We start from the raw sequence: 72,089 nt of genomic DNA, 5'->3' as shown, positions 1-72,089 counted from the left end.
GTGGGAAGAATACACATGCGTATAGTAAATTTACTTACTCTGCTATCATAATCCCTACATGTTGATCTGTTTCACTGCTTCATTAGCGATTTTCTTATCATTAATCTTCCACCATGAGGAGCAGATTGTCCAGTCCATAACAATTACAATTACAATCAAATGAATTGACCATAAACACAACATGAACACACACGAATAGAGAGAATGGAGAGCTCAATCCAGCTCAGTCAATAGCAAATTATGCCATTAGGTTGCCATGTTGAAATTTGCTCAATGAACTGTGCTAAATACGTTGACTAATTGCGTGTGTCCGGGATCAAGTTCAATCTTGACCAGGATATTGGCAAAAAGTGACACGAGGCTGATATAAAAATTAATTGGATTTCGCCCACTTAAAGGAAAGTTCTACAGATTGATGTATAGTAAATTAAAGTGTCAACAATTTTCATACATTTTACTACATAAAGAACTAATATGAGACACAAAAAATTTGCATTCACTTGAATATTGTATAGATAGAACGAAAGTGTTTTCATTTTGTGATTTACACTTAATTTAATGCAATTAAATTGACATTAAAAATTTAATTGCAAAATGCACGAGTGAAACAAATGAAAACAAATATCTTTATAATTCATTAAAAACAAATGAATTTTTGTCTGGCGAAAGTTGGTTAAAAATAATAATGGCATTTTCATTGTTATTTGCATGTTTGTGTTACGCACTCGATAAGCATAATTAAAATGTCAAACATGGTATAAATCATATTGGTTAATGCACTCACCGTAGCGTGCTATGAAGCACCATGTACACCACTGCGTATGCTAAATTTTTAATTGCATTTTCATTAAAATCAATAAAATGTGAACACCAGAAAGGCACTAAAACACAAAAACACCAAAAAAAAAAATGGCAAGCAGCAATAAAGTGCACTTCATACAACTGACGCCCCCAAAAATGGCACTTCATTGCGCCAAAGAACTTTTACAGCCAGCCAACCAGGTGCTTCAAAATGAAAACTAATGAAAATGCAAGCAGTAAGGTGCAAGTTGCAAGGTGGAAGGGGCAGGTGGAAGCTGCAAGACGTCGACGGAGGCTGGTTGGTTGCTTGACTAGTGCAAATGGAAATTAGATTGCCCCGGCGCCAGTTTACCAGACAAAACTTGATACAAGTTTTCTCTTTTATTTTTATTTAAGTCATCTTTTTTTTTCCATCAACTACTGCCCGTTGGGGCAACAAAAAGGAGAACTTCAATTGCCAAGCGTAACTAGTTCAAGTTGCTTACAGTAATTATAAATTTACCTAAGGAATTACGCAAGCTCGTCGAGTGCAGTTGAAGGAGTTGTGCAGGAGCAGTGCAGTGCAGGTGGCTGCATAAACTTTCCAGCAGGAGGCCAGAGTTCGGCAGAGGCAACTAGCTAGTTAAGTTACTGTCAAGCACTTGGCTGCAGCTACAAGTAATAATATTATTGATAGATTAGAGTGCGTCTTGGGGGTTCTCTCAGCAGGCCAAGTGCAGTTATGACTCTTATGCCATGTCCTAAGAGTGGCGTTGCCTATAGAATATGCAGGTGCTTATACATAAACTGCTAATGGACGGAAGCAAAAAGTGTAGTGCAGAGGAAAAAAAAAACAGAAATGCTCAAGATTAGGCTTGAAAACTTCATTTCACCATTTCGGCAAACCAATTTCTAGTTAGTCGACTATAAAAAAAGCCTCAAGTACATTTTCTTTTGCAATTTCTTTTGTCAACCCTTTCGCAGATCACACTCTCGAGCTGTCTGGTCCGATTGTCTTGCACAGCAATCGGAAAAAATAAACGAACTCCAAATTGCCAACAGACAGCCAGGCGTTGCCTTAACTAAGACTCGGCTCAAAGTCTATGGCATTGGTGTTCCGCTGTGGATTTTCCAAGGCATTAGCACCTTTCACTTCCGTTTGCCTTTTGCGTTTTGTTTCTTTCTTCTCTTATTTTTGGCTCGATGCGAACACACCACAAACTGAGGATGTGAGGCATACATGGCATTGAGGCCATGAATTAAAATGTCTTTCCTTTTCCCTTTTTTTTTTACCATTTTTTCGTGTGCTGTTTAAATAGCAATTGCTTACTTTTTGCTACAAATCAGAGAATGAATTTGATACCTGATATATGCGTAGCTAATCGGGTTTAAGATATTTTAATTGTGTGCTAACAGGTGAATCATTGCATTATAAGGTGGAAAGACTTTAAGAAACAATTTTGGTGGAAAAACTAAACGCTTTAGCTATGATATATTACATCCGGATACACCTATTAATAAATATTCTCAAGTTTGCTTTCAAAATAGTATTTACATATAAAAATCCATAATATATTGTTACCTATTATTTGAATACATTTTTGCAAAGTTCATTAAAATCTTATTTTTATTGCTACACAGTCTATGTATTTAGTTAAATTTTAACCTAAATTCCTAGGAGATTAATAATCACTGTTATATTATATATTTTAAGATATATATAAACCTAATTCGGAATTCAATAAAAGATAATATTTTAATGTTTTAGTATTTTAAAATTTTTGGTTAAATTTAATAGTGCATCAGGGCGATCAAACCTTAGTTGCTTCCATTATATATTCTACTTGAGCGAGTATTACTGGTCTGTATAAATCTTCATAAAACTGATTCCTATTGTATTTATATTAAAATCCAATTGGATTAATTCAAAAATATAAACAAGATTATGAAATATAAATTGCTTAATTCCAAAATATTATTAATAATTTTCAATTACTTAAGTTTCATGTATTTAAATACATTTAAATAATAGGATTATAATTTGTTTCAGCATTGCAGGCATTTGATAAAGTGCAGTTAATTTTTCGCAAGAATTAAATGATTTTATCTTCCAATGCAAATATTATTACAAATTTGTTAATATATTAATTAAATATTAACAAAAATTTAGTAAAATATAAAAGTCTTATTAAATTCACCATTTTAATCAACCACTTGCAATAATCAATGTAACTATAGCTCAGATTTCTTTTACTTGCGCAGCTTGCGTTGCCTTATAGATGATCACTAACTGATTAGCATTTTTTTGCACTTTATCGCAAAATACTTGAGTTACCCAGTATATCACAAAGTGTTGGGTCATTAATCTTGGTAATAATTTGCCCGTCTTAACAGGAGCTCAGTTGAGCAATTGGGCTTAAGTTTGTGCACAAGTTCAAAATGGACATAGCTGCTGAGCGAGCGAGAGCTGAGAGCTGAGAACTTTTCCTAAATTACAATCACTTAGAGCAGTTTTAGCAGACATTATGCAGTCATTTTAGACTTCCGTCTAATTTACATGCTATTTAAATTATGTTGGCAGCCAGGACCCGACTACCCGACCAATATGGAGCAGCCTCATCAAAATGCTTCAGCTGTCCTTAGTTCCGGCGCCGAGACTCGCTGTAGCTGTTGCTGATGCTGGTGCTGGTGTTGGCTTTTGTGCAGAATTGCTGCCACTATTCGGAGTCCTTTCTGTTTAAACTTGCAGCATCTGCTGCCACAGCTACTTTGTAAAAACTTTTGTATGCCATGGAGCGAGCAAGCGATGGCGGTGGCAGGACGTCAGCTGGTTTTGGCCCTAGTGTTGGTCTTGGCTTAGCAGCAGCATTGGCTGCAACTGCATAAAATTTCGCCAATATAATTTTAAAGAGCAGGCCATGGCAAGTGGCTTCCTGTCCTTTGCTATCCGGCAGCTCTATCTGTATGTAAGCTTTTGCAATAAAAATGAATTAAATGCAATGAAGCAGCTACGCTTCGTCCTACTTGTCGCCCCTGCTCCTTCTCTGCTTCTGCACACATCATCGTCCTGGCTGGCGCCTCGGGCGCGCGCAAATTGTTGCAACAAAGTGGAAAGTAGAAAGTGGAAAGTGGAAAGTAGAAGCGTCGCTTCAGCCAGCAACTGGTGTCAGTTATTGTTGGGATAGCTCAGGTATGAACTGCAGACAGTGCGTAGATGCGTTTACGTTCAATTCCCCCATCTCTACCACGTTTACTATACTTTGCCACACCCCCCTAACCGCCTGCTGCATTTAATGGCAATTTGTAGTCGTGGGCGGCAGCCTCATGCAAATTTGTGGCTTATAGTTTATCAAGCCCAACTCGCTTCTCCAGTTACTCAACTCCAATGCGTAAGTTTGCATAAACTGCGTAGGTAAAAGGCGGATGGGAAGAGAGGCGGGGAGAGGGCATTGTTGCCTTTGTTGCGGCTTTTATGGCTTTTAAGTTGCGAAGCGCGTCAAGCGGCATTTTTGTCTAGGTTAAGTGAAATTAAGTTGTTTTACGACTCTCTCCCAATAGCTACAAAAATAGGGAATGGCTAAACTTGGCCCAAAAAGGTTGTTTTGCAAATAGATTTATTGGCTTGAATGCACAACTCAAGTTACTAAATTTGTTAATTTACTTTCAACAAATACAAACTATTTCTCTTAATAAGTAGTTCGATAGATTATTTGATTAATTAATGAATTTAATTTCTAAACATTTCTGAGTATGAAATATCTATTTATCTCTCTGTGCGAGAATTATTTTAATAAATTGAATTATCAAACAGCTGGTTGAATTTAATCTATTTAGTTTTCTTATTAAAATATTAGCAGAAACTGATTTCGAAGCTCCTTAAATCACTTGATTAATGAAATTATTAGATTAAAAAAAAAAAAAAAAAAAAAACACTCTCAAGAATTACATATTGTTTATTGATTTATGCGTTGAAATAACAAATAGTTTTACTGCTGTCTGTTCTATTGCGAAAAATTATTTGCTTCTCTGGCAATATTATTATTTTGATATTGAAACTTGCCAATAGCAAACCAAAGCTGACAAAGACATTAAAATCTAAATGAAATTCAAATGCAGGCAAACAATTTTAATTAAAAGTGGATGCAAGTGAATGCATTTGAAATATTGCGAGCAAATAGAATTTCTAATCAAAAAATATGCTGAAATAAATATGTATATGCAAAAGATCATTTCAGTTATATATTATGCATTCTAAAGGTTGATGTTATTACATTTAAATAGCTAAGAACCTATTTTTGTTTATCAATATAACTAATTATAAATTAATGCAAAATGGCCTTGAGCTATTTATTCGACAAAAGACGCAAATATTAAAAAGTTGCTAGCTGCAACTTTTGAGTTGCATCAAGGGAATAAAAGCAAGTAAGAGAATGCCATAATGTTATCAGCTTAAAAGAGAACTTGCCTTCTTGTCTGATCCCCCGTCTCTCGCCCGAATTCAGTTAGAGCAAAGTGCGTCCCACATGGCGTATGAAAGTTGTGCAAGTTGTGCGCGACTCCCGCTTAAAAAAAAGTGAAATAAAGCCATGCACACGCTAGACAGGGGAATTGTTATTATTATTATTCTTGTTGTTATTGTTATTGTTGTTCTTTCTTGAAGTTGCTCTGCGTGTTGTTGTTATTCTATTGAAATAAACAAAGAATGTAAAATGGCTCTGCGCTATGCAAATCTGTTGTTGTGCTTTTTAGCCATGTCTGAAGCTAAGGCTAAAATCAAAGCCAATGTTCAAGTTGCCGCTGCAGTGAAAGCAGAAAGTGAACGAATCGGAAATGGCAACAACGCAATGCCGAATTGCGAATGGAGAGTGGCGAATGGCGAATGGCAAATTGCAAAATTGTGAATAGCGGTGAAGCGAAAGCAAAAGCAAAAACAGAACAGAACAGATATAGAAAACTAGAAGCAGAGCATGTCGTGTCTCTCCTGTTGTCTTGTTGTCCTGTGGCGTAACAGGAAAACGTGAGGCAGCTGCTTCACTTCGAGCACTTCACTTTCATGCAGTGTCTTTTCTCTTTTTGGTTGCCTTTGCTTTTTACCATTATTTCTGCATGCCTTATGCATGCCGCTCTAGTTGTTGCTCTTGATGTTGCTGCCGCTGCCGCTGCTTCTGATTCTGCTGCTGCTGTTGTTATTGTACTGTGCCCTGCGTCCTGCGGGATTCCTGTAGCTTTTGTTGGCCCACATCTCGTGCTTTCGCTTGTTTGTATTGTGTTTGCTGTTGCCTCTTCTACAACTACAGCTACAGCAACTGCTGCTACTTCTGCTACTGCTTCTGCTGCTGTTAGCAGCTATTTGTTTGATTGTGGAAATATTTGCATACTAGTATAGTTTTTATTGGCACAACGTTGACACTGATAAGTTCCCCTCGGGATGTCGTTTCAGACTTTACTCTCAAGCTGAAGCTCCCGCTTTCCGTCTGGTTTCTGCTATGTCGCCTGCATGAAATTAAATAACAATAGGGAGAACCAAGAAAAAGAAATGAAAGCAAAAACACAGAAGCGCACTTGAATATTAATTAATGCTTTCGGATTCTCTTTCGCCCTCTGTGCGTTTAAAACAAAAACCCAAAAATGAAAAGAAAAAAAAATGAAATGATGTTGCCTCAGTTGCCCCCTGGCTCTTGTCATTCGATTTGCATAGTAAATATTTTCCATGAATTTGACCACTGGGCAATACACAAACTTATTGAATTTTTCCGTTCAAAATATGCTCGAGAATAATAAAAAGTTTTGTCAAATTTGGGGGAATTATAAATGTCGACTTTTTCAAAGTACAAAGCAAAGATATGAAGTACCATAAGCATAGTCGGACTATTAATGATTTTCCATTAGAAGCTAAAATTTGTAAATAATAATTGAAGTCATCTTAGCTTTCTCCCTTTTACTTTATTTCCAGAAAATATTTAATTTTAATATGAATTTAATCTATGTAAATTCAAAAATGTTTTAAATTAGTTTATTTTTGTGTTTCACTATTCACTCAAATTGATTCCCTATTGCCAACGAAAATCAATGGTTCCATTCTGCTAAGGAATGTTTTCATTTGAATTCACTTTTTTACTATATGGTACAGCTGATTTCTAATCCAATTTGAAAACAAATTCTCAGCCATTCTGCCCACAAAAATGCAGAATGCAAGTCGAAAACAAACATTGGAATTGAATAGCAATCTGTGTCTACGTTTAGACAGACTGATAATAGACGAATGGCCAAACGCAAACGTTTCCAAACAGAGAATAAACAAGTCGCCATAGGTTTTTTTAAAGAATATCACACTATGAGATTCCCTTAAAATGATCATAAATGAAATCATATATTTTTTGATATCAAAAATTAATTAGTTAACTTTAAAATTTACTTGAATGAAATATTAATTTTATTTAAAAAAAAAAATCTAAATTATTAATTTTTGAAAATGTGCCCACATTATATAACTCGTCATCGAACAAAACGGCGCATATTTGACATACATCGCATTATTATAACCAATTTTATGAACAAGTGAAAATTCAATAAAAGTACAGGAAGACTTTTTTGACAATCTTATATCATACATATCATAATTAGCAAAACAATCGTGACCATATTTGTTCACTTTGTTGTATGGTCACACTTGACCTTAACTGTCTCTTTGTCGGCACATTCGGTGTGGTTGGATGTGCAGCGTGTAAGGAAAATAAAGGTTCATTATATATATAGATGTTGCGTATTTTATTTGGAAAGGAATATTGACAATTAAATAATTACATTACAATTATTCAAAATTTGTTGCTAGATTAAAATATTGAAAATTCCATTGATTTAAGTAGATTACATTTTTGTAAATTCTCTGACTATTCAGATATTTCCATCATGTTAGATTAAAATAATATTCAAAATTTTGTTGATTTAAATGGATTTAATTTTTGTAAATTCTGTCAGTATTGTGCTTAAAAGATTTTCATCATGTTAGGTAATCTCGCTCAGAATCAGTAATGTTTTACTCTGCACAATTTCTATGACATTCATACACCCGTTTAAAAAAGTATCGCGAGTAAGTGGTATACGCAAAACTTTTGCCTAAAAAAGGTGTCCAATACTCGAACCCCATTGTGTATTTTTTTGTTACTTTTGTGTGATGCTGCTTTGTATGCTGAAATGAAAATGAAAACCCACACACAGCAGCAGCAGCAGCAGCAGTTGTGCACTCACGTTTTGTCGCTGCGTCCATTCATTAGGCGACATTCACTCAAGCATCGCATTTCACATACGCCCCGTTATCGGGAGTTGCCAATGTCAGTCTATGCACACACACGCCGAGCACTTTTGCGGCTTAGGCGAAAGGCAACCAGTGCAATGGCCAGGTAGCCAGGAGCAGCACTTATCATGGAGGGTGGCAATGGCAATAGTCGGCTGTATATTGGATTACATTTGGTTGGAAATGTGTTTGTTGAAAATGCGTTGACAACATCGGGCGAAATGAAACTCATTTTGCAGCATGGCTCATTGTGGGGTATGTTTAATAAAATATTTATTTATTTATGTAAAACAAAAGCAGGTGCGAAATTTCAAATGAGCAAAGTGTACACACGCACACACAGACACACATCCAAAGGCATCTCATTTATTTATTTATTTTTATTTGCCACATTTCTGGCAATGCTCGCAGTGTTTTTTCATTCATTCGTTTATTTCAAATTTTTTCACACTGCCAGCCTCGGGCGTTTTTTGTGGCATTCTCTGTATACTTTTCATTTTGCCTAAATTGAGCACATAAGTGTGCAATGATTTTCAAGCTAAAAACCGTGACACGCCTCAGAGCTGCTTCATTAATAAGCTGGCACAGTGTGTGTGCCACGTGCGGCTCTTATCTGTTAATAAGTATTTGCATTTTATAATTTTGGATGTGCTGCTCTACATAATCGACTAGTCTTTCCCTTACTTCTCTTTTTATTCAAGTGAGTTGCTCTAGTTTTGCTTCTCTTTTCTATCTCAGACTTTTGACAGCCGCGTTGGCACACTTACTTACTCGTATCTATCTTTATCGCATGTCTCAAGCTGTCCACCTCCTTTGTAGAGCAGCCCAAATTTGTTTATTTCAACATATCTAAACTATCTTACTTACATGGCTGCATTTCCGTTCCGCTCTTGGCACTGGGCTAACCGAAAGAATCCCCGAAACGAACTAGAATGTGTAGATTTTCTGTTTGTCTTGATTTTGATTTATGTTGCAGTAAACAGCAGCAGCAACAGCAACGGCAGCAGCAGCAGTAGCAGTTGCTTAGGGGCAACCTCATTTGATACTTTGTCGCATCATTTCACCACAACACACACAGACAGACAGACACAGCGACAAGAGCCAGACCCAACTCCAAACTCAACTTCAACCTCGACGACTCGAAGCCGCCGCTAACCTTCTAACCCCAGAACCCGGACCAGGCAACGCATTCCAAAGCATGCTGTGAAGTCCTTCTCGTTGCTGTTGCTGTTTCTGTTGTTGCTTCTGCAGCTCCTTTCATGGGGCTGTGATTTTTTTGCTGCATACTTTCAAGCGGCAAGCCAAAAAGCTGTGAGCACTTCCTTCTTGCTCTTTCTCACATAATTGTGGTGGCACTCGAAAACCAAGCCGTGTTGCAAGTTGGAATGTGAGTTAGAGTGTGAGTGCGAGCGAGTTTACACATTCACATTCATATTGTGAGTGTTTACGCCTTATAAAACGCAACATTTTCAGCCATGCAGCGACAACGACATTAGAATCGCTGCCAGGCTGGCATTTGGCAATGCCACAAACTTGCTATTACCCCTGCCCCACAGTCGTGTTGCGAGGCGACGCGTCGCGACGCGTTGTGGATGCTGCCACGTAACTCACACTTGGCGTATAAAAAAACATGAGCGTTACGCTTTGTTTGACTAAAATTTATGTTGATGTTTCTTTTGCTTTTGCTTTTGTCGGCTGCATTTTAGGTTCCTTTTTTCTTCTCCATCTTTCTCGCTGTGTGTTTTTTGGCAACGCCTCGCAGACTTCGTCGCATGAGTCATGAGCAGCGACAGACAGACTCAACTCAGCCGGTCTGCCAGTTTGTCTCGCCATTTAAAAATGTTTTAATTCCTTGCCAAATACAGAAAACACACACACGCATGCATACACACGTAAATTTTACACTACTAATTCACTTGCCAGGCACAATAATTCACAGGCATCTTCCCTGCGGCTTGCTCAGCCATAAAATCCATGTTTAACTTGCCTTCCAGCCACATAATTATGTTTATATGCTACATACATTTTATATAAGTAGTTGGCATTTTTTCTTTTATATAGCTTGTTAAAATTTATATGCATTGACGAGCACTTTTTATGTTTGCGATTCATTATTACTTGTATTTTTTATAGCTCTATAGAGACTTCGCTTTAGTAACAATGTATCTAGTTAGCTTGGTGCTTTCATTCTGTAGTTTTAGCATATGCCTATCAAAATTGATGGCATTTTTTTCGGTCTTCGAATTTTTATGCGTTCAACGCACCCGCAAACTTTGTGCTTAAATCTTGACTGCAGTTCTGTATTCCACTCATAATTATATTTCTCTTCTTTTATGATTCGTCCAATGTGGCAATAGAATATTATGTTATTTTTAGCATCTTAGGTCTGTTTTATATTTTTTTAAAGGCATGGTCATTGAATAATATCGATAATGAAACTTCACCGAAACCACTAAAATAGGGTCAGCACGGTACGAGTATTTGTTCGTGTATATTTAATAATGACAATGAAAATCATTTAATAGTTTTTTATTTAATGTTAACTTTTTCAGCACTGAAAATTTTAGATAAAAGACTCGATATGCGAATATCTTTTATAAATAATTCTCTTCTAAGTATGTTAACTTAAAGAACCAAAACAAAAACAAAAACAAGTAAAAAAGCTACAGTTCAGTATGCTCGACTGTGAGATACCCGCTACCCATTTTTAATAAAAGCTTAATCTACCTAACAACATTTAGCTAAAATAAATAAAAATATAACAAAGCCAATTTTAGGTATATTTATGTAGTAAAAATAATTATAAAATAATTTTTAAAATACAATTGAATTAACATCTAAATGTGCGCATAATATTTCTACCAGCTATCCATAGGGTAGAAGTTTATATATAACTTTGTGTTGGCAAAATATGTATGTAACAGGCATAAGGAGGCATCTACGACCCTATAGAGTATGTATATTCTTGATCAGGGTCAACAGCCGAGACGATCTAGCCATGTCCGTCTGTCCGTATAAGCAGCCAGATCTCAGAAACTATAAGAGATAGAGCTATTCATTTTTTTCGACATCACTTGTTATGTTTTCAGGCAGATCAAGTTTGTTTCAAATTTTTGCCACGCCCACTCCCGCCCCCACAAATTGAAAAGATACAAATACTACAGGCTATTTCAAGTATATTTATACAGACAGGTGTTTTTAGGAATTTATGTAGACAGACGGACAGGGCTATATCGCTTCGACTATTGACGCTGATCAAGAATGTGGGTCGGGGATGCCTCTTTCTGTCTGTTACATATGTACATTTCCTGCCGGATTTCGATGTAACTATTAAAGAGTCAATAATAATGAAATGAGTTGATTTCCATGTCTACATTTATCATAGCTAGTTGTCTGTAGGTTTTTTTTTAAGATTATGTATAGAGCAAAGAAAGAAAGAAAAGAAAAATATATATAGTACATACATATATTGTATATATATTTTTATTAATAAAATCAATATATTAAAAGTGCTGATAGCAACATGTTTTGACGACTTTCTTTTAAGTGGCGATTTGACTAATTGTTTGACCACACAGCAGTTAATCTTATTTGACAAATATTTTCGAAAAAAGGAAAAAAAATTTCAAAAATTAAGATGCACTTACGAATTTTTTTCAAAACAATATTTGAAATAGACATATGAAAATTTCACGTTTCCAAAAGACAGAACCTCAAAGAGAATTTGCTAATAACGCACGTATGCACAGTGCGTGGCTGCCACGAAGGGTTGGGTTGGTGGGAGGGAGGGCAATGATAGGTAACCAGATGTTCCACACATAGTCAGTTTCAAGTATTGCAACAAAAACAGAATGGGAAGAAGTGAGTCTCAGTTAGGTGAGAAGGCAGCAACAACTGACTGACAAAACCTCAACATGCCACTAAAAGCATAATCATGCACTTAACTAAAGCTATGTGGAAAGTTATGTGTATGTGTGTGTGTGTGAGAGAGCATGGGATGGGGGATATATAAGTTTTGGGAGGTGCAGGTGTAAGTTGAGTTGCTGTAACGCACGTAGAACTTAAGTCATCATCATACAAATAAAAATTTATGACTTTAAATGCGAACACATGCGTGTGGTTGTGTATGTGCTTGCTGCACACATTTGTATGGACACATTTGTGTGTATGTGTGTGTGAGTCTGCACGTGTATGTGTGTGGTGAGTGTATGTTTGAGTTTTTTTGCGGTTGTGTGTATGTGTGTTTGTATATGTGGTAGACCCACAAGTCAGTTGGTTTGGCTTTGGTACGTTTGTAAAAATACCACTTTATTTGCACTTGTTTGTTACTGTTCTGCCTTCTCTTCTCTTTTCTGCTGCTGTTGTTGTTGTTATTTCTGCTGCTTGCTTGTTTGTATTTTTTGTATTTTGTTCTTTTTTTTTTTGTTTGTGGTTAGCCAAAGTTGCCATTTCAGACAGACAGATGGGACAATTTTTAAAAGTGGCCAACGGTTTGAAAATGCGACAGATGAAACTTGTGCGTGATTTTCAGATTTTCAGATACGTAGATATCTCCGAATACATACTAAATGATGTGGGAGCAATATAATTCACCTTTGCACTCTTTATACATAAATAAAGATGCAAAATCAGCAAAACAACGCATTCAAAATCGATACATAAACCTCAACAAAACTATTTTTTCAGCATTTCCCAGAACACTTTGATCAAGCATGCTTTTCAACTGTCCATCAAAGAACCATCGAATTGAAAATATTCTGTCTGACAACAATCAAAAATCCTTACAAACTAAACAAGTAAGAAAGTTACAGTCGAGTGTGCTCGGCTGTGAGATATCCGCATTTTTCGTAAAACCATAATCTGCCAATATACCGAAAATATACCATAAAGTATGTAAAAATATACCATAATTTAAGCTAAAGCAATTAAAGCTGACGTTTCCTGTACTTCTTATCAAATTTCTATAATTTTCTTCTGATTGGAACCAAATCTTCAGGAATTATAATTACTATAGTTCTTATTGCTTATACATAATAATGTTCTAGCTTAAAAAAAAATGCTTGGTATTCGAGGCAGGAAGGAGGCATCTCCGACCCTATGAAGTATACGTACATATATGTATATCTTTGGTCAGGGTCGTAATAGAGTTATATTTTATGTTTGGTTTTTCAAGTTCTTAAATTATATGCTTGTATCCTCAATGGCTAGTTAAATGAGTATTTTAGATTTTTAAACGGACAACGAATTTATGTATATATACTTCCAGAAATCGGAGGTGCCACATTCAGTCTGTCGGTTCTGTGTTAAAATCAAAATTATGTATTCATATTATATTTCGCACTGTATAAAAAGTGTTTGAACAGCCGCGCACGTATTATCTACACTTGAGTGCTTACTTAATTTAATAATAATTTAATTAAAATGCGTTGCACGTGGCCTATTGATGAGATACAGCAACTCACGAATTCACACACTCATTATCTTTGCAATATTCATAAGGTTAATTTTCGCTTTTTTCATGGGATTTTATCAATTATTTAGGACCAGTTTCTTACTTTCATTTTGTAATTCTTGAAATGTCTCGCGAAAAAATGCTGGAGACAAGTGCGAAACTACAGAGCAAAGCTGCTTGTGAGCTACTTTTCAAGTTAAAGTTATTATCCTGCAGGGCCACAGTGGACACGGGAGGGGGAATGGAGAAGGGGAAAGGGAAGGCAGTTCAGTCTACGGTGGTCGACAAGCAGCAGCCACTTGCAGACTTGCCAGACTTTTGAATAAATTTTCAATCTGTTGGATGACAGCGTTGACAACAACGACAATCAGCATTATGAATATGTAGCTACATCAACTTAACTTGATGTGTGCCTCGCTCTCTGTTGCTGCTGCTGCTTCTGCTGTTATTATCATAGTAGTTGCTCCTGTTGATGTTGTTGTTGTTGCTGTTGCTGTTGCTGCAGGGCGTCAGTTTGTCGCTAAGTGAAAAGCCAAGCCAAGTTGCCTGAACATTTTTAAAAGCCGCTTTACTTTTGTAAATACTCAACTTTCGTTTGGACGAAAACTTTTCGCCGACAGTGTGCTGGATGAGAAACCAACACAAAAATAAAAAAAAAAATAATCACAGCGAAAAAAGTAGACGAAAAGTCGCATTGAAAGACGAAAATTCTCTTTCTGCTTTCTTTTTCTTTTAAATGCTTTTAGCCGCTTTGTCAGAAACTTGGCTGATACGCTTGAAGCGCTCCGAGATTCTTTTTTTCGCTACTTTTCCTTTATTTTCTTTACTGATATAATGGCATAAGTAATGCAAATAATTAAGTACTAAACAGCTGATAACAAATCATCAATTAAATAGAACCAATTAAACGAAATGATGCCGCCTCTAAGCAATGCGAAAGCTTCAAATAATATGGAAGAAGAAAAGTGCGCTAATCAGGAAAATGCGCCGAGGAAAATGCGACAAAAGAAGTGGCCGAAAACGAAGTGCCGCAATTTCTCTTTGTGGTCAACCGCCATTAACGTTTATTACACCCACAAATCGCCAACAATGAGGACGCACAACAAAAAAGCAAAGAGCAACACTCGCAAAACCAAAAAAAAAAAAACGAAAAAACAAAAAATTAAGAAAAACAAAACAATGTGCAAAGAAAAAAAATATAATTAAAAATAAACATTACGCAGCGACAGACAAAAAGAAAACGACGAAAAAAGAAACGTATAAATATAAAACAGTGACAGAGAAATGTAATAAAAGGTGAAAATTGCATTGCAGCCTCTGCGGGTGTCCTTGCTGAGGTCGAGGTCCTACTGCAAAAGCATTTTAGGCGCCTAATTGAGCGTTTTAGTTATGCTAATTGTAGGAGGCTCATCCCTCGACCTGTCTGTCCATCAAGCAAACTCAAATTGTTTTTGTTTGTTATTCACTTTCCCCGAATGCCCGGAAAAACTCAAGTTTATGGTTGTCATTTCTTATGAGCATTTTTAGTGTGAAGCAGGCAGGCAGGCAGCAGGCAACTCATGATCATTAAGAGGACGCCATTGGGGCGTGAGTTGTGAGCTCTTGGAATAATTAATTAAATAATTCTTTGAGGGCAGCACAAGCACAATTTTCCTGGTATATTTTAATTCGAACATCCAAATTGCCGGTACTGAGTATTGCTTGTCAAATCTAAAAGTTTGCTAAGGAAATCTAAAATGAAGGAATTGAATGCAGTAACATATAAACCTTAAATTTTTTTTCTTAACCTTTTTGGGTATAAATAAATGAAACAACTTGAATGTTTTTACTTCGCTCGTTTTATTTTTGATTATCTACCGTAAATACTTATATTATACAATTCTCGATTTCCCTTTTATATTATATACAAATACATATATACTTTCACATATATAGGCGTATTTAGACTTATCAATTAATTGCTTCACTTCGGTTTGCTTTCTGGGGGATGCTGGAATTACAATTAGATATAATACATATACGAGTATATGCATGTATGCTCATACATATATAACTTTATATGGTACATATAAATGTCAATATATAATAATTTAGACTGCGATATACATATATTTATGTATGTATAAATATATATTGTATGTATGTGTGTATATATACTTTAGAGAACCAAAGTGAAAAGCTTAGCACATTTCTTTTGTATTTCGAATGAATGATCAAAACTGCATTTGCGAACCGAGCTGAAATGGTTCACTTCGTAGTTAGTTAAGCTTGACGTGCAGGAATATTTTCTTTTTGTTTTTTTTTTTTGTTTTCTTTTGGCTCGGCAATGCAACGAAATTTGTTCTGTTCTGTTCTGGATTTTTGTATTTTGTATTTGGTTTTTGTTGTATTGGTAATCGAAACCTTTCGATATACTGCAGTTTTCGTTTAGAACCCATTTTCGCAGCCTGTTTTCATGTTTGACAAGAAAAATAAATGAAATTTTGCTGCATTCTTTGCTTGGTTAGTTGTTGTTATGCAATTGTTTTTGTATCTGTCAAATGCATTCGAAGTTACTTTGAGCTAGCTGAAACTTGTGTTTGTGTTTGTTAGTGTATGTGTGTGTGTGAGTGTTGGTGTAAATATTTTAGATACATTTTGCAGTTTGCAATTGCTGCTGCAGTTGCATTTGCAGTTGTTGCAGTTGCTAGTCGCCTAGGGCTGAACTTTCACATCTTCAACATGTTGCCTATTTTTCTTCGGCTGCTACTCGCTCCGCCTTACCCTCCCTGAAGTGTGGCACAAGAGTTGCGTGACAATTGAATCATGTTAATTGCCTGATACATCTGCTACATCCTTTGCTACTATCGCTGTTGCAGTTGCAGTTACTGAAGCTGCCGCTGTCGCTGTCGCTGCTGCAGCTGCTCACCCGCAGGCTTTGTCTCTGACAATGCTGTTGCTCCTTTTGTAGGGCTTCATCCCGCATCGGTAGCTGGCCGGGCTTTGTAATCGCCACCAGATGCGACACTAATTGCCTGGCCAGCGACCAACTGAGTACAGCTAGCAGTGTTGCCGTTGCTGTTGCCCCACTGAATGCCACAGATTGGATGCTGCTCACGCTGATGCTGCTGCTGCCGGAGCCAACACCTCGCCAGGCAGCACCTCCATCCTCTAAACCATCGACGCCATCGTCTTCTTCGCCTGAGGGTACAAAATGAAAGAGAAAGTCTAGCGAGAAATAGAAAAATGCAGGCCATGTACTCGTTTGTTGCTGTTGCTGTTGTTGTCTTTTGTCTCTGTTTCTACAGCGAGAACTTTGTGTAGTGTGTGAAAGCTAATTGGGCTGCCCAACTTACCCTGCAGCTGCGTCAGGTAACTGTTCTTCTTGCTATGGAATTGCTCGTCCTCATGCAGCGTATACTGGTCGTATACTTCATCGGCACTCACACGATTGCCATTGGCACCCCCACCATATTTGCCCGACAGATCCGCCTCCAAAATGGTCTTTTCCGTGGTCTTCCAGTACACATCATGCAGCTGTGCATTGCAACGTAACTGCATATGAAAGAATACTCATAAAACACAATTCCCAATCATTAGCACGAAATGCTTTTGATGTCACCTTTAATTTGCCATTCTCAAAGTGTTGATCGGTGACCACAAAATGTATGCCCACAATCGCAGTCTCCATTTCATTGCGAGTATCTCGTAGTATCTTGTGATGTCGCACATGCGAAGGATTTACCTGCGATAAAAGTAATTCAAATTGTATTTGAGGATAATTGTAATATTACCGTAAAATATATTTTTAATTATAAACTTTCATTACGTTTAACTCATATTATTTTTAATGCTTAAATATTCAAATACTTTTTTACTTTGAAAATTGTTCAATCATTCATTTAACTTTCAAAATGTATGCAAATTTGAATAGCTTAAACCAACTTGATGAATTTATTAGGCCATCAAACATCGATTACTAAAAATAGAATTCTTATAGAATAGTATTATTCTTATTAATAACACAATTAATACTTCACTTTAAAGCGACTGAATTCATTTCAGTTGTATTGTGTTTTTTTCAATTACTAAAGTTCCTTCAACAACTGAAAAACAACTAAAAGATCAGCTGTTCACGCTTTGTTCATTTTGGCATGAAGCTCCATAGTGGTTCCGTTGTGGATGCTAAATCACATAATAAACGCAGTCAGCTAAATAATTAGCTATCACACACATAGTCGAACATATTCACAGACACAAACACTGATGCGTGTTGTTGCAATTTCTCTCTCTCTCTCTCGCACACTCACTCTATGTATGGCAAACATTGTTCATTGATGGCGCATAATAGCGGAAACAACAAGAAAGCATGGAAAAAGCAGCAGCAAAACAAAGGAAATACACATATGTACATTTACACACACAAATGTAGACACAGACACAGACACATATTCACACAGATGCAGAGGTAAACCGCAATTCTGCGCTAGTAGCTGAAAAGGCGCTCAACTTGCAATTGCTTCGGTTTGGATTGAGTTGGCTGGAATTGCAATTGAGCTGCATCTGTCGATGTCGATGTCGATGCCGTTGCCTTGTCGATTGATTGAAAACGTCGAAAATATGCGCACACTTCTTGTGCACTTCACTCACAACAACTGACTGAGTTTGTTTCGCTCAGTTCATAGCTTGCAACACTTCAAGATGTGCTTAAACAAAAAAGCAACTAACTTTTTAACAAGTAACAATTAAAACAAAATTAAAACATATTTCGAGAATCTTACATTAAATAAAGTTAAGTAAACAGTTGTCGAAGAGTACAATTTTGTACTAAAAAAAATCAATTATATAATATGAACGATTTAATATTAAATCAGGAAATGCAAATTTACATTTTAATTTGTTTAATTTTGTTATCTAAATGTTAAGTACTTGCCGTTTATTTTTATTCAAGAATTTTAATAACAAAGTGAAAAACTCTACATTAAATGCACTACATGACATTCAATTGAAAAGATAATCGGGTGAGAATTAAATTCGCATATTAAATTAATTAATTAATTCTTACTAAATTTAAAATGCAATAACTTTAATTTAGTTATTGCCACTCTTTTAATATAATATATTACGTGTTCGACTCATCCAAAATTGAGCTTAAAAAGTATACCCAAAATTAAGTATACGCGATGTGCAACAAACATCTATATTATTACGCACAGATAGATTAAAGAAACATTAAGTTAAAAATATGAAATTAACTAATTGATAATTTAATATTCATGACTAAATAAGTCAAATTTAGTTGATGACCCTCTTTTTAAATTCAAAGTGTAACTTAAAGTACGTTCTTTATTGGTGCAAAATGATGTTCGACTAGTCAAGTTAAGTATACGCGATATGCAACAAACAGACACTTCATTATGCACAGACTGTGGACTTATCAACATATCCCAGCAAAAGATCGCGGCAAAACAGAAATGCAAACTCGCATGCAAATAAAGCGTTGCATACATTTCGGCGCAGAGCACAAATGGCAAATTAGTTAAGCAAACCAAAAACAAAAACGCAGAGAGTGTTAGACACTTTGCCGTGGATTTGCAGAGTCATGATTTTGCCTATAACCCTGCCCAAGAGACTGACGGGGGAGTTGCCCCCAAAAATGTTGAATGAAAACTGCGAAAATGTTTGCGCCACTGAGGAGAGGAGTTTTCCAATAGCATTTTCTCCAATAGCATATTCCCAGCATTTTCATGCCCAGTGCGTGCATAAAACTGCTCTAAATTATTACAGGCAAGGGCCTAATGCATTGGGCGTGGCAAAACAGACGCCTATCTAAGCGCAGTGTATGCGTGTGTTTTTGGCTTCTGTGGTAATTACATGGCTCATGCCACAACTCTCTCGAACACACACACACACAAACGCATAGAGAGATACACGGCCGCACACTCACGCATAAATTACGCACAGATGCCGCTTAAAAACAAGAAAATTGTGTTTGCATAATTTGCGTTGGACTCACCTCTTCATTATTCACATTCCATGTGAGATTCGCCGCCGGCCGTGAGTGTCGCGATGTGCAATTGCCCCGCAATATGTCGCCTACCCGATATCGTGGCCGGATTCCGGTTATGAATGGTGCATTGTGTGGCGTCTCTGTAAATGCAACAGAATTGGGAATGTGTGTGGGTGTGAGTAGGGGCTGGTTACAACTGGGGACTGTAGTGTAGACTCGTTGACTTCATTTGTATTCTTTTTTTTTTTGTGTATGTTGCAACATCATCAGCCTGGTGTATCTGGCCATCGATTGTCACTATAGTTATGATATACACTCCTGCCTGCGGCCTCACAGCGCCCCCAAGGCTGACATGTCTGGCAAAATGAAGGGTTCCATTTCGCTGTTGTTTTTCTGTCGACATTTTGACATTTTGCATAATGACAGGCAAACTTCTGATGTCTGTGGTTACACAGTCTATAATTGAAATGCATTTGTAAGCCCGCAATTTCATTTGCTCATAATGAGGATTACACATTGTGTTTGATGTCTCTACTTTTAAATTAACCGAATCCGAAACTCTCATATTGCAAGTTGTAATAGACTATTTTATACAAACAAAAACATGCACAACTATTTAGACTCTCAACATCCATAAAGTTGCATTAAGTCAAATAGAAATTCGAGAGCGACGACCAACTGTCTAATTCTATCCATGGTTGTCATATGGCGAAGGAGACACGCTTCACCAAGTTCAATTGAGCAGGCCAAAGAGCCATGACTCAGAGGTTAGAGACCAAGTGGCCAAGCAAACTGGCAGACAGCAAAAAGCTGACGCCAGACGTGGGTAAACTGGATGTATGTGTGGGTGAACGTAACTTGAAAATAAACTGTAAATTCGTATGTACGTCAGTCAATTGGATAAAATACAAACAAATTTGCTGGCCCCGGATAAAGATGAAGATATTTAAGCAGCCAAAAGAGAAGGAGACCGGAGAAAAAAACTTGTATGAAACGCTTGAGACAGTCAATAAACTTTTCACCATGTGTAAGACTGTGTAATTGTTTTCTTGTATGTGGCTAACTTCTTATATTCCTTTGAGAAGAAAGTTACGTCGAGTCCATTTGTATGTTTGAATGCTTTCTTAAACGAATGAAATACAAACAATTTAAATAGCTATAAAACTATATCTGTAGTTCCCCAATTAAATTAAAGAAATCTTTAACCCATCATTTAAAATCGCCAATTTCGATTCTCTGAAATTTCAAGTTGACAACGAATTCATTCAATTCAATATAAAAGTTCGATTGCATCTATTTACAACTCGTAGTTTATTTATGAAACTTAATAGTGAATTGTTTTTCCTTTCGCGATCCACAATTGGGTGCACCATGTTAAATATTTTCCTGTGGCCCAATTTCCATACGCGGTTGTCTTTTTGCCTGACATTTTTACTTACCAATAACCTCCAATTCGGCAGCTGCTATTAATGTATGAAATGAGGGCGCATCCGCAGATACTTCGCAACTGTATTTACCGGATGTTGGCATTGTTACCGCATCGAGCACCACTTGGCTTTCGTTCGAGGCTTGGCGCTGCGAAAGGAGAAAGACACAGACAGAGAAAAATGCAGCATGGGGAAGTGGCCGACATAAAAGCGAAATAAATTTGTTTAAAAATAAATATACACATTGTGTGGTGTCTGTGTGTTTGTCTGCTTGTTATGGCAAAAACTGAACAGCAAATATACATACATATATCTCGTGAATTGCCGACGGGTTCGTGTAGAGCTTCCTCAATAATTGAGCGTACAAAAAAAAAAAAAAAAAAACACAAAATTCTCCCTGAGTTTGACTGCAAAATCGTTGAAACTGGTCAACGTTATGCGAATCTCAATGAATTTTGTCCCTCTATTTTTTCCTGTTTGTTTTTATTTTCAACGTATTTCATAAGCCATAAGTTTATGGATCTGACTGCTGTTTGAATTTCATATTTATTCCTCAATGTGTGAGTGTGTGTGAGAGTTCAAAATCATCATTGAGTTAAATAATAAAATAGTCCGAGTGTCCTGTTTGTCAAATGGTTTTTTAATACATTTTTTGCTTTTGGCAACAATGAAAAACATGGCGTATGAGGAATATGCCGAGAGGTGTCGAACAATATTAATTTCTTTTATTTAAAATATTCAGCCATAAAAAAGTTAAGTCTTTTATGACAATATTGCAATCCCGGTGGTGGATTTTATTGTCTATCTTTTGGCATGTGAATCTACAAAGAATTGAACATTAATAAATATTTTAACCCAGCTGATGATGCTGTCAATATATTTTTTAATTACAAAGAACTCACCACAGCATACAACTAAAGTAAAGCAAATCTTTATTAAGCACTTAAAAATTATATAAAAAATGCTCATGTGGATTCGATAAAATATTCCCAGTTTACAGCACATAGTTTAAATGGTATGGCAATTCGAGCGTGATTCATAATATTTTTGTAAATATTGGCATTCTATTTCATTTGCAATTTGAAAACAAATATTTTCTATTTTCAGTTTTTCTATGAACTGCAAGATATTTTCCAATCCATTGTTGTTTTTGGCATTGTCGCATGAAATAGAAATGTAAATAAAAGTAAAAAATAAATAAAACGCCAATATATTTCTCTACATGCCTGAATAATTTTGAAAATTGTGAAACAAGTTAAAAATGCCAATATTTATTGAAAAAAAATATTGCCCAGCCGCCAATGCAGCAAGCCGAAGCGCATAACAAAAAACTAAATTCAATAGCTATGAAAAAAAGAATAAAAGAAAACGATGTGTGTTTTTTCCGGCTCGTAACTGCCATCAAGCGGAAGTTAAAAACCGTGTTTTGATTTGATTGTGCATTGAAATATTTTGTGTTTGCTGAACTATGCCCCTATTTCCACCTCCTTCTCCTACTCTACACAGTTAACTGAAGCATTTCGCTGGTTGCAGAGTTGCAAATGTTGCACATTGCTGAGTTCGTACTGCATCTATTTAAACTTATTTCGATTTTCTATGATCTATGCCAAATTCCACAAGAAGCGAAAAATCTGCATACAAATAAATTTAATTTCCCATTTCTACTTTTTTAACAATTTTTCAAATGTGAATATTGCGTCTCAAATTGTAATAATAAATAGACATTTGACATGACATATTTGAAATATTCATGTACTATTTTTATACTATTTATTTATTTAATTCTCCTTAGGGTTAGAGTTTAAACTATGCAAGCTAACTATTTGGAATAGCAATGACTCTTTGGCCTTAGCTATAAAATTTGATGACAGTGGAATGAGTATGCTGATTATATACCAAAAGTACCTGTTTTGGTATAATTCAGTATTTTTCGGTATATTTTAACAATAATACAACACCGCTTTTTATTAAAAATGGGTATCTCGGGTATCTCGCAGTAGCTTTATTAATTTTTAGTCCATCTACTTTCAGTATTTCAGTATTTTTTTGCTATATTAATTTGCTATATTTTAATAATAATACAGCAATGTTTTGTTAATTCTTAATTTATATACCGAAAACTATATTACAGATTTTTTTTAGTATATGCACTGTTTTTCTTTTATTGAAAATAGTTAGCGGATATCTCAAAGAATCATTCTTAATTATTAATTCAGTAATTTTTTGTATATTAATTTGACATGTTTTAATGATAATACAAAAATGCTTTGTTTGTATTGAAAACGGTTATCGCATGTCTTGCTTAATCCCTAATTCATATACCGTAAAGTGTATTTCAGTATTTTTTCAGTATATGAATTCGGTATATTTCAACAATAATACAACACTATTTTGCTTTTATTAAAAAAAGGAAAGTGGGTATCTTTGAGTATCTTTCTCTTTTGTTTTTTAACTTACCCGTACTTTCACGCCCGGAAAATGAAAGACTTTCATTGGTGGCGTTTCCTTTGGTGTGTATCTGTAGAATTCTCGCCTTCCCTTGTACCATTTAACCGAGTACAAACTGTCATCTTCGATGTCGTAGAAGCATTTCAATATCGCTTTTTCACCTCTTTTCACTGCATGAGGCACTCGCACTCGCACATCCCGCAGGGCGCTCGAGAGCTCTGAAATACATAATAAAAAAAAAAAACGAGATATAATAATTTTATATGAATTATTAATTATTTAAATCTATTTGCTGTCAGCAAACAAAATTGACCTAAGCAAACAAATCCTTTGGGCATTTCACCAATAAGCGCACCTTTCTGACAAAAACAAATGCGAGAGATACGCTTTCATTTCATTTTTATATTTTTTCTGATTTTAATTTACGATTTTCACTTTATTATCAATTTTGATTTTTTTTACGGCCTTGCGAATTATTTATGATAGGCATTTTATGTTATATTTTTGTGCGATATTAAATAAATCCCAACAGGACTTTATTGACTCGACAATTCCCAAAGCACGTTTAGCTTTTGCTGCTGCCAACTTTATGCCCTTTTTTTTTAAATTGTGTGTTGATGAGGTTAGGGAATTGGCCGAAAACACAGAAAAAATGCCAGTAAAAAAGTGCCGACACATACATAATTATATATAAGAAGGATTTATTAATTTATTAGCCTTCTTTATCGTGTGGAATAAAAATAATTCATTCACATAAAAAATCCTTTTTTTTAACGTATTGAACTGAGCATTGACAACAAACTTCTAAGTATATTTATAGAATAAATAATCATTGTATTATTTATTTATAATATGTTTATATAAGCCGATTGTCCATCACGGACATTTATACGCTTGTCGGCACTTGTTTATTGTCAGTGCACTTTTAGGCCATCAATTTAACAGCCTGTCGTTGTGCATTATAAATCAGCATACAACAAGGAATCCTTCTTCCCCTTTCGCCTCAGCAATACCTGCCATTTTTATTGCCTGTGCGTAATAAAATATACAACAAATAATAATTTCTGATTTGCGTCTGATAAAGTGTGATGGGATTAAAAATAATACACGCCTCTGGTGAGTGTCATAAAAAGTGTTCATATACATATAAATGATTGTCAGCGCTGCATTCGCATAACGCACATAATTTAATTCGAAACAACAATAAAATTATTGCACGAGTTCCACAACAGTTTACCAATATGTTTATCCAACATTTAAATTATTTATTTAAAATGAAGATATTCTTTTATTTTCTACTCACTAATAAATGAGCTACATTAAGTACTCGAATCCAAATTAATTAATTTGCTTTGTTTCTGCCAGAAATCTTGAGAGAAGGAGTTTAACAACAAGTTTATAAGTTTATCCTTGTCATAACTCGTTCCATTAAACAACACTTATCGCTTTCTTGTTGCTTCCCATTGCTATCGTGCCACACTGCATCGTCAAGGCTGTAAAAATGCGGCAGCAAATGAATGTCCAAACAAGCAACGCCCGCATCATAGACGCCAGTCAAAAGGACTGGTGGGTGTAACCCTTGTAAATCCCATCAAATAACTGTAATTGCAAAGTTTTTGCTGCTAGACACAAACTCACGCCTACAACAACTGCAACTGCAACAGCAAGGCAAAAAAAACACATGGCAAAGCAGAAGGAGCAGCAGCAACAGCTAGGACAATATACATGCAACCCGTTCATTTGTCTACGAGTACAACTCCCTATTGCCAGGACCTGGCTACCATGAAGGCGGCTCTTGGAGGCATGATTCTCGTAGTTGTGGCGCTGGCAACGTGTGCAATAAATATGAATAACGAGCGCAACGTGAGTGGCACACAAAGTACAGTGGGGCCTACACACACACACACACACACACACACACTCGCACTCACACACCTGTAAATGAATCTGTGCCTAGGGCAGGCTGCAAAATGGCAGCTTCCAGTCGAAGCTAACAGTGCCTCCCTTAGTTGACGTCCTTGGCGCACACGACACACGGCTGCAAATATTTACCTCGTATAGCGATTGAGGGGCTGAGCATAGCTTTGGGTCCCTGTGACTTCTTTTGTTTAATCCTTGTTTATGCAACATGCATGACATATTTTAAGCAACAGCCAAAGCGACAAGCTGCCGCCCATGCGTTACACAAATGTCCAGCGCTAAGACTCTGATTAACATTCTGAATCTGTGCTTATCGATTGGATGCACAGACTAACAGATTGACCAGAAATTTATGATCGAGTCTTTGTACTAAACTGCGCACATAATTAGGATCTCAAGTGCCGCAGTCACATTTGTAACATCGATGTGAAAGAAATTTACAACAGTAACAAATTTTAAATAAGAATTAACCTTGCAATCAAAAATGGAATTGATTTCAAGTGCAACTCCAACAGTAATTATTATTAGTTTGAGTACAGTCTAGTTGTCTGTCTAGCTGCAAATTAAGCAAACATTACATAATCCCAATAAACTTTTACGCAATTCCAATGCTGGCCAATTTGATCTGCAAACTACGGCAAGAAGCTTTTCAACTATTGGATGTTGAAAACATGACACATTTCCTAATGATTTCTAAAGTCAGTTAATTGAAAGTTTAAATACCAGAAATAAACAAACAACTCAACCTCAAAGAAAACTTGCTACAGTCAGGCCCAAGACGCTCCATTTCTCATCCTCTGACCCTAACTCTGTCCTTGTTTTGGGCCTGCCCCAGGCGGCCACCAAAATTTCGTTTCACATGAACTCTTTGGAAGCAACATTTGCCTCACTGACCACACAGTTTACACGAAGCGCATAAAAAAAGAAATAGAAAATATAAAAAAGCTAAAATAAAAAAAAATACAGGGGGGAAACTATAAGTTTTCGAGGCGGAGCTCTTTTCCAAAAGTTTTCGTTGGACAAGTTTATGAACTTGGCTTAGAATGTTGCGCAACATCAAGTTTCACTTGGGCAACAGTTGCTGCCAGAACATGGCATTTAAATTTTCTATTAGCTGGCAGCTTCTCAACTAGAGCTGCACCAGAGCAGGTGCGATTCAAGAAACTGTTGCTGTAGCATGCCACAGGGAAAGTGTGACGCTGTGAATATTGGGTCTTTGGATGTTGTCTGGGATGATATTTTTGCTTATCGGCGGCTGCCATTTCACAGCTTCTCGACTCCAAGGGTGGGTCCAAGCCCAACTGGCGCCAAATACATCATAATTTGTCGTGACATTGCCGCCATTAAAAATGTAAAATGTAACTGCGGGATTTCGTACACCATTAGTGTCAACTGGCAGGCAACCGCATTCTTTCTGCAGTCATTATTCAATCGACGATCGACCATCCCTGGCATCACTAGAGTTGAAAGGGTATCCTGAGTAGTGAAATCATAGTTAGATCTATTTTATTTGTTTGTAATTGCAAAAGCAAACTTTAGAGTTTCATGACAAACATGAGATTAAAATGTTTAATTCATTAAAAATAGAGTTCAAAATATACTAAATATAAAAAAGACACTTTATAAATAAAATTTTAAACTAATGAAGTAACATTGAAAACTTGAAATTTCCTCTAAAAAACTAAATGGATTTTTTTTTTTAAATATATAAATATTATAAAGGTGTATTCGTAAAATATTATATATTAAAATTACTTATTTATTCAATTCATACACATCACACACAATTCACTAGTTGTTTCTCAACAACATTATTTATTTTTTTGCACAATTTTATAAAGATTAAATGGAAGTTTGCAATTTGAAAAACCATGAAACTATTTTACATTACTTTTCATTATTTTTGTTCTAATTATTTGATTAATATGTTGAAATATGAGTCATATCATGAAACTATAAACAGTTTCATGTATCATCTCTATTCACCCCAAAAACAGAGCTGGCGCTGACTCACTGACTGCACATTCACCCTTCCCTGGTGACTTGTTATTCTGGCAGACTTGACGCCGTCTCGTCGGGGATGCTGCTGTGGAAGAGCGAGGGCGTGGGCGAGGACGAAGAGAAAGAGAAAGAGTGAATGTGACTGAAAAATTGTTGACAATTTTTGCTTAATGCATTTGGATGTCAGTTTTTTCGGTGACTCCTAAAGCGACTGTGACTACACGACTGCGACTGCGACTACGACCACGAGTGCCATGCTCGATTCATTCGCTTCTCCGGCAGTTTGTTTGTGCCTCACAAACACATGCAATGCCGCACATTCACATCCGAAGTATATTCGCACAGCGAGTGTCATATGTATGCGCACTTTTCATTCATTTCATGCATTTTTAGCACTGCCAACTGGATATGGCGACCAAGTTGATGAGTCTTTCTCCCCTTTAGGGGTTGCCTTTGCCGCCTCGTTGGAGCTATTCAAAGCGGCAGCCTCCGTAACACTAGATGCTGCCACTGCTTCAGCTTTAGCTTCAACTGAAGTTGAAGATGGAGTCGGAGTCGGAGTCGGAGTTGCAACGGCGGCAGGACATTGATGTCCTGACTCATTGCTTTGTATGGATTATGAAATTTAAGCACAAAAACCTCCTCATGCCTTTTGTCTGACTCTTAAAGAGAGTGCAGCTCGTCTAATTGTGCTCCCACTGCTTTTGTCTGTAGCTACAGCTACTGCAGTGACTGACTGTGACTATGTCTCTGCTTTGTTCCCTGGTGTTTGCCATTTAATGGCACATTTTCCGGTTTCCCTCAACGGCAGTCATAGAGTCGCATTGTCAGATGCTTGTTGGTTTTTCATTAAATTTAATGCATTTTCTTTTAATTGCGGACAGATTTCAGACATCTGCTGTGCTTTATTCTAGGAGAATAGATCTTTAAGGGATATTTTGTGGAGTCGTTTGCCGAATGTCTCTTTTGACTATTTGATATTTTGTGTGGCAGATACTTTGCACATTTAACAATTCATTAGCACATTCTCCCCCATTGCTTGTCGATGGCTCTGCAGTGAGTCTCGTTTCCACGCTCATTTACACGGAATATATACATATAGAGTAGTACTATATATCTGCAAAATGCTCAGGGGGCAACCTTGGCCATTTATTTAAAACTAAATAAGACAAGCATCGCTAAATCGCCAACTAAGCTCATAAAACCCCACGAACAAGTGCCAGCAAGTGTAAAGCAATGTTGGAAATGTTAAGGCAAAGTGAAAAAGTAAAAAAGCTAAGGGAAAACTAAAAATGCACGAAAAAAAAGAACCAACTCAAATAGTGCCAGGGTGAAATGCTATGAAAAAGTGCAAGGGATCAAACAACTGAAAGCAAGAGACACTCAGCATGACCAAAAAACCAAAAAGAAAGAATGGAAGGTAAAAGGAGTTCGAGCAAGGGAAAGCTGTAAAAAGTGAACATCGTTTCGTGTTGCATTTCCCACCCCACCCACCGATTTACCTTACCCCGCCTTCTCTACCGTGTGAACCATTTCTAATCTAACACTGAAAATTGCGCAAGAATTTGTTGCAATGAGCTTTTTATTATCCATTTTCAACCCACATGCTCTCACACCTACACACACACACAAACACACACACACACAGGTTCACTTGCACACACGGCACCAGCATAGACGCCTTTGTGTATGCAATGCTTTTTGGATTTTACACTCTTTTGCATTCCTTTCGGCGAAAATTGCACAGGCAGCAGCGTGTTTTCGGCTGGCAATCCGTGTGCACAGGTGAAAATTTATACCCTTCACCTCCAATGCATTGTTGGACTGTTAGCGCACGCCCAACTTTACTGGCCCCCCGTTTACCCTTCCTCCACAACCACTTGCTAGATGTCCTACGTTCAAATTATTTGCGGATTTGTTAAATTTGTGCAGTTCCTTTCTCTTCCTTTTTTTAGTTATAATATTACACAATTTGCCACAACGCTGCACGGCGGCTTTCCGAGCTAAGCGCTCGCATAGGATTTCGACTTGATGTTTTGCCTAGGGGAGACATTTTTCTAATTCCATTGTTGAAATTTTAGTATTTAAATTAATTTTCAAAATATATCAGACTAAAAGATCATTTACACAATTTTAAAATTGCTTCATTTATTATCTGTTAAGATTTACAGACTACACAACTAAGTTATTATTACATAAGTTATTATTCCATAATACAAAACACTTAAAATAAGAAAGCATCGATAAAAGAAAGATGAAATTAGAGAATCGATAATAATGCGGCACTTGTGTATGATCGATGCTAGAAGTAACTTTGAGAAATAGGAGTGGGAAATGAAATATAAAAAGAAGAAATTAATGAGAATATCACACTTACTCAAAACAGTATCAAACAAAATCGATTCTTCTTCTAAAATGTTAGTATAGATAACAATTCAATATGTGGGTTAAAATCTTACAACGCTTCGGATTCAGTGCATTTATCCCAGATTCGTTGTTTTTAGCATTCCAACAAAATTCAACACGAACTTGTTGTTTTTTAGTTTATATATCAATATGAAATATGAAGTTCTTTCTGAATTTCTTTAAATGTATTTAATGATATTTATTATAATTATAAAACAGTTTTAAAAATACTTTTGAATTGGGTAAGAATTGTTTCTATTTTTACTTTTATTAGAGCAAGTTCGGCCTAATTAAACTAATGTATAACTTGAAGCCAATTCTTACGACTACATGTCAAGTACTTGGCCAAAGAATTTGGTGTATGTCCTGTAAAGACAAGCCACAAATGGCAACAATAACAACAAGACGTCCTACAGAAGTTAAATTTATAGGCATTGAGCCAGGAATTGCAACTTCCGGCAGTGACAACACATGCCCAATACACTCAGGCAAACATACACACACACACACACACTTGTACAGAGAAACTGATAGAGAGACACGCATACAAAGATACAGCTGAAGGCATTTGCAGACATGGCAAAGTTACAGTTACATTCTCCGGCAACTTCATTTGAGAACGCAGCGGAACTTTAGAGAAGTTCTCGAGCAAACCGACGACGACAAGATAAAATATAAATAGCTTAAATTGTTGGTGAAGAGGGGTGGAGAAGAAGGGAGAGAATGGTGCGGAAGTGCCACTGATAGCCGTCACATGCTGAAGATTTACTTATTAATGCCAAGCCTGAATGGCATCCTGCCAAAAGGACAAACAGACATTGAGTCTGAGAGGCAGTCAGACAGAGAGACAGGCACACGCACACACATACACATACACATACACACCCACACCCACACATGCACACATACACAATTACCACCCGCTGTGAGAGTTTGTTTTGTTTTGAAGTTTCTTTGGTTTGCTGGGGCGGATTTAGGGTCTCTTGGCTGTCTTCTTCTGGGTTCCCCATTGACTTTCGACACCCTTCTGTGTTTTCCGACATAACTTGTGCCCGGGACCTGCCCTGGGACAGTCTGTTGCTTCTTGCTTTTAGTGACTGTTACAGTTTTATACGATTTATGTCATGGTAAATTAAAAATTACGCGTCCTGCCTTCTCCCTTAATGGTATGCCAGGGGTTACTCTTGTCTCGTCTTGGTTGTTGCTCAGAGTCGGGGCAAAATAATGCACGAAATTGGGTAATGGAAACACAATAGGGGAGGCAAGTACTGCCAATCTTTGTCTTTCTAATAGTTTTTATCTCCATAAATTCATGTTTGTTATGAAATATGGAACGTTTCTCGTAAATTCACCTTGAAATTACTTCAACTTTTATTTTTAAACTCACATTAGATGCCGAGTATTCAATTTAAAATAAAGTTTTGGAAATTCTTTATGATTTAATAATTAGAATCTCATTAATCAACTAAATTATCATACTAAGAAAGAATGAATTTTGAAAGAAATTCTGAATAACAATAGAAAACAGTTGGTTAATATCTGGAAAATCTTGGTTGCTAATTTGCTACAATACTGCTGATTACTCAACAATAAAATATAGCCGAGTGCATGTCGAGCATTAATATATTAAATAAAACCAGTTCACCTCCAAATTCAATTTAATCAATTGATGAATAATTTAGGCAATGTTATTTTACCTTTAACCTGTGTCATCGCGTGTTAGAACCACATTTCTAGAAGCCTTCTTTATGTAATTTGCTGGCAATCAAAACGCATAGATAATCAATTGATTCAAACCATATCGGTGCTTAATTTTAACAATCTTTAAACATATCTACTACAATCATTTTACAAATAACGAAATAATTGGTAATATTTATGTTTCTCCTGCATTAAAATATTTAAAATTTTCATCTGTTAATAATGCGATTTTTCAGTAAACAACTAATTGATTTTATTAACAGCTCATTAGCTATTGTCAACTCTGTAAAACAACTTGGACTATTCCAGAACTATTCAAGTGATTAAAATATGAATAAATTGAACATTTAAACCATTTGTATTTATTTAGGACAAATTGCAATCCTATTGAGGAAAAACATATTTTTTCCATGGCATTTTTTGGCCTAATAATAAGCACATCAAAGATTTCCCATTATTACTGAAAAATGAAAATAAACAAAAAAACAACAACAAATATGAGATACTAAATGCATTTTGCGTCAAACGAAAAGTATCATGAAATATTAAAATAGTACAGAAAAAGGAAACCTCAAAAAACAAAACCAAAAACAAAACGAATTTTCAGGCAAAAACAAAAAAAAAAAAGAAAATGTTCAGAGATTCATAGGGATAAGCATGCTCTCCGATGTTCCGCACAAAATATTACACAAGTACACAAAGGACTTCCTCTCGGTATCCGTGTGTGTGCGTGTGTATGTGAGTGTTGGTGTGAGTGTGTATGCTTGTGCATGTGAGCGAGCTAAAAACAACCATATGAGCTGCTTATCAGTTTACTGTGCTTGCTTTATTGTTTTAATAAAATTACTTTTCTCATATAAAACGGACAGCGGGACATGGGGATCATGAATCATGGGATAGGGAAGCTATGTGGATTGGAGCGGAGTGGAGTGGAGTGGTGCTGCACACAGGGATAACTTTTATGGCTGGTGCTCCAAGGGCTTACATAATTCTTGGCAAATAAGTTGCATAATACAAACGTTCTAGTCGAAATAGAATTTAGCTTTTACAAATTCAAGAATAATACATGAATAAGCATGCTTTTTGGCTTTAATACCCTGTGAAAGTATTGAATGTTCACAAGAGGATTTAAGTATTTCAAACTTAATTTAAGTATTTTCATAACCAATTGATTCATTAATCAACATTTTTTCTTTTAATAATAAAGATTAAGAAACGGCATGTATTGTCTTTCAATTATTTTTTAAATTAAATGAATTTCACATAAAGCATTTTAAATGATAGTATTTTAAAATACTATCACTTAATTAAAGCTAAGATACTGCATCTCTTGTATATCATATTTATATCCAAGTAATGTTACTTCCTGCACACGCCAATAATTTCTTTCCTCCTCTCTATCGCTATTCAATGTAATATTTGTGTGTCTTTAACCAACTCATGACCTCGCCTCCTCCGTTCCAACGCTCGCGTAATGCGCTAAGACCAACGTGTATTATATGTAGGGCACGGAATTTTGTGTTATAGCCTCGCATGCTCACGATATTACAACTTAGAGCAACATCGTCACGGGAAGCCCAAATGTTCCTAATGCAATTTTCACCTGACCACAAGCTCCCTACACTTCCTTCCACTCCCCTCACCAGGCCAGCAGACCCTTCAGTTTCCAAACAGTTCTGTGCTTGACGTAATTACTAAATACTTTTGGCGCTTACGCTGTCCAGAGTCGCTCCTCGAATGATTCCAGCTCAGCTATTTCTTTTGTCTTTACGTGTGTTTCATTCTCTCTCGATTCTCTCTCCTCTCTCGCTCTCTTTGTGCTGTTACTTATTTTCTTATCGTCTCGGATTTGTGGCCGCAAATGTTCGTGTGCTTTTGTTGGAATTTGGCTCGACTAGGTTTTATTTTCCTTATTTGTCTGCCTCGCTTCGGTTTCACTTTTTTTTGCCTTTGTTCTCCTTTTCCCCCGCTTATTCGCTCTCTTGTGTTTTTTCTCACCATCTCTCTTTCCTTCTTTTTTGCCACAGGTCTATTTTGGTTGGCATTCCTAAAGTACAAGCGTGTGCCATGTTTATTTTTAATTAATTTTCCTTAAGCAGTCTAAGCCCCGCAGCCAAGACAGCCAGAAAAGGACCTTCGGGCTACTACGACAACAAAAAACAACAACAAACACATCTGGAATTTGTGCATTTTCCTTTTTTTTCTGCTGTTTTTTTTTTTGGCGGTTTTCCTTTTGCTTGTTTTGTTTTGCTGGCTACTGTTAATTTTTGCAATTTTCTACTTAATTTCCTCCCAGCTTGTTTAGCTCGGCTGCCCAATTTGGTTGGTTTCTACTTTTGAGGTCGACACCATAAATGTTAATGGCGGTAATTGTGTGAGAGAACAAAAGCTGAGCTCGGATTGTGATTGTCTGCTTGGTTAGATAAACGAGAACTAAGCAAAATGCAATTGTTAAAAGGCAACTTTATAAAGTCCAGACAGTGTCGAGAGATAGTGTTGTCATCACTAAAATTGGAGTAGGAGAATATACTTTTTTTATTTGTCCTTTAGAATGTGAAAACCTCATTTCAAAATGAATTCCTCAATTTTGTTGTGTGGATTAATTAAAGATCCTACATCAAAAAAAGCTTAAGTATGCTAAGAATTGGTTAATTCCTAAAATGCAAAACTATTTCAAACTTGAATTCATAAGCTGTAATTTGGCTATTAAGCCCCAATTTCTTAATTGCAAAACACAAAATGCTTGAGCTTCAAGTATTTGTAAAAGTCCCCCAAGTCTTTAAGCCAGATTAATAAATTAGTTAAAGTAATTGAAAGTTTGTGTTGGTTCTTTGGGGAAATCCTTTTCCAGACTCTGGCAGTCTTGACAATCGAGTAAATAGAGAATAGGAAAATTAGTTTTGTTTGCTCGATTGTCGTCTGGCTCTTTGCCTCTTGTGACTCGCATTATTATAAGTATGAACCTAAGCATAAATCTGCAAACATGACTTTCATTCATCTCCATCTTGAGTCGCTTGCATTGTCAACAAATTCACATTGGGGAATTTCAGTTAATATTATTATAGAGTTCGCATTGAGAGACATGCGAGCAGATCAAAGACATCATTTATTACACAAACTACGAATAAAGGACAGAGAATGGTCAGAGGATAAAAAGAACGTCGCGCTCAGGTGTCACTCGGGACGCGTCAAGCGACCAATTAGCTTAATTCTATCAGCCAATAAAGCCCAGTTAATTAAGTGACTCCTACCTGACTGTCAACCTCTGCTACCTATATCAATTTCCAAAAACCAAATTAATCATTTATACGCTCATTATACTTTAAACGCTGCTAATTTCAACTTAATTTGTCCTGCTCTTCCGCGTTGTTCTGTTCTGTGCCGTTCTGTTCTGCTATGCTCTGCCCATCACATTCTATTTTGCTTGGCCTCAAGATGGGCGTGAAAAATGTCCTTGCCTGTCGTCTAGTCCACGGCAAAGCAAAGCAAAGCACAGCACAGCACAGCGGAGAGAAACCCCAAGCTGGTCGGAATGGTGAAGGTGTCCGCTTTTTTGCGGCTTGTCTTTCGCTTGGCTCCTGTCAAGGATGCCAGACAGGCGCGCTTTGGACATTTAAACTGGCTTCAATTGCGCTTGAAATTTGCACCATTAGCGGCACGCAGCTAACCGAAATGGGAGCCAGCTAAGCAAGGAGGAAAGGAAAAGGCAAAGCGAAAGGACTAAGCTAGAACTCGAGACGACAAGCGACTAAGCAGATAAGGCTCCACAAGTACTCAACAGTTTAACAATTATTATATTCGTTGCGTTAGTAGCATTAATTTTATACACAATAAATTTGAATTGAGATTCTTATCAAGAATAGATGAAAGCACAATTAAATCAGAAAATGTGAATTATCGAATAATTATTGCTTGAAGTGGAAAAGTTTGGCTAAAAAACCGCCAGCAGTGATTAATTAATATTTGCCAAAAGCAAGTCGATTAATTTAAAACATGTGTTCAGCTTTGTTCATAATATGCTTTAAGCCTGCATTAACAACAATTACTCAGCTTTAGTAAAATATAACACTGAACCAATGACAGCTGTCTGTGAACATCGCGTCCAACCAAACGTCGCCATCAATCAACGCACAACATGAGCATTAATTGAAGGCATACAAACTGATGTAACAATCCACTTCAGGCCTCAATAGGCCACAACTCAGATCCCAGATCCCAGATCCGACAACTCAACTCAACTCGACTCAACTCAACTCAACGGCTGCAAATCCACGTGAAGCACTCAGCGAAATCAGTTTAAATGGAATTAATATGCCAGAGTTGTGCTCTCGTGTTTCGACCCTTTGCACAAAAAAGTTGGCCGCAAAAAAATGTGCTGCATAATTTTTGGCGTAAATTCAATTTAGACTTTTTCAACAAGTGATAAAATAAAATGTCGTCGAGTTGCAAACGCGTGTGCGCATATTAATTTCTGTGTCTCCCGTTTCCATACCCCGCGCCCCCTTTTCATGTTTGGTTGATGGATAAATAAAATTGAAGTGGGGAAAAGTGCAGTGAGCATGAAATATTGAAAAAGGGAAGCACAGCTATTGCTATTGCCATTCGCAATCCCATTCCCATTCCCCAATCTCGTGCCCATTGAAAAGGGCTAATATTAACCGGAAATCGTATCGCGCTCACTTCCGGCGAAGAGCTGGCAGACAGGCAGGTCGAGGTTGAGGCGGAAATGCGTCTTGTTGGCAGTTATTTCAGTTTTATTGGCAAACCAGCGACAGTTGACAGTCGGCCATAGAAAGCTAGTGCTTACGCATAAATAATAAATATGGCATGTAGTAAATGTAAATGCGCACTGAAACTTCCATAAATTCAAAGGCCCAGCTGTGTGAATTGCCCCCTCAGCCTGGCAGCCTGGCAGCCTGGCATCCTCGCATCCTGGATAGCCCTTTCACGTCCTGGCCTGACATTTAACACTTTGGCAAACAGGCAGTGACGCCATTCCATGAGGCCATTCAAATGCACTTGAAATTCTTGAAGCAACAGCTGCGACCTGCTAAACGAGTTGCCTCTAATGTATGTGTCAGCGCATCTGTGTGTGTATGGCTGTGTTAGGGTGTGTGTGTGTGTGTGTATGTTAACTTGTTGGCAGCAGCCGCGTGAAAAGCGCCAAAGCCAAATTAAATAAGATTTGTTTGGCTGCCATTCAAGATGCGACTGTGTGGGTGAACAGGTCAGGCTCCAACTTTTGCTGATGCCAAACCAACGGGACTTTACGCCTCGCATTTTAATGAGCCAAATGCTCTGGAGCAGCGCCTCAGGCGGGGGCGTGGATAAGGGCGGGGCTTACGTTTGTTTGCCAACAAACATGCCTCAAGTTCAACAGCGACAACAACAACAGAAACAGAAAAAGAAACAACAACACCCAAGTCGAGCACGAGGGGCGCGAAAAGTTTTTATCATGACGTCTTGGCCTTAATTTCGTTCTCAAGCACTTGCCACATTGTCGCCTTAAACACCATTCGAATTGATGTTGCTGTTGCTGTTGTTATTGTTGTTGTTGTTGCTGTCGACGTTGTTGACCACGTTTTCCACGTTGCTAGAAAAATGTGTTTAGAATGCGGAAAAGTTGTCGAAAATTGAGTTTTGTGTGCACTTCTGTCTATACAATGAATTGTGCGTTTGACTTTCCTTGTGCTTTCAACTGGCCTTCAATGGGCATTGTGATGGTCGCTCTTAAAGATCCCAATCTGTCAATTACTAAAGCCTAACAAGTCAACAAATGCACAACAGTAGTATAAATAAACAACCGATAGCAATAAGTGTTTGCTAATCGATGTCAAAAGCCAATGGACTTTTAATCGATTAATCTCATGTTGATTAAGTGAATAATTACTGATGGATGAAGAGATTATTTTATTATTATATTAGTTTACATTAATATTAGTGTTTTACTTCCTTCAATACCTTAAACAATTAATTTTGATTAGAGAACCTAGACTTAGCTCGTATTTGATCTATGCAGCAGTCCCAACACACAATGGACGTTGCTTTTACCTGCACAGCCAATCAATGGCGAAGCCAATGCCAAACCCCAAAAGTCTCTGTCTGACCCATTACTGTCTTTCGATACGAACGTGTTTATTGGTAACTTTGGCCCATTCTCTCCATTCTCCATTCTCCATTTTGAGGTCACACCACGAAAGAGAAATGTGAAATGTGTCTGCAGTATTTCTCCCTGGCACAAAAACTTTATTTTGCAGAAGGGGACGTCAAAGTTTTATTTAGTTGCACCAGCAAGAAAAGAATTTATTACTTGATTAATATAGAGAAATTTTCAAATTGAAGATTTCGAAACAAAGTTTAAGTGAAAATTACCAACAACTTTAACCATTTCCCATCTGTATCTGATAAATGCTAAAAACGATATTGCGCTCCTCTTGCATTTATTTTTCCGGGATTAATGTTTATTCGTTTCCATCTGAAGTCTTTCATAAATAAGAAAAAAATATAAATACTTCAATTATGTTCGCTTGCTGCGAAATCTACAAATATCAGCAAGCCATATGTGATAATTCTGATGATATCACAGAACAGATTTTTTGAATTTGCAATGCATTTAATACCAGAAATAACAACGCTTAAAAAGTGCTGTGATTAAAAACTGCAACATTCAAAATATCATTTAATAAATCTTTAATTAACAATCAAGTCCGTTGATTCACTAATTAATCAAACGAAATGCTTACTAAGGGAGAAAGCTACTGTCGAATATGATTGACTGTGAAATACCCGCTACCGTTTTTGAATAAAATCACACCAGTGCGGTATTCTGAAAATATCCTAAAAAAAATAATACCGGAAAATACTAAAAATATGCCTAAGTCTATATTTAATATATTCAAATTCACATTATGTATTATTATTTTTAATTTTAATAGTTTCCAGTGAAATAAATCACACATTAAGATGCTTTTAAAACATAAACCATTTAAATAAAATAATATAAATCAATGTTGAATCACATTTAACTTTTATGGTGATTAAATACAAGAATTAAATACTATAAATTATATGTACAAAGTGTCTTGATTAATTCCTTTTAATTAAAATTTCAACTTTTGACACTTATTAAACATGCGCTCAAAGTAAACATACAGCAAAAATTGTATTGAATAATAAAAATGAAAATGAAATGCAATAGAAGTGCAACTTGCCAGCATGGATACGCTGATAATATGGTAAGAGCCTCATTTCACATTTTCATTTAAAATACGAAATCATTTTCGTGCACGTCACAATTTTCATTTAATTTTAAGTGCTTTTATTTATAGCAAGAGTGTATGAATGCTTGATGTGATATGGCTTCGAGCTACTATGCTTTTCAGGTCGTGACATTTTTTTATTTATTAGTTTGTAATACACTTTAATAGCTTATTGCAACACTGCATTAATAGCCATTAATTGCAAACAGAATTTTCAAATAACAATAATTTTAATTTTATGCTGGATTTCTAGTTATTATGCTTTCAATACCGAAGATAAATGTGTTATTTAGATAAATTATACTTTAATTACTATTTTAACAAATTGTTTGCATTTTCATAATCAATTTATCAAATTCCTCCCACACATTTATGCGTAAAACTTTCAAAATGCCTGGCAAAATCATTGCAGGTGAAGCACGAAACCGGAATTATTATTGTCTGTCCATGTATAAGCTAATATATTTTGTTATTAGTGAGTATCGTGTCTGTATGTTCTACAGCATGAGGTGTATGCAACGTTTTGTTTGGCACGTAAATTGTTAATAATGATTATTAATCACGACTAGTGCCACTGAAGGAAGTGCTCTACACAATAGCATATCCTGTGAATACACAAGCTGAGGGGTGCACTTTTACATTTAACATTTTCAAAACTAGTTTAATTCAGATCAATTCACTTAAACAATTAGTTTATAATCAATTTTCAATTACAGAGTTATTTAAAGTGAAATATATTAACATAATTAATTGATTAAATAATTTTGTAATTGTTAGCAAAAAGTATGTATGTATATTGAATTAAATTGAATTATTAAAAAATTATCTCAAAAACCTTCGACAAATTCCATAACTTTTATCCCACCGCAAACTTTCAGGAATCATAAGAGTATTTATACTTTATAACATACATTTCCTGCAGACAAAAGGTTATTACCTAAGAATTTAATAAATGTTCTTATTAAAGCACAAATGAATTTATATTTTTTTATCATAATTATGAAAGTAAATTTTTCTAAATATATTGCTTCGGCTTGTCTTCTCTGTATTTTACATTAATTGAGTAATACAAACACGTTTACTACTTTGCTTTTCAATAAGTTGATTCCCTTTCAAACGCAAGCAACCTCAATCATCAACGACAGAAAGGCAACGACCCCAGTAAAAGGGGTCACCACCAATCTTCAATCGTCACTTAAATGCCATTTTCCTTATCACTTTCCCCGTGATTTCTTATGCCACTGCAACCCTCTTGGGATTGCAACACACCTTTGCCTTTAATTAAATCTCAATCGTCAGAGCTGTGAGTGAAAAAAAATCAATCGTTGTATTTATTATTGAACCAATTACTGAGTGCGCCAGCACTCTTCGCCCCCTGCCCCGCAACACACTCGAGACATATTCCAACCATGTTGCCTACCCTCTTGTTGCAAGTCCCAACTACGGTGGGGCGCTTGACTTGACTTGGCATTCGTTTGGCATACTTAAAACTAACGGGCGAATCAATGGTAAACAGAGAAATATGAATAAACCACTTTTCTATGTATGTGTATGTGTATGTGTATGTGTGAGTGAGAATAAGCGTGTGTGTGAAGCCGGATGGAAAAAGCAGAAGATTTGGATTGCAATTCGACTGTTGAGTAAAATCATAACATCCAACCAGTGAGCAACTATTATTGAATTTGCAATTCGATGCAGTTTTTCGTTTTTTGTTTGTAAAGTGTGACACCCCAAAAAACACCGGGTAAATACAGATGTGTGTGACTGTTGGGAGCTGGGTTTGCGCACTAAGATCGTTACATAAAATTCATGAAAATCTCGCACAGAACTAAAAGCTAAAAAATGAAAACAAAAAACAAATTGAAGCTTTAGCGCTGACAAACTGCAGCTATAACAGCCGGAAGTTTTGAAGCCATTTTTCCATTTGTCAAGTGGATGGAGAAGCTTATCAATTTTTCTGCGGGTTAAGGGCGAAAGCAGAACAGAACAGAACGAGCATGGAGAAAACGCTCGGCTTTAGGCCATGGAGGTTAAGCGGCTTAATTGCTGCTGAGGTCAGTGGGGGAAAACTGTACAGCAAAAAACAAAAAATCGGTTTTCATTTTCATTGCATATTTGCAGTCTCCACTTTGAAGTGAAATCAACGCAACAGCTGTTGTTGAACTAACAGCGAAATTTACATAATAACAGGAAACAATTTCTATGCACATTTTGTGTTTCATAGTGCGTGATGAAAGCATCAAAGTCACCAAAGCTTTGCCATTGCACATGCATGGGCCAAACGTCTACGGGCATGCACCGGAAAATCATGTGTTTGTTTGACAAAATGCCGCATAAATTGAAAAATGCAATTACTGATCGGTCAACTGAATACAAATGTACCAAGGAACGTTCAGAAAATTGCTTCGCTTACCTGAATTTTACCCAAAAAGGTATATTACAAAGAAATATGGTATACGCAAATCGATATCTCAAATATTTGCCACACGGTTTTACGACTAAAAGCATATTTAATAATAAAACTTATTAACAATATTAAATCTATAAATATTGTCGTAGATTTCAAGTATCTTTTTCTCGAATCTTTTGTACGTTCAAATCGATAAAGTGTTATAGACTCTTTTTCTAAAATATCAAAAATATATCAACGACCAACCTAATTTTCTTTAGAATTTGAAAAATCAGACTCAATTAATATTTATAATTTAAATACTTTAGCATTGTACAATTATTGCTTTTTTTCCTCCGTTCAGATTTGAAAAGTAAAGTGTAGTTTTACCTAAAATATGATAAGAAATTCATCTACTATTATGCCAAACAAGTTAATTTGAAAATTTGGGGTCTGCTACGGATTTGTGTAAATTAAGTCAATTAGAAGACGTGCCATTAAAAATTATGCAGTGCGGGAGAACATGAAGTGTGACACGTGTTTCTCGAATTGCCGCCTAAAAGTATGCTACCAAATATTTAGCTGAACTAAATGGCAGCCGGGCAATGTCCTGGCTCTCGTTGTGTTCACGTATGTGTGTGGGTGTGTGGGTGTGCGTGCAAATGTCGCTTCATAACGTTTATTAACCTGCCATTATCGAGCAGACCCAATGCACTCACAGTAACCGTTGTCGTTGTCGTTGTTGTTGTGCGCTGGGTTGTCCTTGCCTCGCCTGCGATGTCAGGCAAAGCGTCTGGTAGCTGCACAATTTACACGCCCGATAAAAATCTTCAGCACGCACCACAACAAAACGTAATTTGTATTTGCATTGTCCCCTTTGCCCCCCAGCCCAACCGAACACACGTAAGGCCCCATCGAGCCCTCAAACGAAGCGATGTGAACACCTGTTTGGTATGGTAAACATTGCGCCGATTTCCACAAACAACTAAACAAAATCCCTAATTAGTCTGGGGCTTGACTCGCTGTCGCAGTGTGCTCTGGCCTCTGCATTTTCACAGTCTACCAAGTGTCGAAAATCGGTCGTATACTTGATTTTATTTTAATAAGCAACCTTGACGCTCTCGCCAATTTTGCGTTGGGAACTTAAGATTCCCCCATATTTATTTCTTTCTTTTATCCCATTCTCTTTTATTATTAAACAAAATGATTTTTATGCCTTACTTCTGGTTTTGTTTCATTTGACTCGATTGTATTACGCCCCATTGTTAATGTCTTAATGTGTTCATATTTTTTGTTTGACCTGTAAATTGACATTTAATTACAATTTGCCTGTGCTTCAAGTCGAATGAAATTAGTGCCTAACCCATGCATAAATAATATCATACGAGTAGTCCATTATATTAAGCGATAAGTGCTTTGATTTCGACTATTTCTCTAAATGTGTATTAAATTGCAAGAGAGTCGTAGATAATTCATCGATTTTTCGCCCCAAAAAAATCCATCACTTTTGTGTAGTTATCTTTGACAGTGAATTATCCCAGCAGTTGCTTTCCATTAATGACATACTATTGGACTGTTTAAAGGCGTACCCACAGGTCGTAGTGGTAAAAGGTGAGAAAAGAATATAGCAGACAATTGATTAAAGCTCGCATTACGAATAAACACTCTCTGTGGATATTAAATAAACAATAATACAATAATATTTATCTAGTGTGTTGACTCAGCAAATATGTGTACAAAAATGAATATTCAAATCAGATTTAAGTTGAACTGAAAGTGGCCTCTTTACGTTTACGATAAGTGTTTATGGAATTTCAGGATGATTCTCAGCTTTTTGGGAACATGTCTTTAATCTGTTGTCTTCAACATGACTTAAGTCTTGTGACATTCTAAAGTTTTCTTTGGCTTATGTATGTTGAAACCACTTGTCAAGGCCTACAAGAAAAGCCCCTAAAAGTATGCAGCACTAAATAAATCCGGCACACACAATAAAAATAGCAAAAAATAAAGAAAACCTTAGACCAGGCACGTTGCTAGCATTTATCAAGACCAGAGACACTCGCACACACTCGGGTATGCACACACAGATGTCATGTGCTAACAAGAACAACAGCATGTGTCACACCTTCACACCAACTACAGCCACACACACATCCACACACACAAAGACATACAAAGACTGGCATAGATGAGGCTGTCGCAAGTGACAAAGAGTCGAAAATTTCAGTCACGCGAAAGGATTGAAAGTCATTTGATGTATTCACTGTCATTTAAGTTTCTGCTGATAGAGTGACTGATAGATATGTAAGCGAATGCTCCCATATACAGACAGACACACATACATACATACGTGGCCATTCGAGCTTATATTGAATTCAATCGATCTGCCAATAAAACTACAACAACGAAACGCTTTCAGTTCCAAATATCTTTCTACATACGAGTATATATCAGTATGTATATTAATATAGCCGAAGAACCTGCAAGTTAAATGCATTTAAGTGCCAAGGCAGCTTGTCGCAGGCTGCGAGTAAGTTGCTTTATTGACATGTGTCCTGGCAGGCGGGCAGACAGGCTGAGCACAGACGAGGCTGACGGAACTCAATGGAAGTCGATTATAGATGTGTGAGTAAGATGCAGATAAAATTTAAATCTGCGTCGCATGCTCAGAGGTGAATCTCTGTTACCTGCGAGTGTGGCAGAAACTTGTGATTTATTGAATAAATCAGTGGGGGGGTGTTGCTCAAATATTTATCAGTGTGTTCGCCCCACTTTCTCTCTCTCTCTCTCTCTCTCTCTCTCTCCGTCCTCGTGTGTGTGTGTGTGTGCGTGTGGTTTTGAAATTTATGTGCGCTGGTAAATAAAATGAGCCTCCGACGGCTGCTGAAAGCCGCAAGACGAGCGAGAAGCAATAAAAAACTTGAAAACGTGTGTAAAACATTCAAGATAAAATTGTAAACGCCAGAAAAAAAATAAAAGTTTTGCACACACTTGTCAGCAGGCTTAAATCAAAACTCGTCCTCGTGTTTCCACTTAAATTCCTAACTTTACATTTTGATTCCCACTTGCGACCATAATTTATTTCGCACTGCCAACCAATTAAACACAATCAACAAATTGTTGAATTGATTTTTATGGCAGCAACAACTGCAAATCCTCAATAAGCGTAATTCAAAATATGATTAAATTTAATTATTACGCATTATGACTTTTTACAGCAATCATTTGTAATCATTTTTGCATTATTTATCAAGTTTTTAAAAGTTCATATTTTTTGTATTTCCTTAAATTTGCATTTGCCAAATCGAATAAATATTAATCGCGCGGCAATTCTATGACATAAAGTTTAATTATCGCTAATTAGCATTTTGGTTCTGAATAAAATTGATTACAATTAATGCGCATAAATATTGTTTTTATGCTTGATCATAATTCTCGCTTGCAACCATTTTTTACAGACTATTTTTGCAGTTTATTGACTGGATTAATTTTCAATTTATGTGTGACATATCATTTCATTAATATGTCTTATTGAATTGATAATTTCATGTATGATTTAATTTCCTCTCGCTTAAATTCGAGATAGCTATATAAAGACACAACCTATGAAAATCTTTTACTTTTTTAGTGAGAGATGGAAATTACACTTACCCACTAATATAAGAAGGAATGCTGTTTGACACAAAATGTGAAGAAACCTCATGTTTGTAGTTGTATTATGGAATGCTGTGAAAAGAAAAGAAATCATACTTTAGGTTAAATTTTATACTATATAACCTTATAAAATGTGACCATATTATATATTTTATAATTAGCATAGCAAATGTGACCGTATTTAGGTTTAAATATCTAGTCATACTTGATCTTAACTGCCTCTTCGTCAACACATTCATTGTGGTTACGAAAATATAAGTTTATTATATACATTAAAATCAAAATTAAATTAAATGCAATTTAAATAAATATTGAGTATTATTTCGAATGTTTAGCTATTGAGCGTAGTATGATAACTAATTTATAATATGACCAGATATTATTAGCAGAAACTTGAGTCCAGCAAGTCGACCAAAAATATCCAACAGCCTTTACAAGTTCAACTTTGTGTAAAGACCAATAAAGAGCCGACAACAACAGCAACAAAATGAGTTGCTTAATGCGTTCAAACTTTTGCTGCAATACGTAACTCAAGTTAGGATGCAGTTGAAGTTACCTGGATACCAAGGAGTAGAGTCGGCAACAGCTGGACAGCTGGTGAGCCGAAAGCGAGTTTGTTATTGTTGCCAAGACCCGTTAGCCGCAAAATACATATTGAAAGCAATTTTGTAATCAAAAAGAAAACGAACAAGAAGAAAGCTTTATAAAGTAATAACTATAAAGAAAACTGCAGCGATTTTCCAACCCCCTCCACACTCACACACATACATACACACACATACAGTTACGCATCCATTTTGGGTGTAAACTTGGCCATTACAAAGCCACAGATAGAACGAACCACAAACTGTTGCCAAAAATGTGCAAAACAAAAAAAAAAAACAAAAAAAAAAAAACGAAAAATCCAAATGTTCATATGAGAAATATTCCAAAATGTTGTGCACATTTAAAGTTGGAAATCGGATTATAATAATCCCCTTAGCCCAGTCGAAAAACGAGAGGAGCATTCGGGCAGGAGAGTTTCCCTACCGTATCCTTTGGGTGATTCTTGACAAGCTGTAATCTTTTATGGGCCCCAAATCGTATTATAGAAAAGACAAGCTAAAAACCTCATGTGCTGTCCACAAATGGAATGCACTCTCTACCGCTCTCTCTGTCTCTCTTTCGCTCTGTCTATTTCTAACTGCCTATCCAGAGCTGAGAATATTTGGCCCATTAAGTTTGTAGTGCCTTCTCTTAATTGCTTTAGCTTCATTAACAGTATCCAAAAAGAAAGAGCAAAAGAAACTTTTTAATTTATGCATTGACAAACTTAAGCGCAGCGCGCAACTACCCCGCAATCTCTCTCTCTCTCTCTCTCTCTCTCTGTATCTGCCTCTTTCTTCTATGCTCGGTAGCCCATTCAAAGCCAAGAGGTCGATGGGGTAAGACAACAAAAACAACGTCTGGCCAAAATGCGATAAGCCGCAAACTGCAGTTCAGCCCCGGACCAGACCAGACACAAGAAAGTCCCCGCCATAGTGAGACACGCTACGTGAAGGGTGCATACAAGTTTGAAGGGGGGAAGGGGCAATGAAAGCAATTCCCAGTCGAAAAGGGAACAAAAATTGCACAGAGGGCAAAGGCGCAGCATCCTTTTAATTGGTTTTCGGTCAAACAAGGCAAAAAAACACACACAACAAAAACAAAAAAGAATGGTGAAAACAGCTTTTAAAGCGATTCTTTGAGTTGGATTTCCCATTAACAGCAACATCAACTGAAACTGGAACTGGGCTATTTCAAGAGATTTCGCTTGTCTTACAATTCTCGAAAGTGTTCATCTTAGGAAATGTTTCCAATCTGTTTTTGCACTTCTTTTAAGACTTTAAACAAATATACAATCAGTAGCAAATTTACACTAATTCAAAGCAATTGCGATAAGCTTTGTTATAAATTGATTGTCATCATTTTTATTGGTCCGAAATTTACTAAGTAACTATTATTGAGAAGATTTTCAAATCACTTTTAGGCAACTCTTCACATTTTCGTTAAGCTTTGACATTTAAAATAGAATTCCATATTTTAAGTTAAAAACACATCAATTCATTACTTTTAATCGTATGGCTCTCCAGCACAACAAACAATTTTATACTAAACAATGATTTAATCAATTTTTAACTTGATCCCAAATTATATTATACAAATAATTGAAATGCTTCATATAAAAATTATGTACTTGCGTACAGTTATAACTCTTCTTCAAATATTCCTATTCAAACACTGAAAAATACAATTCATATATCGATAACTTAAATATAACTTAAAGTAGTCACAGAATGACTTCCTCATTCTTTTTTAATATTGATATATAATTTTTAATATTTATGATATAAAAATAATTAAATATTAAAATAAAAATATAAAAAGTTTCTTATTTGGCAATAGAAATTTCAACATATTCCAATTAGAATTGATTTATATATATATTTTTTTATCAATCTTAAATTGGTAACTCAAAAATATATATTGTAATATGTTAATCGTTTTTAAAACTATTTTACAATTCTTTATAACCAAAATCCACTGTAGTAAATAATGAACTGATAATTTGAGGTTACAGTCCAAATTTTTTGGACTGGTTTAAATTATTTATAGAACTGTATTCTGTTATCGCTCATATACTACATACTGATAATGCAAATATATTTGAAATTCTTGACAATATTAGAACCCTCAAAATATTAACATATTTTCCTTGAAGTACATTCAAATAAATATAATAATCTATATGAATATTCAATAATAATTCTTCTACATTTCACTTGTTTAACATATTCTTCATAACTTTTATTTACTTGATGTAATGCAAATAATAGTTTTCGTAAAATTCAAAATTTTCCTGTATAAATATTAGATTAAAAATTACTCTTCAATTTCACATTTTATAATGCTTTGCTTAAACTTTTTAAATCCAACCCAGTGTATTTATTTTGCAATATTTCAATTTCGTATTTAACTAAATTTTTGTGCATTCCTCTGCATATAAATTTTTTTTGGATTTCCAAACAAATGATTACAATGAATTCCATGAACTTTAATAGCGCTGAGCTGCTGAGCAGCTTACGTCGGAGAGGAATAAAACTTATCGAATTTGTAACGTGAAAAGAATTGAAATAAATAGAACAAAATGTGGAGGAACTTTTCCGATGCCAGAAAGTTCACGTATCAAAAGTTCTTTGGGCAAATATAACAAGAGGCAGCCCTTTGGGCGATTGAAAAATATTTTCATATGTAAATTTACCGAACGAATTCTTGTTGTTTCTTTCTTCTGCATGTGTTTATGTGACCAGCAGCCAACACACGCACACACACACACATGCATGCATTGTGTGCATCGATATGTGTTGCCTATTTTCAGGCGCTGGCGCATCTCAAGTGCAACAACAACAACAACAGCAACAAGAAGAAGTGCGCCAGGCATCGTTGAGTGGAAAAATGCACAGAAGTCTACCTAGAAACTAGCATAGAATTGTTGCTGGATTGTTAGCTGCGGTTGGCAGCGCCGTCGTCTGCGAAAAATTCTGTGAAAATTTATTTCATAATCTCTACAGCAACAGCAACAACACGACGAGTGACTGCAACAACCAAGGCATGGAAAAAAAAAAAAAAGAAAAAAGAACTTTTGCATATGAGAACCACGAGTAGCTAAGCATGTAATTTATATCCTTGAACGCTGCGCTCCTTTCTGTCTCTCTCTCTCTCTCTCTCTCTATCTCTTTCTGCTTCTTCTGACTCGCACTCCATCTATGCAGTTATTGTATTGCACACTTGAAGGGGCAGAAATCGGAGCTGCACCCTTTGCTACTTGGGAGCATCCATAAATTTGCTTCTGTTGCGGCTACTTCCTTATCGTCCTTTTTTCTCTACTCTGCAGCAATTTTATTTGACCACATAAATTGTTTACCAATTTTCACAAGTTGCTTCTTTTCAAATATGTAGTTGTGTGTGTGTGTGTCTGTGCAAGACCTTGTTTGCTCTCAATGCTAAAGCGGTTTAATAACACTCGGCCAACATTTTGATTTAGCGTTCTTTACTGCCTGCAAAGTGTCTGTGAAGGCCGAACTTGTGCTTTCCTTTACATATTTTCTAATTGGGATATTTGCGAAATGCCACAAAACCAATGGACAACAAATTCTGTCTCACATGCACATGGAAATCTTACTGAATATGTAGGACAGAGGGCAAAGTCAAAAATGAGATATAAATTCAAGAGAAAGAATTTAACTTCTTTCATTGTGAAATTGATAAATGATATTTGTGATGTGAGTTATTAGATAAAAAGCAAATAATAGCATGTAAACTTTGAATCTATTTAGAACTCTATGGTATTTTCTTTTACTGTAAAACACTTTCAGTAGAGAAAATATACTATTAATAATAAAACAAGAATTATTATTAAATCTAAGAAATATACCAAGTTAAAATTATACATTTTCGACAACTTTTAAACATATTTCAAAAATATTAACTACTAGAAATTGTTCGTGCGTAATTTTAAAGATTTTCTTTTACTTTTGCACTGCTTCGGAAAGTTGAGCATCAAAAAAATGCACCTTTAGTAGCCTCTACTCGAATTCGCATCGCTTTATCAGCATTAAATTTCGTTTTAATTAAATGCAAATTAATTACAAAACTTTATCAAGGCAGACACGAAAACAGAACGAGAGAGGGAGAGAGAGAGAGAGAACAGGAGAAAATATAAGAAAAATTATTGCAAAAAAGCTTTGCAATAATTCTGGAAAATTCCCACAACATCGCACCTTAAGCTAATTAACGAAGCTGCTGCCGAGAATTGCGAGTACTGCTCGCATTTTTGAAAAATCTTGGGCATAAACCACAACCGAGCGAAGCTTGGCGCGTTAACCCCACAAAAAGTGAAAGATAAAAGCATCCAGAGAAATTGTTCCAACGGAACCGGAGCAGAAGAAAATAAAGAAGAAGAAGAATGCTATGTCCTTGCAGGTGGCAGTAAAAAATTGTTGAAATTCTTGGCCAGCTGCGGAGTTGGACGCAGCTCCTCTTTGCTGCTCACAGCTCATTAAACGCTTGTCACCAGTTGCCCATTTTTATTGTTGCTGTTGTTGTTGTTGTTTTTAGACTCGTTTTTGGGCCAGGATAATCCGAGAACAACAACAACTTAATACGCCCCTTGACCGTGCTAAATAGCTTTCATTATTTACTTTATTTTCGCATAAAACGTACAAAAACTTTTACCATTTTTATGGCCAGCAGCAGAAAATGCAACGAAAGCGATAGCAGGAACCCATAGAGAATGAGAGAGAAAACGAATGAAATAGCATTACGTCTGGTTTAATCCAATGCGAAATACGAAAAATTGAAGTTGCCCCGCAAAAGCTGTTGCTTAAAGCTGTTGAAGGTTCTTGGCCTTTGCCAGGCAATAATAAATCATGGCACATATCAATCAGTCAATCAAAAGTGTCCCAGAAACTTGTCTACATATTGATTGTGCGCTGCAAAAACACCAACTAGAACAACAACAACAACAAATTATGCCTGACTCAGCAGTTTTCTCAAAGAAAAACTATACCATGCATATGACATTTTTCGTCAATGATACAAGCAGCCAAAAGCAGCACACGAAAAAATGAAAAGCACCAACAAAATACTGCATGAAATGTGAAGGGACACATGACAAAGGCAAAGCAAAAACCCAGCAAAACATTGTTGCATACTCTCGTAGCAACTCATCGAGAGCGAGTGCCACATGCCTCAACTTTCATGAGAGCAAATGTTGTGCAGTTGACAAGTTTTGTTTGCCAGAGGAATTTTCCTTGCCTCATTCATTCTTCTGCTGCCCCGCCCACATGTGGGCAAATTGACTAAATGTCTGATTGAAAGGTATTTAACGATAAGCAATGAGATAATTGAACCCTGAAGAAACTATTGATCAAAATGTCGTCTGGTTTGCGGTTGCTCTGAATAAAATAGAAAATATAAGTATCCATGAACTGTTTTAAAATGCCCTCGGACTCGATTACAATACAAGATAAATATATATTTGTTAAATGCTATGCTATTAATTCGAATATTTTCGTCACTTATTAGAAAACTAATTTTTTTTATTTTAAATTCAACATTATTACTTAAAATATTATTTACCCTACAAATATTTTCCCATGTTCACGCTACAATAAGAAATTTAATTATAATTTATATTGAAAACCAACATCATGTTCAACTAGATTTTCAAATTTAAAATTTCATTTGGAATATTGCAATAAAGCAAAGCCTAATTTTCCCAGTTCGTTGATAGCTCAAATATTTTTATTATTAATATTAAATATATTTAATTTAGCGGGTAGAAAACAAAAATAATTTAAATAATAAATTTAAATGAAAAATCCGAACTTAAACTAAAAAAATATTTTCAACTCGTAACTTACTAATGATAATTCCAAGTAAAAGTCACTTTTTTTTGAACGCTTTCTTTATTTTATAGATTCCAAATATTTCGACGTATTATGAATTGCAAAAGTTTTCACACATTTTACCCATGAATTTATGCGAGCATTATTTTGTATTATTTTTCATTCTGTATGTAGATTTTTGTATTCTTTTGGCTGCTTTGCACAATTTGGCAAACAATTTAAATCAAATTTATGGATGATTTATGCTCAGATCCTTTGTGCAACAAATGCACTCAAAGCAGACAAACGGGCACGACAAACGGGCAACGAGTGCTTTTTAATTTTTGGTTTTGTATTGCTTGCGGTTTTTGTTTTGCCTTTGTTTCGTTTTCTTGTGGCTTTTGCCGTAACGTTAACGTTGCTACGTATTTCTTTTTTGTTGTTGTTATTTCTTATCTCATTTCGCGTATCACGGAACTCGTTAAAATCACCTTAGAACACGTGACTGCACGTCACTCACATGCAGCGAAGCACACACACTCACACACACACAGACGAAACACGCACACTGCACAAAGTTATGAAGCAACAGCGTTACACACACACACACACAGTCACCGTCGTCACAACAGTAGTGGAGGACACGGCAATTTATGATGGCAGCAAAAACAAAATGTGCCGTTAGGTCGATCGCCGGTTTGTTTTTTGCTTTGCTGTGCTTTGCTTTTGGTCCTGCTCCACAAACTGTTTTTACGTCTGCTCCTGATTGTGCTCGTTCTCGTTGGTGCTAGAGAGATGGTGCTCCTTTAGTTTGTTTCTAAGGAGCAGTGTCAAAAACACATAATTCTGCACACGACTTGCAGAATATGCACAAGCACTCAGACACACACTCACACACTGAGAGGAGACATCGCACACTGCAAACAGCTGCAACGGAAGGTTCAATTCTCTTAATTGTTGCTGCTGCAGTTTCGTTAGCTTGTTTTTGTTTTCTATTTTTTTACGCACGACACAAAATTTGCAAGGAAGTCAAAGAGCAAAGCAGTCCTCACGCAAAGGCAACGCAATGAAAACTGAACCAAGAACTCGCGACAACTCAGACGAGTTGCGTCGCGTCGCATCGCATCGCGTCTCGTCGTGTCGCATCGAATCCCTTGCACAGATTTTTCATTGCGAACACCAACCGAATGATCCACTGCCTTCGGCTCTAAGCACGAAATCCGCCACGAAGCTGCTGTCGGCTTTTATTCAACCAAACGCAGCAAACGAGCACACACGGCAAATGGGGAGAGAGAGAGAGAGTTTATGTGTGTGTGTCGATTTAAGAACTGTGTCAACTGCTTTAAGGGGCAACAAGTGAGGGAGTCATAAGAGTGGTGAAATTCTTATGGTGAATGCGATGCAGCTGATTAACACCGCTTCTGAATTCGAAACGTTACATTTGAAATAAAATCACTAAAAACCTTTTTCTGTTGTTTGGTAAACATTAAGTATGAGCAAATAGTAGAATTATTTATTTTTCTATTTATATAGCCTTAATGTTTATTTTTCTTATACATATATTATTGAACTAGTTTACTGATACTGATAAAGCGACTTAATAAACTTAATCATTAATAAAAAAAAATAATTAGAAATAGGACAAAGGTTACTTGATGACGCTCATTGGAAAGTTCACTTTATGAATATATCGCATGTGCCTTATGTTATACCGTTAAATTGAAAAGAAATGATTATAATAATATAATAATATGATAATATAAACTAATGTCAGCAAAGTTAGTTTTCTAATTTAAATTAAATTATGTAGTTTTTTTAAATTTGGTTACTATGTTTTTATCATTTTTCATTATCTGCACTGCTTGCTTTCTTATACACAGCGTTAGAATTTCCCTCCCAGTATAGTTACCAGACCTTCCCCTACGCACGCTATATTCACCACATTTCTCCAGTACACAGACACGGTGTGCACACCTTTCCCCAACTTACTGCTTACCATTAACCACTGCTTGTTGTTCCTCACAGTACATGACCTGAACTCCAGAATACTAATTTTTTTTTAAAAAGTATGCATTTTTTAAAATGACTATAACAAATATTTTTATATTGCTGAATATTATCTTTGACTTATCCAATCTCTCAGCCATCCAAATTTTTAAAAACCGTTCAATAAAATTTTGATTGCTGGTTTGCACAATTCTAAACAACAATTTAATTTTGGCTTGCCTCATTTAAACGAAGTTTAGCGATAAATCTTGATGATATCATGACTGGCATTTTGTTCCACATTTGAGTCGCCGAACTAGATACAGTTTCCCAGTTATCCTTGGTCTTTCTCAAGCTTATCCTTGTTGGTCTATGATGCTAATGACTTTATGGTCTCCAGTAGTCTGCATAATTTGAATTATTTTTAGCGCAGACTTTCGACGCTTGCCAAGAATCTGACGGCCCCACAAAGCACGCTGCTATATCTGTCTATGTGTGTGTGAGTGTGTGGAATATAACTTCACTCACATGTGGGCGTGGCAGGCTAATGAACTGCAACTGTGTTGTTCCACTTGCTGTGCCTTATATCATCATAATTCACTATTTTTCTGATTATGACATTTTGTGCTTCAAGTCTTTTCCTGAATTGCAACCAATTATCCGTTAAGGTTTGTTGACCATTTCCGCCATAGAAAGGCACATTTAGTTTCTGCCCCACTTTGTGCCGCATCTCTTCATATTCATTTTATTTTGCTCTGGACAAGGGTCTGATTTACAATTATGTGTTATGCTGCGGAGTCATAAAGTCGCCAAATAGGACATTTGGCAGGACATTTGAGCTATTAAAAATTGTACGCTTAAGCGAAGCTCGCATGCAGTATGTACATTAATGTATACGAATGCTTTTATCTAAATATTGAAATATTTTTAAATTCAGTTTTAATACAGACAATACATTATTTTAAATTCAATTGATATAATTTTACGAATTAACAAAAGAATTTTATTTGATTTTGTCAAGAAATATCGGCTCTTTCATACAAAATAATATAATATTATATAAATCTACTATATTACTACAAAGATGTTAAGAAATATTTTCTGGCAAAGAGTTCTTTCATTTGCCAAAGCAACTAAGACCCGATTGCAGTAAACGTTTATTTCCACAAAAAAAGTCTTTATTAAAAAGCTTCTACAATATTTATCTGATCGCTGCCCCCGCGATTAATCCGCTGCCCCCGCGATTTATTCGCTGCCGCCGCGAAACATAAAGACTATATGAAATATACGTTCTTTATTTTTCTCTCTTTCACCCAAAATTTAAGCCCCAAAGAAAAATATTTTTTCAAAATTGTTTTAAAAAAGTGTTTTTTATTTTGTTCTATTAGTTATGTATTCATTAGAATTTGTGTATAATATTCAAGTGACGTACTGTAAATATTTACATGCATGTATAGGTCAAGATTGCCTGAAAGTCACAGGGAATCGAAACCATACCGATTATTATTTTGAGTACAATACAACACTACGTCATTTAAAACGGAAGATATAATTACAATATTTCTTGATGTTATTTAATCTAGATATGCAATTAGTGGAAAAGAAAAAAATTTCAAATGTGACAGTTGCCAAATAATGTTAAAAATAAAACCAGTTATAAATGCACATTTTATTTCGATTTGTTAAAGTCTTTATGGTACACTTAAGATACTATTTGTTATTCGATAAGGTAAAAACTCAGACCAGTTATTCAATATATGTATTTCTCTTAATTCCTCTTATGGCAGTTTCTAAATTTATGCTTTATTGTTGTCAATTTTGATGTGGCCCTCATACCAAGTTCTCAATCGATGAGAAATGTCAGCAAACGTTGGACGTTTCACGGCCTGTTCATGCCAGCATTCAATCATTAGTGAATACACTGCAGTCGGACAATTCTCCGGACATGAGAGTAATTGTCTTGATCGTATTAAATGGATGACTTCTGGATTGCTGTAGCCACTGTAAGGCTGTAAAATGCAAAAGTTTACGTTACAGATATTCTTGTGCTTATAAAAGAGCAAAAACAGTGCCTTATTATTCTTAAAATATACCGAAGACTATATTTGGTATTTTAAACATATCATATCGTCAGCCAAAACAACCAAGACCCGTAGTAAGTGGGCGTTTTTGCCCATACAAAAGTATTTCTCAAATAGCATACAAAATTTTATCGCAACCAAATTTTTGGGAATCATGAGTATAGTACTATAATTATTATTGTATGAACAAAAAATCTAGCATCAAAATTACGCTTGTTATTCAAACGTTATCGGTTTCCGGGGGTGAAAGTGGGCGTGGCAAAAATTTTAAACACACTTGATCTGCGTGCAAACGAAAAATAAAATATATTATTACATTCTTACAGTCTCTGAGAGCTAGGTGTCCATACGGACGGACAGACCAGACAGACGGACTAACCAACAGACAAACATGGCTATATCGTTTCGGCTGTTGATGCTGAGCAAGAATATAAATACTTTTTGGTGTCGTAGATGACCAGTTCTGCCTGTTACATACATTTCCAGCAACCGCTAAGTTATAATACCCTTTTACGCTACGCGTATCGGGTATAAAAAATAGATATGTATGTTACCTGCATGCCATAACTATAGATTTCCCAAAGAACGACTCCAAACGACCAGATGTCACTTTCTGTTGTAAATTTTCCATATAAAATCGACTCGGATGGCATCCAACGAACAGGAAGTAAAGATTTTGATTGTACTCTACACAAATGATAAACAATTTTATAATATAGATTCTTATTTATCACATTCTATAAATACCTATAGTAGTCGGAACTGTAAATGTCGCGGGACAATCCAAAATCGGAAATTTTCACAACTAATCCCTCGTTGACCAAACAGTTTCGAGCTGCCAAATCACGATGAACATAATGATGGCCCGATAAATACTCCATGCCGTCACTGATCTGCATCGCAATTTGTAGGAACTCCAATTGCAATAATTGTTTCTTTTCCATTGGCGAATTTGAGATTAAGAACTCGTGTAAGTCGCCGTTTGCCATGTACTCAAAAAGCATGCAGTAAGGTTCCTTATTTAATATGACGCCTAATATGCACACAATATTTTGATGCTTGAGGTCCGATATTAATTCAATCTCACGTCTAAAGTCCTGTTGCGTTTTAACCGATGCATTTTCTTTCAAAGCCTTAATTGCAACATTTACGATTTTCTTATTAGCTTGCTTCAGTTGTCCTTTGTATACTTTTCCTAAAAAAATATATATGTATATATTTTGTATTCGACTAATGTACACCTCAGTAAATACTAGAAAAGACTTACCGAATGCTCCCTCGCCTAACTCTTCGAAAAATTCAACATCTTGTAATGTAAAGTGTGGTATTCTCAGAAGTGAACTCTTCTCCATGCTCTTGGATGGCATTCCCACGTGTTCCATGGAACTATTCAAAGGAATTCTTCCCATATCTTGATTTGAGTTTAACTGCGAATTTCCATATATATTGTTTCCGGCATTCGGTGTGTTAATCTTCACGCAAGAAAGTAATTATTAGATCGTTGTACTTCCAAGTTAGTTTCGTACTTACATTTTGTATATTTTTCATTCCATCGGAATTTTTTCTTTTGCAAGTTATAATAAAGTATGCAGCAACAATAAGCACAACAATCAGTAATATTATTGATGCTGTGCTTAACCACAGTTTTATGGCACATTTTTGAACTTGACAAGGCTCCATGATGCGATCTAGTGATTTGTCATCAACAAAGCACCAAGGTGAATTTTGAGAACTTCCTGGATTTCTGTTAAATGAATCAATATTTTAATAATAAATCTAGTAAATCCCTTATATACAAACGCTCCATACCTGCAATAGTTATGTCCTATAAGTTCTGGAAAGTCAGAAATTTCCTTCATCAACCAGGACCAGCGTAAGCATGCTTTTCCTGAGACGCTGACATTTTGAATGCCTCTATACCTTGAGCCATCTTGCCAATAGCAATCATCCGTTTCGTCCACTTCAATAGTTATGCCCAGGGAGGAGCAATCTTTGTGTTGCGGCAGTCTTTGGCACTCTTCAACTCCAACCATGCCAATTACTGGATGTCGTTTTGCTATTGCGTATTCCTTTTGGCATAACTCATTTTCCAATAGTTCGCATTCTTCGCGACAAATGCGTTTTAAGTTCTCCGATTCTTTTGTCGGTGGGTATTTGCTGGACACATCCTTGCTGAAGACATCGTCGTAGAAGATTGATTTCTTTTTAAGAAAAAAATTAGTACTCTTGTGATCTCTTGAAACGAATCGCTTTTTTCTTGTGTCATTTCCCGTGTACAGATTTGTATAGACAGCCAAATTAGCAAAATACAACAAATTGGTTCGCTCTGGGGTTCTACAAATTGGCAGTGAACTTAAACATAAACTTGGCAGCGCATATTTTCGGCAGTTGGAATTCATATCTCTGAAAATAATAGATTAAATACATTTTTTTTTTATATTTTTCAATTTTGAAATACTCACTTTGATTCTTTTATTACGCCATGGGCCGCTTTAAGTCGCTCCTCTAAGTCATTCATTGTAACATTTGGTGCTATAAACACAGAGCAATTTGCCAGATATTCGCGACAAATCGTTCCATTATATAGTTGACAGATTCCAGTGGATTGTTGTATTCTAAAATGAATTAATACAAATCATTTAAGTCTAATATTAAATGCATTAGTGAACCGTAGTCAAAGCTGGCGCCATCTAACGTCAACTGCTGTCAACATGTTCCCAGTCCACCAGTCTTAATTAATTGGTTTACATTACATATTTCGGGCTCCCACTTTTGTAATGAAACCATGTATTTATAAGTAACTAGCTGGGTTTGAATGTGATTATATGATTATATGATATATGATTATGTTAAAACAATAATTATGATATTGCAGGCATGTTACGATATTGCTTGCGTCCAATTGTAAATATCTGTATGATTGTTTTCTACATACCCATAGTTTTCAATTTTTGTGTTCTTTGACCAAACAAAGTTTCCTCTTAAAGCAGTTAAAGCGATGAAGTAAATAATGAAGTGACAAAGTGGAATATTCATTTTCTCATTTGTTATTATGAATGTGTGAATGGTAATTTATTTTGTTTTGTTTTTCCGTTTTTTTATTAAAAATTCAATCACGTTTTAATTTCATTAGATGTGCTGATGTATGAATGTACATAACTTCATTGACTCTAACTCAACTTGACATTCGTATGTACATTTAATCTAGAGGGTTGCACGTTCTATGCGCAGAACATAAATACATTCATCCCCCTTAACAAGGGTTTGACAGAGTGGCCAGATAAGGGGAAACCCGTAATGCAGAAAAACGGTAAGAACAGCTGATATATTTTTAAAATATTTTGCAAATTCTCAGAAAATTTTGAGTCTTCGTAAAATTCGAGTTTAAGCTTTTGAATAAAGTTTTAATTTAAAAAATTATGTACTTTACTTAATGTTTAATTTTTTTAATATATTCTACTCTATTATGTTTGAAATCTATTCTTTAAAAACTAAGTTTCAAATTTTCAGATGGGTTCACTTATCCATAATTTACCTCTATATGAAACAAACAAATAAATATACATATACATATATATATCTGAACTTAATATTATTTTAGGAATGTAAAACTTCACGATAAAATAATAAACATACATAAAATTGTAAATTTTTACATAAGCGATTTGAAACAATGGCAAATCGACTGAGAGGCGAAAACTCTTTACCATCATCAAACGAAAAGAAGCCAATTATATAAACCAAATGAAAAGTATTTGGTGTTTATTTCTAAATATTATGCACAGCACTAAACAATGATACAAAACTTTTTATTGACTTTTTTTATATTCCATAACATTTCACCTGGCAGGATTCAATTTGATTTTCGGTCGAAATTCAACCGTTTAGCAGGTTTCTAGGCAACACAATCTCGAAGAAATTACAAATCGTATCAGGTAATTAGACATACTTTGCCGACCCTTTGGTTGATACTTTTAAAATTGAAGAACCCAATTTTGTGGGTTCCGCCTGCAGCACTGTATTCTTTCGAGCATTACTCTGATCTGCACGGAAGAGGCAATCCATTTGATCAGCCTCGAAGAATGCGTAAACCACACGGACATTGTTGGTGAAACCTCCGCCATCCTTCCAAGCACTCACAATAACAATGGGATCGCCATCATTTATTAATTCCAACTTCTTAGCAGTTGTTAGGGCAAATTTAACTCTGGCATCGACATCACTTGAATAGTTCTCCGCACAGTCGGCGGTATACAGCAATGGCAATACACCACAGTGTAAATTGACCCATCGAGATGCCCTCTCACATCGAGTGACCGCCAGAACTGGACAACGTGGTCGAAACTTGCTCAGTAGGGCAGCTGAACGTCCAGATGTTGTAAGTACAATGATCAATGTGGCCTTTGTGCGTCGGGCTGTCTCAATTGCAGTTATGGCCACCGAATGAGAGGCGTCGAGTTCGCCGTGTGTTTCGTGAACCAGATCGTCGAAAAGATTGCGATACCAAACAACCTTTTCAGCTTCACGGCAGAGAGTATCGCACATGCTTACCGTTTCCATGGGATACAGACCTATTGCCACCTCGGAGGAGAGCAAAATGCAGTCGACGCCATCAATAACAGCATTGGCCAGATCAAAACACTCTGCTCTGGTCGGATATGGATTGACACGCATTGACTCAAGTACATTGGATGCCACAATTACGGGTTTGCCAGCCTTGTTGCACTGCCCCAATACCGATTTCTGGGTAATGAAAAGCTTTTCAATTGGTATTTGTGTGCCCAGATCGGCTCGACTTAACAGCAATCCATCAGCTGCATTCATTATTTCCGGTACACGACTCAATGAAATTTTACTGTCTATTTTGGCAATCACCTTGATGTGTTTGCCCTTATCACCGAGTACAGCTCGTAACTCCTTAATGTTCTTGGCACATCGCACGCCCGATGCAAAGAGGATGTCAATATTAGCCCTCACGCTGAACTGCAAGTCGTCCATATCTTTTTCAGAGACAGCTGGTAAATCAATCTCAACCTCTGGCAATATAACGTTGCAATTGTTGCCGAGCCAGCCGCCTTGAATAACCTCACAGAGAAGACCATCCACGCCCACCTCAAGTATGGTTAAATAGAGCTTGCCATCATCGACGAAGACTCGATCTTCTGGCTTGGCCATATTTATAATGTTTGGATAGTCGACATACACAGCTTCTCTGCTGCCCTTGTCGTAAAGATCTCGATTTATGGATAACCGTATACTTTCTCCATTGCGGAGTAAAATCTCATTGCCACCCTCTAATAAGCCAGTGCGAATTTGCGGACCCCGAGTGTCAACACCAAAAGCCACGGAAATTGATTGTCCAGTCTCGGTTTTAATGCGATGAAGAGCAGTGTTAACCAACTCAATGGTTTCAGTGTGTGCTTCATGCGATTCATGCGCAAAATTCAATCGAAATATATTGACTCCCTTCATTAGCATATTGTAAATAGTTTCCACATTTCGGGATGCTCGAGATATAGTTGCAATAATCGAAACCAGGCGACGTTGCGTCGATGTTTTCTTTACATTCAGTTCGCATAAATGACCAAGTTGCGTAGAACCCTTTCTAATGTTGTCTTTCGCGGTATGAGACATTATGATTTACCAATATATAAAAATCTTACTGAAAATTTGATATTTATTTTTTTTGTATTACTTTCAGATTTAACAAAAATCTGTTTCACATTACTGAAAAGACTTTATGACAGTTCTTAAACTTTCTAGGAATCTTGAAAAAAAAAGCTTAGTGTTTTACAGATTAGTAGCTACACATTATTGTTTTCATAATCTAAAAAATTCAAAAGCTTTAACATTTAATAATAAAATACCTATAGTATTCGATCTTGACGATTTTGATCAAATTTCAAATTTAACCCGCCAAATGACAACGCTGCGACCTAGCTCGGTGGCGGGTGGCGCCATCTGCCGAAAAACTGTTTGATATTTTGAGCATTGCTCGCAGCTGACTGATTCAGTGTGACCAGCCTTAATTGCGCATATCTGGCCGCACTCGGCTCACACAGAAAGCAGCTGGCCATCTGGTCACACAGTTACTTTGCTTCGAAACAAATGACACGTCAAGTGAATTGCATGTCGGTCTCAGGCAAACAGTGAACTGAAACGCCTTGAAATTATAAAGATAACTGTCAGAAACTGAATTGAATTTGTGGACAGCATTGCTGGTTAACACCAATTGTCAAAATGAGCCAAGTGCCGTGTTACACCATCATTAACTCGCCGGATCTCGAAGTGCCGAACGAGATGCAGCTGAAGCAAGACCTCGAAAAAGGCGACACGAATGTAAAAATTGAAACACTCAAAAAGGTGATCAAACTGCTGCTAAATGGTGAACGGTATCCAGGTCTCATTATGACCATCATACGCTTCGTGCTGCCCGTGCAGAATCATACGATCAAGAAGCTACTACTCATCTTCTGGGAGATTGTACCCAAAACATCTTCCGATGGCAAATTGCTGCAAGAGATGATACTGGTGTGCGACGCCTATCGCAAGGTGAGTTATCGAATCAACAACGCAGATATCGAGTAACTGTTCAACTCATTACTCATCGACTTATTGTTTAGGATCTACAACATCCCAATGAGTTTCTACGGGGCTCCACACTGCGTTTCCTCTGCAAGCTGAAGGAGCCCGAGCTACTCGAGCCTCTGATGCCGGCCATACGTGCCTGCCTCGATCATCGTCACTCGTATGTACGCCGCAATGCGGTTCTTGCGATCTTTACCATCTACAAGAATTTTGATTGGCTGGTCCCCGATGGACCCGAATTGATTGCCACATTCCTGGACACACAGCAGGACATGTCGTGCAAGCGCAATGCATTCCTCATGCTCCTGCATGCCGATCAGGAGCGGGCTCTCAACTATTTGGCGTCGTGTATCGATCAGGTGCAGAGCTTTGGTGACATATTGCAGCTGGTGATCGTGGAGCTCATCTATAAGGTGTGCCATGCAAATCCAGCTGAGCGTTCCCGCTTTATTCGCTGCATCTACAATCTGCTGAACTCCTCATCGAATGCCGTGCGCTACGAAGCCGCCGGCACACTTATCACACTCTCGCTGGCACCCACAGCGATCAAAGCAGCCGCTGGATGTTACATTGAGTTAATTGTGAAGGAGAGCGACAATAATGTGAAACTGATTGTGCTGGATCGTTTGATTGCAATGAAGGAGAACGAGCACATGGAGAAGGTGATGCAGGATCTGGTTATGGATGTGCTACGTGTGCTGGCCGCACCCGACATTGAGGTGCGTCGCAAGACCTTGGCTCTAGCCATGGATTTGGTGTATTCGCGCAACATCAATGAGATGGTGCAGGTCCTCCAGAAGGAGGTGGCCAAGACCCACAATGTGGAGCACGAGGATACAGGCAAATATCGCCAGCTGTTGGTGCGCACCCTGCACACGTGCTCAATCAAGTTCCCCGACGTGGCCGGCAGTGTGATCCCCGTACTGGTTGAGTTCTTATCGGATACCAATGAATTGGCTGCAGTTGATGTGCTGATCTTTATACGCGAAGCCATCCAGAAGTTCCCGGCATTGCGTGCGCTAATCATTAAGCATTTAATTGAGGCCTTCCCACAAATCAAGTCGTCGAAGATACATCGTGCTGCTGTCTGGATATTGGGCGAGTATGTGGAGGGACCACAGATATTGGAAGTGATAGCGGCCATACAGCAAACGCTGGGCGACATTCCCATGGTGGATGCGGAGCAGCGTCATTTGGCTGGTGATCAGAGCGAGGAACAGCTGCAACAGCAGCAACAGTCTGGCGGCGATGCCAACAACACAACAAACAGCAGCAACAAGGTCACATCCGATGGCACTTACGCTACACAGAGCGCCTACAGCTTGGCTCCGTAACTAACGACAAACCAAAAAAATACTTGCCAGCAATTTATTATCATATCTCCCTTTATTCTTACAGTGTTGCCAAGAAGGAGAAACGTCCGCCATTGCGACAGTATTTAATGGATGGCGACTTCTTCATTGGTGCCGCCCTCTCAGCCACCTTGACCAAGTTGGCACTACGCTATGCTGAACTGCAACCGGATACACGCACACAGAATCGTGTCACCACACAGGTGATGCTTATCATGAGCTCCATTTTGCATCTTGGCAAATCTGGTTTCCCCACCAAGCCCATAACATACGATGATTCCGATCGTATCATGATTTGCTTGCGCACTTTGAGCGAGCGCACACCCGAAGCTGTTGCTGTATTTATGCACGATTGTCGTGATGCCCTGGGCAAGATGTTGGACGCACAGCATGAGGAGGATCAACGCATGCTAAAGGAGAAGCAACGTGCCACAGCCAAGGTGCAACCAGATTCGCCAGTCTGTTTTGCTCAGCTATCGAATGGACGCGACAATCAGCTAGGCGAGAATGTGTTCGAGTCGAGTCTGAATCAGGCTTTAGCTGGCACCAAAAATGCCCAGATCAGTGACGTATCGTCGCCCAACAATAAGCTCAACAAGGTCACACAGCTGACGGGCTTCTCAGATCCTGTCTATGCCGAGGCCTACGTCAATGTAAATCAATATGACATTGTCTTGGATGTGCTAATTGTGAACCAGACAAGTGAGTGATATCAATCAATTAAAATGCCCCTGAATTAATTGATTGCCCATACTTATATTCATAGATGACACACTGCAAAACTGCACACTGGAATTGGCCACATTAGGTGATCTGAAGCTAGTGGAACGTCCGCAACCCGTTGTGTTGGCGCCGCATGATTTCTGCAATATTAAAGCTAATGTGAAGGTCTCATCCACCGAGAACGGCATCATTTTTGGCAACATTGGTAAATGTTGATTACTTCAATATTAACTAATCAGTTATTGTAAAAATTATGTACTTTTACAGTTTATGATACAGCGCTGAATACAAATGTTGTGGTACTCAATACCATACACATTGATATCATGGATTACATTATCCCGGCCAGCTGCACCGACACCGAGTTCCGTCAGATGTGGCAAGACTTTGAGTGGGAGAACAAGGTCACCGTAAACACCACCTTCACAGATCTGCACGAGTATCTCAAGCATCTGCTGAAGAGCACAAACATGAAATGCCTGACGCCCGAGAAGGCATTGTCGGGTCAATGCGGCTTTATGGCCGCTAACATGTACGCCAAGTGAGTGCCTAAACATACTGCTCTAGGATCTTTAATAATGACACATTTCGACTTAACAGATCCATCTTCGGAGAGAACGCTTTAGCTAATCTCAGCATTGAGAAGCCTGTCGATGATCCAGACTCAAAAGTCACAGGTCACATACGAATTCGTGCCAAGAGTCAGGTTAGTTTTTGCTTTGGGAATTTCTGTTATTATGTTTACTAATAATAATTTTAATATGACTATTATTTCAGGGCATGGCCCTTAGCCTGGGCGATAAGATCAGCTCCTCACAAAAGCAATCGGTGCAGGCCGCCTAATATGTAAATCAACTAACGTTTTAATAAATAAAAATCACTTTAAATTATCAATACAAAGCTACTGTAGTTTTTAACACATTTCATACACAAATCAAATCGAAGAAATAAGACCACCCTTTTTGGATTGAAATTCTTTTCAAACTATCAGATAAGATTTGATTCTTAATTTTAATTTTTAATTTAAAGACGATAAAGCCGTCTTGTTCAAAACATGCAAAAGGAAATTTAAAATGTAAGCAAATGTAATATGTTTATTTGCTTATCTATGGTTATTCTTTCATTTGCTTCTATTGACAAATGAATTATCGTCAATGCCAACAAGCAACAAACAAGTATCACATAAAACTAATAATACTTAACAATGCACGTCTAATGCTCAGGCTCCATCTCATTGATGTTGTCAGCTGAGTTGAACTATTGAGGTTATCTTAATACAGGCAGGAAGTCGCAAAGTACGTCATTGTGATAGAGGAGGAGAGAGAGGCAAAACTTATGTGTACATACATATACATACATATATGTATATTCTACATTTGTGTTGCGGTAGAACTTAACTTGGAGTCCAAGCTGCGTATGAGTAATATTTTTTTGTGTGATTTATGTGTTTGGCGTAAGATGTGCTGATACTGATATTGAAAGAGGAGAGACCGTCGCCCGGTAGTTCTATGTAGGTTTTTGAATTTCATATTCCATTTTGAAAAATAGGATTGGAGCAGATCTTTTCCAATGATTTTCCTTGGACTTTTCTTACTTTTTCTTACTTTTCCAACATTATTTTGTTTGTACCAAAGGCGAAACATATTGACATATTGTTTGTGATTTGCACCACAATTGGTGTTAAGTCAATAATAATGTAATAAAATGTCTTTTAGTTTCTAAGATCCTTCAGCGCAAACAGATTAAGAGTCAGTCAGTGGGACAGTCGACTCCGGCTACTTATCCTATTCTAAAGACAGAATTTGTCCTTTTTTTTGATAAAGAGTCGATTTTTGTCATTCAACAATTAAAGAAAAGGTTCATCAGTTATTTTATCATTTTTATGTATTTATATAGTTTCAGAGTTACAAGGTTAAGCTTAATAATTTTAACAGAAATAATTTTAAGTATCGGAAAAAATGCATTATACATATATACGTAAAACTAAAGGTATGAAGGAGTACAATAATTGGTTTGACGTTTTCAATGACATATGTATGATATGTACTTCCTATATTAAAAATGGGTATACAAATATCATAAGTTAAAAATGTTGTTTATTAATTAAAATAGTCTCATCTTGTATTTTTTTTTTATGTTAATACATTTAGATTTGAAATTAGAAAGCTCTTAATTGTTAAAATTTTTTAACTCTCTCAATATATGCAACTAATACGTACATTAAACACTAGATAAAAGTGTCTATTAGCTATTGTATCATTGTGGTTGCTTTCAATAATACTACATAAAAGTGCTTGTCCTGATAATAAACATTTTTTATAATTATTGAACTCTAACTTATCCACTTCGCTTAAGAGCTTTGCATTTTTAAACTGTTTTTTTATCAACCTCATCAATTTTTAACGCAAACATTTTTGATCGAAGACCAAAAAACTGAAGTATTGGCTGTCCGTTAAGTTTATCTTTAAAGCCCTTAATTTCAAATTTCTTAGCAGCTTCATCAGAATAATACGATGCATCAAATTTGACATCAACATCATCTCGAATATCATTATAAAAATCATTTGTTTTTTATAGTATATATAATCGAATCATTATCGATGTGATTTAATTTTACATTTTCACCGAATTTAGGTTTCACATAATTATAATGAAAATCGTAAACTTTCCACCTTGATAATTCCATTAGAACAAACCCCAAATATGAAGGTTTATTATACAAAATATTGAATCTCTTCATTTGGATAGCACAAGAATTCTCACTCAATATTTGGCAACTATGAAAATTATTTTTAGCAATTAAATATCTAGCACATATTTTTTTCTTGACCACCGCCATCGTCCTTTGAATGAGATTGCCACTCAGAAATCAATTTAACATCAACCCTTTCTTCAACATTTTGAATTGTTTTCTCAAACACGGAATTATTTAACAATCGGAAAAAATCTTTTTCAAAAGTATTTTTTGCACTTGCTCTGTGCGATTTGTTCAGATCTATGTATGTTTTCAGCCATGGCTTCTGAAGGAAGCGAACGCCCCTATGAATTTTCTTTAATTGTAAGCCATAACTCAGACATTGCTGTAAATTTTTGTAGTGTATAATATAATTTTTTTTTTATCACCCAAGTCGGCAATTAATTGTTTAACTTTTGCCGATTTTGTGGGTAATATGTTGCTCGGGCAAAATGGAAGATCGTTATGACAATCGTGAATATAATATGGATATACCAAGTCCACTTCAAAAATATAGCCATACTCTAAATCAATTGGGATCTTTAAAACATCAACATTTTGAAGTTCACTTTGTAATAACCATTTAAACCCAGCATATGGAAGAGGTTGAGACATTGCCCAATCATTCAAATTATTCGCCTCTAAATACATTAAAAATGAAGATTCTTTGGATGGATCATATGTGGAGATGTACTTATTATTAGCCAGTGAATAACGGTGACAGCACTGTACTAAACCTCCACGAATACCTGATTGAACAAATGTGTGTAGATCTATATCTGTAAAGATATCTAATTCTATTTTGGTGGTCTTTAACATTGCCTCCCACGATAAGCTAGGTATTGTGTAAAAATGAGCTGGATCAAGAGAAAATATTCGTAGACATAGCTTTCGAAAATATTCAAAAACATCTACCAATAAAAACACATTACTTTTCAAATACAACTCTAAATAGTCTTCAAGAGTTGTGCATGAAAAATCATTCCAAATGTTAAGTGCATGAGTATAATTTTCTTCTGAATTTTCTGATAATTCGGTTTCATTTGACAAGCTCTTGAATGCTTCTCTTGGTGGTAAAGAAGTTTCTTCAAGATTAATTAGTGTATTTTGATAAGGCAATGTCACTTTTCTACGCATCAATTTGAATTGAGATTCACATTTGAAATGAGTTTTAACTGTAATCAATTGCTCTTCATCTAGATTACTTGCAAGAGTATTCAAGCTGGATGGCATAAATTGATGAGAGTCTAGAAATCGAATTTCTAGATTTCTTTTATTACAAACTTTGATTATTTTTGAAATTGAAATGTACTTTTCCTTATTGATAGGGAGCAATTTAACTTCACCGGAGGAGGATGCAAGAACTTTAATTAGAAATTTATAATCATATTTAGAGAAATTGTGCAAATATACTGGTGTAAAGGGTTCAATTTTATATTTCAATTTGCATTCCTTATGTGCAGCACCTCTGAATTTTCCTGTTATATCACAATGATCTTTAACCCTATCTAAATCCAAAGCTCCTTCACAAATATGGCAAGTAATTGATTGCTGAAACTCCTCCTCTTCTTCTGAGCTCATAGTTGGTGATACTTTCTTACTCAAATATCTTAGACAAATATTTGTTAAATCATCAATTAGACTCCTAAGAAAATTTATACCATGATTTCTCGTTTGTAAAACAAACTTATCCAAACCATTATCATATTCACACTTAATATAGTATGCATATGCATCTGGTATATTCCTATTACACAATGTGAATTTCGAATTTACTTCTGAATTTCTTGGTTCAAGAAAATCTGCATAAGCTACAAACGGCAGAGGTAATGATTTTTGATAATTCTGGAACTTTACCACCGCATTCAGAGGATTGGGCAATGTACAAACTTTTCCATTGCACATCTCCTTGTGCTTCAAGAAGTCCTGTTCACTCATTTTAAAGTTGAGACATATGTCACAATACCATTTCTTTTGCCTTGACGTCCCAGTTTGTGATGAGAATAAACTAGAAATATAAAATTCACTTAATAAGAAAATAATGCATACGTAATAAACATTTTCAGTACTTACTCTGACAAATTGTTGATCCATGTGTAATGATATTTGTTTCTATTCTCAACCAACAACATATTTATGTGATGCTCTTTTATTTCTTTTGTATAAAAAATGAGTCCATACACGTTTTCGTTCTCTGAATCGTACCCGAAAAGCGTAATGCTTATTGTTGGGTTCAAATTCAAAAACATTTTAATGTCTCGTGGACTTAGAGGAAACGGTAAGCCACTAAAATTTAGTGTTATTTCATCGTTTATTTCGATAAAATCATCAAATATTCGTACATCGTATGATGATGTTCTAAGCTTTAGCTTCGTTGATAAAGCAGCAATAACTGTCCACTTAAAACAGAATACATCTTTGTTTTGTACATTTACAACAGCTGTTTCGTACCTTAGCTTATGTGGTAATTCAATTGGCATGTACTTGTTAAAATTCATTTCCAAACGAGGAATCCAAAGTAGCTGCCAACCACTATCGCTCTCCTGAAACTCATCCATTTTGGAAATTATTGTTTTTCCATGTTCCATAAATGATTTTTCCAAGTCGCAGCACATGGTTTCAATTGTCATATTTGATTGAAATGATTTAATATCCGCATATTCCACACCGTCCTTCAAAAGTATGTACTCAGCAAACACTTCAAAATTGACTTTGGCCGAAGCATAACTATTTAATAAATTCTCACCATGAAGGGCGAAAGCTTCGAATGCTTCATTTAAGAAATCCACAGCCATCCTTACTTCAGGCCCCTCATTTAAATACTTATAATGAAGCACGCTGCAAGTGAATGCCGCCGAAATCTTCTTTATCCGGCTATTAATCGGTTCTATTACTCTTATCATTAAATTTTTTTTTTGTTTAATTTTGAAGGGTTTTAAAAACAGAAACGATCTGCACTAAACGGAATTCAAAATCAGACTGATCCCAGAGCCTCAGCTCATTTATTTTTTAAGTAATATTATCTTAAAATTATCTAGGTTTACATCTACCCGCCATGACGCCGTTTTGTCGCTTGTGCTATTACGGTTTCATACTCGTATCCTTGACAGACGCACGCAATTTTTACATTTTTTAGTTAACATCCGCAGGTAAGTTTTTTACAGTTTTTTAGGGTACGATCAGAAGTGTCCCCTTCTGTGCGTAGGTCAGTTCTTCTAAAATCTTCTTTTGTCTTCTTAAGGGTGATTATTGAGAATTTTAAAAAAGATTCAGAAACCATCTGGTATTCATAGCCGCTACCCATGGCGGCAGGAAATACCGTCCGTCTGTCCCTCAGACAGTATTTGTTATGTTTGCACGCATATCAAGTTTGTTTCAAATTTTTGCTACGCCCACTTTCGCCACGCAAAAAAATCGAATACCAAGCGTAATTTTAAAGCTAGAGCAAATTTTGATGTACTATATACAATAAAACTTATAGTATTTATGATTTCTGAAAATTGATGCGATCAGATAAAAATTGTGGAAGTTATTAAAGAATTTTGTATGGGCAAAAACGCCTACTTACTAGGGGTCTGAGTCTGAATTGGCCGAGAATCTGGTACATTGTGCCGTCTATGGTATATTTTGAATGTGGTGCTATATCGATATAAAAAATATACCGTTAGGTATATATTGTAGTATTTTTGGAGCATTTTCGGAATATTTAATACCAGAATTTAATACCAGAATTTTTGCTTTTATTCAAAATGGGTAGCGAGTATCTCACAGTCGAGCACACTCGACTGTAGCTTTCTTACTTGTTTCGTTAATATTTGTATATTTAAGTTTCCGTATTTTTAGTTTTTTTAAGATTTGTTTCATTTATCCTCAGGATGCTGACAGCACAAAACCACTAATTTGGAAGTATGAACTGCGTTTCCCAAAATTGGCATTACGTTTATCAATTTTAATCACTTGCAGTTCTTTATCATGTACACTTTAACAAATTAAAGTAATATTCAGTAAATTTTCAGTGCTGGTTGGTTTAATTGCATACATATTTAATCCTAAGGGACTTATCATAGGTATGTAATTGACTTATAAACGTTGAAAATCGTCAGCAGAATTTAGGAATTCATTAAATTAGTATAAAAGGATTCATGTAATGATGAAACACCAATACCCTAGATGAGTCTTTTAAGATGATTGAGGTATAAAAATCGTTTATGTTAGCAAATCAGAAATAAAATGTATTTTTGCAACTTAATTAAAAATAAAATCTTCAAGAACTCACATTTATTAATAAACTTAGGTGATAAGTTGAGTTGTGTAATTAAAGTATACACTTTTTCTGATCCCACAGTTGGAACGGAGTATTCAACCACATTTTTTTTAATTTCATGACATAGACAATACTTTATTCTTGTGTATTGTCAGTGCCAGTTTAGAAGCCTTAGAATGGAAGAAACGCTGCAAATTTACTTGGAATTCCTGTATGGAATGCTATATACAAGAATTATTTACGATTCTAACCGAAAGTGTTATCGACTTAAGCAAAGTATGGAGTTCTACATCAAGTACAGTGTGCTGCAAACTTTGTTATTCTGGTGTGCTTATTACTCGATAAGGGAATGGGAAATTATGTTCGACTTAACTACCTTCATTGTGGTCGATTTCTTCATACATATGGCCTACGCCAGTGAATCGATATCCTTGATGATTCAACTTCTATGGTCGCTGATGCAGCACCGACGTCAACTGAATCTTATGCGACGCCTTCAGAGATTGTCGAAGGATTGTGATGAACTTAAAGTGCCCCGTTGGATGTTGTGGTGCTGGCTAAGCTTTTGTTTAATGTACCCTCTGAATACACTATTTCAATATGGATCTCTCATTTTTTACGGATCTTTCCTATATCCGACTATTTTCGAGTTCCATATTGCATACCTACTACTGCAACTATTTGATGACGTTCTATGCCGCATTGATCACTGTCATGGCACAGATTTTGCACAAATATAGGCTAAAGCTTGAAACAGCAATAAAGGAAAAACAACCATTAAAACAATTAAAGAAGATTGTATTGCGTAACATTAAAGTACATGACGAGATTTTGTCTCTTGCCGAGCAGCATGTAAACATCATCTATGGACCTCTAATCATATTACACCTGATATTTTCCACACTTGCCCTTCCGTCGAGTTTGTACTACCTATCGCAGCATTTATCTATAAGACCATTTCCCTGGGTATTAACAAATGGTTTTTATGCGGCTTTACCATTTTCATGTAGTCAACTTGGCGACGAGGTAGGTAATCCTTATATCTTTATTATATTAATGTAAGAGCATTTTGCTTTTTCGCTCAGTTCATTAAATTGAATTTTAGAATAATATGTGTAAAACATATTAGATAATTTAAGCAGTATTATTATTCTTTGGTCTTACTCACATTTAACTTAATAGAATTTCTATGGCCAACGCATTAGCTTAAAGTTATTTATTGAGGGACTGTTAG

General features: G+C 36.2%; 4 protein-coding genes across 7 annotated transcripts; 1 reads left to right on the top strand and 3 right to left on the bottom strand.

Moving 5' to 3' along the window:
* Nucleotides 1-15,777: 15,777 nt before the first annotated feature.
* Nucleotides 15,778-52,171, bottom strand: LOC133850054 (uncharacterized). 4 transcript variants are annotated; one of them, XM_062286013.1, is made up of 8 exons: nt 51,164-52,171; nt 44,718-44,792; nt 23,400-23,608; nt 20,955-21,090; nt 19,522-19,655; nt 17,128-17,250; nt 16,862-17,060; nt 15,778-16,733 (listed from the first exon to the last, which is right to left on the bottom strand). In XM_062286013.1, exons 2-8 carry the CDS (start codon nt 44,767-44,769, stop codon nt 16,330-16,332), a joined length of 1,257 nt encoding a protein of 418 aa, XP_062141997.1. In that variant the 5' UTR covers nt 44,770-44,792; nt 51,164-52,171; the 3' UTR covers nt 15,778-16,329. The 4 variants fall into 4 exon arrangements, with proteins under 4 accessions (XP_062141997.1, XP_062141999.1, XP_062141998.1 ...); XM_062286015.1 differs by lacking the exon at nt 51,164-52,171 and adding an exon at nt 46,810-46,847; XM_062286014.1 differs by lacking the exon at nt 51,164-52,171 and adding an exon at nt 45,277-45,295.
* Nucleotides 52,172-54,474: 2,303 nt separating this feature from the next.
* LOC133850384 (tyrosine-protein kinase transmembrane receptor Ror) lies at nt 54,475-58,392 on the bottom strand. Its single transcript, XM_062286465.1, has 8 exons — nt 58,130-58,392; nt 57,657-57,809; nt 57,004-57,597; nt 56,725-56,938; nt 56,462-56,666; nt 55,942-56,389; nt 55,749-55,881; nt 54,475-55,122 (listed from the first exon to the last, which is right to left on the bottom strand). Exons 1-8 carry the CDS (start codon nt 58,228-58,230, stop codon nt 54,910-54,912), a joined length of 2,061 nt encoding a protein of 686 aa, XP_062142449.1. The 5' UTR covers nt 58,231-58,392; the 3' UTR covers nt 54,475-54,909.
* A 595-nt stretch (nt 58,393-58,987) lies between these two features.
* LOC133847081 (pyruvate kinase) lies at nt 58,988-60,933 on the bottom strand. The gene has a single exon (XM_062281869.1). The coding sequence runs from the start codon at nt 60,826-60,828 to the stop codon at nt 59,134-59,136; it is 1,695 nt and encodes a 564-aa protein (XP_062137853.1). The 5' UTR covers nt 60,829-60,933; the 3' UTR covers nt 58,988-59,133.
* Nucleotides 60,934-61,257: 324 nt separating this feature from the next.
* LOC133840431 (coatomer subunit beta) lies at nt 61,258-64,869 on the top strand. The gene is made up of 7 exons (XM_062272250.1): nt 61,258-61,746; nt 61,818-63,112; nt 63,181-63,836; nt 63,901-64,062; nt 64,125-64,398; nt 64,458-64,563; nt 64,635-64,869. The coding sequence occupies exons 1-7, from the start codon at nt 61,435-61,437 to the stop codon at nt 64,698-64,700; spliced, it is 2,871 nt and encodes a 956-aa protein (XP_062128234.1). The 5' UTR covers nt 61,258-61,434; the 3' UTR covers nt 64,701-64,869.
* Nucleotides 64,870-72,089: the final 7,220 nt, after the last annotated feature.

Source organism: Drosophila sulfurigaster, chromosome 2L, assembly GCF_023558435.1.
Source record: "Drosophila sulfurigaster albostrigata strain 15112-1811.04 chromosome 2L, ASM2355843v2, whole genome shotgun sequence".
NCBI lineage: Eukaryota > Metazoa > Arthropoda > Insecta > Diptera > Drosophilidae > Drosophila > Drosophila sulfurigaster.
The sequence above is the reverse complement of the archived record's forward strand: the minus strand, read 5'-3'. Positions and strand labels throughout refer to the sequence as shown.

What these genes read in the sequence shown, in the direction of transcription:
- LOC133840431 (XM_062272250.1), top strand. Translation starts at nt 61,435, where the DNA reads ATGAGCCAAGTGCCGTGTTACACCATCATTAACTCGCCGGATCTCGAA. An exon ending in GCTAATTGTGAACCAGACAA is followed by an intron (nt 63,837 to 63,900) that starts GTGAGTGATATC and finishes TTATATTCATAG; the next exon opens with ATGACACACTGCAAAACTGC. An exon ending in GCCGCTAACATGTACGCCAA is followed by an intron (nt 64,399 to 64,457) that starts GTGAGTGCCTAA and finishes TCGACTTAACAG; the next exon opens with ATCCATCTTCGGAGAGAACG.
- LOC133850384 (XM_062286465.1), bottom strand. Translation starts at nt 58,230, where the DNA reads ATGAATATTCCACTTTGTCACTTCATTATTTACTTCATCGCTTTAACT. An exon ending in GTTAGGCGAGGGAGCATTCG is followed by an intron (nt 56,390 to 56,461) that starts GTAAGTCTTTTC and finishes ATATTTTTTTAG; the next exon opens with GAAAAGTATACAAAGGACAA. An exon ending in TACAGTTCCGACTACTATAG is followed by an intron (nt 55,882 to 55,941) that starts GTATTTATAGAA and finishes TCATTTGTGTAG; the next exon opens with AGTACAATCAAAATCTTTAC.
- LOC133847081 (XM_062281869.1), bottom strand. Translation starts at nt 60,828, where the DNA reads ATGTCTCATACCGCGAAAGACAACATTAGAAAGGGTTCTACGCAACTT.
- LOC133850054 (XM_062286012.1), bottom strand. Translation starts at nt 44,959, where the DNA reads ATGAATGTGTTGACGAAGAGGCAGTTAAGATCAA. An exon ending in TTCCGGGCGTGAAAGTACGG is followed by an intron (nt 21,091 to 23,399) that starts GTAAGTTAAAAA and finishes CTCCTTTCGCAG; the next exon opens with CGCCAAGCCTCGAACGAAAG. An exon ending in GGAATGTGAATAATGAAGAG is followed by an intron (nt 17,251 to 19,521) that starts GTGAGTCCAACG and finishes CTTTTATCGCAG; the next exon opens with GTAAATCCTTCGCATGTGCG.